This window comes from Myodes glareolus, chromosome 11 (assembly GCF_982192425.1).
Source record: "Myodes glareolus chromosome 11, mMyoGla1.1, whole genome shotgun sequence".
Taxonomy (NCBI): Eukaryota; Metazoa; Chordata; class Mammalia; order Rodentia; family Cricetidae; genus Myodes; species Myodes glareolus.
In genome coordinates this window covers 53091477-53163565 of record NC_142036.1, presented here as the reverse complement: position 1 = coordinate 53163565, position 72089 = coordinate 53091477, and the positions used below count along the sequence as shown (strand labels likewise).

The window sequence follows — 72089 nt, the reverse complement described above, 5'->3', positions numbered from 1 at the left end:
AGCCTATAATGATGAGAGCCGTGACCAGAAGCATCTTGGCGGGGGGGGGGGGGAGGGGGGGGGGAGCTTATTTCATCTCAGAGCTTACAGTTCATCATAAAGGAAAATCGGAGCAGAAACTCAAGCCAGAAACCCGAAGACGGGAGACTTGAAACACAAGTCACGGACTAATGTTGCTTACTTGCTTGCTCTCCAGAGCTTGCTCAGCCTGTTTCCTTACACAATTCAGGACCACTTTCCTAGGAGTGACCACATGATCACATGATCTAGGCTTGCTCGCAGTAGTCTTTAGTCAAGAAATTCTCCCGCAGGCTTGCCTATAGGCCAATCTGATGGGGACATTCTCTCAATCGAGGTTTCCTCCTCTAAAATGGCCCTAACTGGTGTTAAGTTGGCACAAAACTAACCAGCACAACCCCAAATCATGACACATTTCAATTCTCATCCTTGCTTTTCCCACATAAGGAAACCCACAATTTTACTGATGAGCACAAAAAAATACTGGAATAGGGTGTGAAGACGGCCCGGAAGTGAAGGGCACTTGCTGCCCTTGCAGAGGACCTGGGGTTTGTTCCCAGCACCCACATCAGGTGCTCACAACCACTTATAACTCTAGTTCCAGAGGGTCTGCCATCCTCTTCCGACCTCTGCAGGCGCCTGCACACATGTGCTACATATACAGAAAAGCAGACACAGACATGTAGTGGCAGGAAAAATAAAAGGGAAAAGAATTTAATCACTTGAGCCATGCCAAGGGGGTACTCTTTTGATTCAAGTCCCCAGTTTTGAGATACGTGGGTTTTTTGACATCTGGTTCTTTTCCATATGGTGAGATCATAATGGGAAGGCTTTGCTTGAATAATAGTTTCACCCCTCTACTAAGAGGGGAGAGAAAAGACTGAGTAACATAACAGAATTACAGCTGATGACAGATTTCACCAAGCTCAGAGAAGCAGCTCACTGTTATATGTTAAATGACGTAAATTATATTGAAGAGTTACCTCAAAATTCTGCCCTAAGATCCTGACTCCTCCGTGATGCATTAATAGAGATCAATTGTGTGTATTATCATTTTAGAAAGGGTAAGTGTTCTCTTTCAACTCTCTGAAATAACAAGTGGACTGCAGTTTCTTCTTATATTTGTGCATTATTCTTAAACATTCCATGTTTGAATAGAAAATGCAAAGAGAGATGGAATCTTTTCTCATTTATTTAATCTCATGACAAAGATCTAATACCTCAGCTAATTTTTTCATATCATTATTGTCCTAAGGAAAATTAACTGTTTCAAATAAAATGAAGAAAATTTGATTGGGCTCTTCCCAATTTTGATATTGAATAATTTTAAAAGAAGTAAATAGTTTATTTTAAGAATATTAAAGCCAAAAAATGGTTTTCTTATTTCTAGATCAATCGATTGCAGCATTCTATCTTCCCATTTCCAAAAACATTTGAGATTGGCATGTATGTCAGGTAACCGGGTATGTGTGCTGGAAGAAAGAAGATTGCCAAAGATAAATTCACTTCTTAATCCCCAGAATCTGCAAATCTGACCTTATGTGGTAAGACCAGTGATTAAGTTAAAGATCTTATAAGGAGGAAACACCCTAGATTACCCAGATGGTCCCTAATACAGTCTTCTGAATCCTTATAAAATATGGAGAGTTCGCGCGCGCGCGCACACACACACACACACACACACACACACACACACACACACACACACAAAACGACTGTGATGTGAAGATCAGCATGCAGACTTGAGAGAAGCAGTTACACAGGAAGAAATAGCAGCAGCCTAGAATAGACACACTCTTCCCTAGAGCCTCTAGGAAGAGCACGGCTCTGCTGACATCTTGATCACATGTGTGGTCCCTGGACCTCGGAGAGAATACATTTCTGGTTTTGGTTTAAAGCAAGTTGTTACAGCAGCCACAGAAAACAAGCATAGTAAGGCTCTAAGGAAATTCATGGAAGTTATTTTGAATATTATAGATTAGTCATTGCAACAACAAGGAATAGGACAACCAACCTCAGAAGAACCTATTGTTTTGGACATTTCCAGGGGCTGAAAGGATGGCTCAGTGGTTAAGAGCATTTGTTGCCCTGGGCCTGGGTTCGATTCCCAGCTCTCACACAGTGACTCAAAACCATCTGTAACTCAAGTTCCCGGGGATTCAGCACCCTCATCGGAAACTCTGTAGGCACCAGGCATGAGTGTGACACACATACTTAACACGTTGGCAAAGTACTCATATATATAAATCGATATAAAAAGATTTGAAAGATTTTTTTAAATCTTTTTTTAAAAAATCAAGGAATGTTTCTAGGGAGCCAAAGACAACCCAAAGAATAGCAAAACCAAGAACAGAGTGGAAAATGAGACACCATGCAGGCAATACTTAAGGCCCAGTTGCTAGATTAAGTCAATGGTTGATCACAAAGGGGGAACTAATTCTTGTTGAGATGCATTATGCCAGGCACTGTGCAAAGGATAGGCGTTCATATCTCATTTAATCCTTGTAGTTACCACCTAAGGGTTACTGCATTTGTTAGATGAGAAAACTGGGACCCCAAAACATGTGATTAGTGCAATGACATAAACTTAAAATACCTGAAGTCCCCTTGCACCTACTACTTCCAAGGCTTCTGTGAATTTTAATGTAAGAAGCATCACCATCCTGAGACATGGTGATTCTATTTGTGACTCTATTTGTCGTCTCTGAGACTCACTCCTTCATCCCATCTTCTTTGAGGAGTGAGCATTTTGTCTTTGTCTACCTTACAATTTAAGCTTAGTCTATGGAGGAGATACTCAGCAATGAAGACTAGGAGACAGGTGGAAGGAGTCACAGATCAGACCAAGTAGAAAAGAGAGAAAGCAGAGCATTATTATACTACCAAAAACAATTTAGCACTCATTAAGGAATAGGATAACAGTGAAGCACAAAAAGAATGATATAGATTTTTTAAAAAAAAAACAAAGAAGCATAAAAGATAGAGAAGAAAGTTTACTAAAGAAAGAATAAAAATAAATATAAAAATTTCTGAAACTTAGTTTGACCCCAGTGTTAATCACTGTCTTAATAAATTTTCTTATTTTTTCTAAAACAAAAAAAGGAGATTTTAATATCTTGCGGTCTGAAAGGCCCAAGGGGGAAAGTCTGCTGTTAAAGAAACACACACAAACACATTTCTCCATCCCTTATTTTTCGCGATCCTTTCCCCCGTCTGCCTACATAATTCCCTGCCAGAGCTTTGCAGCTGGTCCTACTGGGACTTAAGCAGCCTCCTCTCTGGGTTTCCATTTAAAAATCTTTATTTCAATAGGTGGGCCTGAAGCATCTGCACTTCCAAAATTACCACACAACTGATCCAAAATGATTGAAACAAAATTGGTTTCAAAAATTGCCCCTAGTCTGAAAAGAAGATGGAGGCTAACACTTCAGACCTAAAGAAACATTTATCACAATTCTGAGGTCTGTAATCGACTTCTGTAGACGTAATAGAAAATGTTGACAGCTTGTTCATTATAGAAGTGCATGTGAGTATCACTGTTATCCTTTTGAAAGACCTGACAAAAGAGTTCAGAGTTTTTTCACTTAAACCCAGCCTTACAACAACACCTCAAGTCCAATCGCCTCTCCCCTGAGGCCGCATTCAGTTCAGTTGTCCTGTAAGTGGACAGTGTGCTGACTCAGGAAGGGCTCTTCAAGAGTGCCAGCTCCAGACTCCAGCGGTTTCCATCTCCAAAGAGGACAATGGGGTCCCAAAGCCACATTTTGATTCAGGGACTCTTTGGAATTTGCAAGAGTTACATCCAAGACTGTTTAAATCTCCCTGAGCCCTTTGAACTAGAGGATTCCAAATGCTAGGGTTATAGCTGCCTGAAACAGTACGTTTACATTCAGACGGTCAGTAACTACCTGTTTGTGGTTCAGATCTTCTGCCCCCAGCTCTGCTAGAATTAAACCATCACTCTTGAGTGGGGAAAGCAAGGCGTACAATGGATAGACGTGTGAATACGTTCTGTTTCTCTGTCTGTCACTATATATGGGTAACCTTTGGTCCCTGTAAAATGAAGAGAGACTGATGTCCATTGATATCTGTCCTACCAACTGTTTAAAGACCATAACTCCATCATGTTAAAAAGAAAAACCAATCTTGTTCTCAGGTTTTAGGCTTACAAATGTAACGACTGGTACCAACTACAGTAAATTTTAAGAAAAAAAAATAGATTCTAAGAACTGATTTTATTAATGTGGTCTACAAACAAAGTAAAATTAAAAGTATACTAAGCCCAAGCCTGGAGAGATAACTGAGGGGTTAAAAGCACTTGTTGCTCTAGCATGACATAGGTTCAGCTTTTAGCACCCATATGATGGCGATAACCATCCCTAACTCCAGTTCTAGGGAATCCAGCATCCTCTTTTGACATCTTCAGGCACCAGGCACACACTTTGTGCACAGATACACACATAGGCAAAACAGATATACAACTAAATAAAAAAAAAACTGTACTGATTCTTTTACAAACAATTCACCTCTAGGGTAAACAGAATTTTAGCAAGGCTTCATACCTTCCTTGTTTATTTGAAGTCCTTTGATGCTGGACTACTTAGTAGCAATGCTACTGGTGTTTATTGTCAGGTGTTGCTCTGCTCAAATACTAAGATGTTAGCATCTTGGATCAGTCACTAGATGGCAATTTTGGCAATCAAAAATATCTTTGGGTATTGCCAAATGTCTCCTACAAGTAGGAGAAGGGAATAGTAAGATTGCCCTCGACTGAGAATGGCTACTTTGAAGGTAAGATGTTATATATTTTTTATAATGCAATTTATTTTCTTAAAAACACAGAGAAGTTATTAATGGTGTGTGTGTGTGTGTGTGTGTGTGTGTGTGTGTGTATGTGTGTGTACCACAGCACATGTTCATAGATCAGAGGACAACTTGTAGGAATTGGTTCTCTCCTTCTACTATGTGGAATTTGGGGGTCTATCTTGGATTGTCAGGTTTGGTAACAAAAACCTTTACCCAATCAGCCACTTCAACTTCCCATTATGAGTATTTTAGAAAGATACTTTGATCTTGGTCTTGAAAATGGCTAGAAAAAGAGAAGAAATAATGTTAATGATAATGAAGGAATGTTAATTATAGTGTTAAATTTTAACAGAAAGAGGAAATAATGTCCCAGTAGAGAACTATGAATTAATCAGTCTTTGAGTCAATCGATTAATATTTTATTACTGATAATAATGTGTTTCTATGTCCTAGGCCGGTCACATAGCTAAGCATTAGTCCTTCAGATCTATTGAAGTATAGCCCTAAATGAGCAATGAGATTGTATGGTTAGCCCTGTGTACTTTGAGACCTGCCTTAAAGAAGAAGGAGAGAGAGGCATGTGCATCTAAGATCATAGTTTATATTACGGGATGATAATGCTCCAGGGTAGATTAAAACTGTTCAGATCTAGATAGTACCACACTTCTGTGTCCATGGCTCTGTGCTTACCTTCTTTCCTTTCCAGGGTAGAGAGGCAGATGCTCACAGTATTTCACACTGACAGAGTGAGTGTTTAGATCCAAATTCTCATGCAAAGATTCTGAATCCACCACAAATGGGAACCTACAATGTGGATGAATAGGCAGCACATTTTTAAAAAAGATTGCTATGTGTTACTTTAAGAATAATACACTTACACATAATTTTTTCTCTTCTTAAAAACATAAGCAGCTTTGAATCATCTGAAATGCCATTTCAACAACAGCTGATGAATAAGGAGATAGCAAGAGTTCATCTCTTAAAATTAGATCAAAAGTTTTACTGTAATGTTTCTCTTGCTTGGAGTTAAGTTTGCAATGCTAGGACAGCTACCAACCATGTCAAAGGGAGCATTTGTTTGTTCTCAGGAGTAGGCAATAAAGGGACCTCTCTGTTCTTTGTTACAAGGTGCTTCCTTAGAGAAGAAATGCCAGAAGAAATGTGGGAAGTAACAACAGCAACCTGCAGGGAGGTGTTTGGGGTTTTTGTTTTCTTATTTTAGGACAGTGTATATTTTAGAGTAAGATCTTGAATTCATTCCACATCTGAAGATCTGGACCACCAAAGACATCCACAAACTCGTACCTCTATGTGGACAGTCTCACCAGGAAATCAGAATTAAGTTAAGGAATAAATGAAAAGTATGAAGTTTTCACTCTGCCATTTAAAAGACTACAAAATATCTTTTGACATGTTCTAGATTTTTTTGCTATAAATAAGCTATTTTAAGTAATTACTTTAAATTAAAAAATTAAATCAGAGGTATGAACGATCAAAAAAAAAAAAACAAACGAAAAAGTTCGACTGTTATTGCCAACATCAGGCTTTGAAAGGAAGACAAAAATCTCCAAAAGTCTAAAGGGACACAGAAGAGACTGCGGCCTCATTGTCTTCCAGTCTGCGACTCTCACATGTGGCACAACGCCTTTTTTTTAAGGAATTCAGATAGATTCAATGACTACATTCTTAAAGCCCCTGACCATTCAAAATGTGGCGGGGAGGGGAGGCAGGGACGATGCACCATTATTTTTCAGGCTTCGCAGTTAGGAACAGTTAGGCGCAGGCAATGAAAAGCTAAGAGTGGAACTCAGTAAAAAGTGTCCTGACTTTTAAGCTCTGCGCTCCTCTGTCAGTGTGAGCTACTGTGAGCATCTGCCTCTCTACCCCGCAAAGGAAAAAAGGTAAGCGCAGAGCCTTGGCAAGCCCCACGTACACAGAAGTGTGGTACTATCTCAATCGGAACAGTTATAATCTGCCCCCGAGCATTATTACCTCTGTAGTTTTCTCCACATCCCGCCCCCAAACGAAAACTGACAGCAGAATAGTTATCTCTGGATGCTTGGCCAGAACTGAGCGCCGGCGGGTCTCCCTGTGAAGTGAGGGCCAGAAGGCACCCCAACAGTCTCAAGGCCATTAGCGTGCTGGAAAAATAAAATTAGATAATGAGGTGGGGAGTGGCGGGGGAGGGGGTGTCACTAGAGAATTGTCACAGCGCCCCCACGTTGTTTAACACCTTTCTTTTCTTAAAATTAAGAAAAACCATCCCGAAGGTACAGCTTTCTGCTTGGCAAACAAACACAGGCCATGAGCAAGAGCGTTTGCGGGTGGGACGAGGGTTGCGTTTTGCTAAGAAGCCCACGAAGCGTGCCTCCCCCCGTTTTTTTGGTTGGGGTCTTGGTCCACTCAATCTTTTCCAGTTTTTCTCCAGGTGAAGCCGATGAACAAAGGCGATTCCAAGGGGCCCTTTATTTGTTTTGAGTTAACAAAATTAAGTCCCTGGCGATGGCCGAAGATCTCATCTCCCACCTCAGAGCTCAACCTCCAGCGCCTTCCCGCTGGGTAACCAGGCACCGGTCAAGCTCTGACTGCACCTTCCGGGAGTCTTCCCGCTGCGAGGCCAGACCCTAAGCTCCCAGATTCCCGCTGGGACCCCCAAACACGCAAAGGCCAAGCTATCTTTTTTATCTCATATTTGTTGAGCTGTTCAAGAAGAGGGCAATGGGGAAAACATTAGCATTTCCCGGATGAGGCGTCTTGACTCAGAAAAATTAAAATCAATCGCCAGCAAAGGTTAAAGGTAAACAGACAGTGCGTGTTGTTCCTGCCCCTCAACGTGCGGCTTTTAAATTTTGATCTCTGTCAAAGAGAGCAGGGGGAGACTCGGTGGCCTGGGGCACCGCCGGCCTGGACTGGGCCTGGGAGCGACGGTAGGTCCCGGTGGAACCTCAGCCTGGTTTCCAGGATGCAAGATGGAGGTGAAGCAGCTATTCTGCCACCGTGCAGACCCGAACTAGGGCTCGTTTCCCAAAAAGGAAAACTGTTTTTCCGCAGTCCTGCTGGATCTCTGCTTTGTCCGCAAGGTCCCAGGATTTTATTTTATTTTATTTTATTTCATTTTCTGTGTTGTGGATTGTCTTTCTCCCCAAGGGTTCACTAAAATTTGTCCTTGGAGCTGATTCTGAAGTCGCTCCAAAGAAGAGAAGGCTTGTGCTGTGTCACTACCCCCCTCGCCCTTTTTATTCTGCCCCTACCCTGTCTCACTTCAAGAAAATAAGCTCTTCGGATAGGAAGCCTCACTGTGGAGGCGGCTGGCAATCTCACAGAAATGATGTAGATGGTTGCAGGGCTTTTCCCGCCCCTTCCCCTCTGCTACTTTCTTTCGAGTGGACTGTGAAGATCTGTGAAAATAATATCAGGGTTTTCCGTCAGAACGAGCTTTAGCCTGCACTCAGGCGTGGTGTGATCTGACCCGACACATCCAACCATCTGTGCTATCTATCTGCCTTCTGATGTACTCGGTCCGTACTAGGCGCACACAAAGTGTGCTTGATACTAAAGAAAAGATAGCCAGGCCCAATCCAGATCGGGCAGTGAACCTTGTCTTCTGATTTCTTGGGACACAGTACCCAGTCTTTCCTTTCTACCAAACAAACCTCGTCAAAGGCCCACATGAGATCGTGGTTTCCTTGACGGAAGTGTCCGAAAGCGGTATGATGTAGATGTCAATTGGGAATCAATAAATGTTGCCAATTCAATCTATTGGCCAGAAGGCAGGGAGCCAAAAGGGTCCATGCTCTCTGCGGGAGGGGTCAGTGCCCTGTGGCTCTGACCCCTCTCCTTTGCCACCTTAACATACACGGTATTGTGGAACGACCCCACCCTCTGTTTTGCCGTCACTGAATTGCTTCTGATCTAAAAAGCCAAGATTTCTGCCTCCACCCCGGGAGTTGTATGTTCTAACGCTGGGCAGAGGCCAAACCATCCTGCCACGAGAGAACGAAATATCTACGTTTAAAAAGATCTTTGAAGTAGGCTTTTAAGCTGCTGTCCTGACCTACGGATGACTTCTCACTCTAGATGTGGCTGCTGCGCATTTGTTCAAGTCCACTGAACTGGTAAGGGGGGCTGTGAAGTATAACTTTATTTGGGTCAGAAGCCCCCACAGTCCGCCTTTCTTGGTGTTAGACTCCGTGGTTAGCACCTAGTTACCAAGTGTGTGTCCTTGCCGCCACCTTTGAAAACAGTTTCAGGAAGCCTTGAAGGAGTGAAGTTAGACTCCAAACTAACCTCTTTGGCAGATCCCTGGTCCTGTTCCTTCTGTTCCAGGCTTGCTTCCCGGGCAGCTGCTTTAGCAGCTGGAAAGGGGTAAGCAGGAGACAGACAGGAATGGGTGCATGGGGGGGGGGGATGAAGATTTACTTCCCTCCCCGTCCCTTTGGTGTCCGCGCTCCCCGCGGGGTTTGCAGCTTTGCTACGATTTGTTTTTCCCAGTCCTCTTTGTCCTCTGAAGTTCTTTCGACCCAGGCATTGCGTCTCCCCCAAAGTGAATTCCAGCAGCATCCTGCCTCTCTGGTGGGAAAACAAGAGGGAGGAGCGGGGAGGAGGAGCTGGGAGGGTGAGACGCTGTGGTTTTTGCGTGTGTTCCAGCCACTCCTACCTCATTTTCGGGTTCTGTAAAACCCTGGGCAGTCTCCGGGCAAACCGCGGGCGCTGTCGAGTCTGGGGAGGTGCTGAAATGGCCGGGGCGCGCTAGTGGCTGCCTTGATTGGCAGAACTGCCCGGTGACTGACAGAGGGTCTCCATGGCGCCCGCGTCTCCAATCCGCCCACCCCAGTAGCCGCGCGGGCTAGCTGACTGGAGTGCCCAAGCCGAGCAAGCGCAGCCGAACCCAATCCACAGCTCTTTCCAGGCGGGAAGACTCCCCCCACCCCCGACTCTGTACCCCCAGCTGCAACCCACTCGGCCTGCGGGCATCTGCTGCGCATCCTGCTCGGGACGTCCGCGCAACCTCGATGTTCCAGCTGCCCATCTTGAATTTCAGCCCCCAGCAAGTGGCCGGGGTATGCGAGACCCTGGAGGAAAGCGGCGATGTGGAGCGCCTGGGTCGCTTCCTGTGGTCGCTGCCCGTGGCCCCGGCGGCCTGTGAAGCCCTCAATAAGAATGAGTCGGTGCTGCGCGCGAGAGCCATCGTGGCCTTCCACGGTGGCAACTACCGCGAGCTTTACCATATCCTGGAAAATCATAAGTTTACTAAGGAATCGCACGCCAAGCTACAGGCACTGTGGCTTGAAGCGCATTACCAGGAGGCAGAGAAGCTGCGTGGACGGCCCTTGGGGCCGGTAGATAAGTACCGGGTAAGGAAGAAGTTCCCGCTGCCGAGGACCATTTGGGATGGCGAACAGAAGACGCACTGTTTTAAGGAGCGCACGAGGCACCTGCTTCGCGAGTGGTACCTTCAGGATCCATATCCCAACCCCAGCAAAAAGCGCGAGCTCGCCCAGGCAACTGGACTGACCCCCACGCAGGTGGGCAACTGGTTCAAAAACCGCCGACAAAGAGACCGGGCTGCGGCAGCCAAAAACAGGTCAGTAGTACCTAGAGGCCCCCGGGCTTGGTGCATACCGGGATGGGGCAGGAAGAGGCATTCCAGGCGGGCGGTGTTCTTACCTAGTGCTTGCTGGATTCCGAGGGGGTTGGGAGTGCCAGTACGCCTTGGGTTTGTGAGACCACTGTGTTCTGGACACCAGTGCAGGTTTCTGGTTCCCCACCATCTCTCTGGTTCGTGGGGCTTTGGGGTCACTATAGCAGCTGGTGTGGGTCACCAAACCAAGGTATCACTGGCGGGCGGAGAAAGATTAAAAGCCCAGAATCAATTAGAAACCAAGAGGCCCGGAGCTAATTCTTGCTAGCATAGACCCGGGCTCTCATCAAGCAAAGCCTTTCTAGTTAGCTTTATTCTTAAAGCCCGGTTGCAGTCTTCTCTGATGGTCTGAAAAGGTTTCAGTTTTCAAGGATCTCAGATTTTAAGAACTAAAAGTCATGTTTCCTCGTCTCCAACGGACCATCCTTGTCTCAAACCAAGCTTGCTAGTCGGCCTATGCTTTCCGTTCTCTAGCGTGTGGCTCTTGCATCCCAGGCCCAAACTCTCCGAGCAACCTCCTCCAGGCAGGAGTAGACTTTTTAGCTGGAATAGACCAGATTGCCTCAGGTATGGCCCTGGATAAATGTCCTACTAGGAAAGGAATTCCATGTCCTTTGCCGCTTTGCTTTTTCTGCCGATCCTCCAGTAAATCTCCCGACGGTGGGAGACAGCTGAGAAAGATTGGGGAGGCTAAGGAGGAAATCCTGGCGAGCCGGGAAAGGGCATGAGGGAGAGTGAGGCAGCTGGAGGGTTCTGCAGAGGAGAGCTGTGCCGCCATCCGTAGCCTCATCTTCCCCACCTACTCAAAGTCTGAGAAAGAGTAGTCTTGACTCGGAGCTGGGGGGAAGCGGTTCAGAGAAAAGGGGGCGATGCAGTGGTTTCTAGCTCTGACCACGTCCCTTCTTTCCCTGTAGACTCCAGCAGCAGGTTCTGTCGCAGGGCTCCGGGCGGGTGCTACGTTCGGAGGGTGAGGGCACGCCAGAGGTGTTGGGCGTCGCCTCCAGTCCGGCTGCTAGTCTGTCCAGCAAGGCGGCTACTTCGGCCATCTCCATCACGTCCAGCGACAGCGAATGCGACATCTGAGCTGCCCACTCATCAGGCTTAGAAACAGAATCCAGCGTAAAAACGAGATACACAAAATAAAAGGAGAAACGATGAGAACCAGCAAATATAGCGCTGGCAGAAGCTCAGTGGCCAGGGACCCGCCGGCCCAAGTGGTCCTGCCTGCTCCACTGCCAGCCGGCTCTAGTAGCGCTCTTCCATCGCGACACAGAGGCCCGCGGCGAGGCCTGACCCAATGTCACTTCTCTTCGCTTTGCTTTTTCTGAAGGATCAGGCTGCGGAGACCTCTTTGGGACAGAACTGTAAGCTGAGCGTCTGCCCTTAAGTCTCCTGTGGGTATTTCATGTCTAAAGGACGCTGCTATATATGTATAACTTTTGCTTTGAAGGTTTTTTTAAACAAAACAAAACATATATATGCTGTTTATTTACTTATTTAAAAGACTTCCATGATAGGTTTCTCTGTAGCTTGGGGAACTTGCTGTTCTAAATGAGCAAGTTCAATGCATTCTGTGTGGAGAAGCCAAATAATAAAACAACTTGATGGGTAACCTTTCTTAATTAAGGGAGCAGCTATCTCAGATTTTTTTTTTTAAAAAAATGTCACTCTTATTTCCTTTACCAGGTCTGAAGGATGGAATCTTACCCAAATAATCACACCAACTTCTCTATAACCTTTGATATCTCTCAATAGATATTCTTAGATCACTAACCTCCTGCCACATTGAATTGCATGTATTATATGTGTATATATACACATATATATACACACACACGAAACCACACTAAACCTAGACTTTGGAACACAAGCACGCCGTCTATGGCAGAGCTCTACATTCACCACAAAGTTAATCAAGGTTTGTACCAATTTCCAAGAGCAATTTGGAAAGGACAAATTGTAGACTCAGGTAATGAATCCTATTTTACAAAAATGCAACGACATGAGGACTTTACAACAATAAAAAAAAAAGTGTTTCCATTTTGTTTGAGGTCCCCTCCCATTCAGAAACAGTGGGCCCTCATGATCGGTCATGGTAAGCATACAGTGCATGCAGAAATGAGCTTTTACTAAGAAAAAAGCAGGAGAGGTTGTCACTAGCTAGATTAGCAACTTCCTGCTTCCGAATCAGACAAGTACCTGATTTTCAACAAAAGAGATACTCATATAGGAGACAGTATGCAATTAGGTTATATACTGATTATAAAGCAAGGCTACAGAGAAATAACAGGCATTTCCTAAATCAATTCTCTACATTTAACATACAGCAATTTATTAAGAATGTCATTGTCTCGGGAATAGCCTCAGTTAAAATATAAAATAACTTTACATGTAATTGTTCTTCCTGCATGCACACACACACACAACACACACACACATACAATGTACCATCTTTTTGCTAAGAAAGTAAATTACATCCAGGTTATCTAAGATTTTATTTGTCCCTAGTGAAATGGATTTCATATTATAAAATTTGACATTTATCTTTAAATCAAGTGGGCTGGGCTTCTCCCCCAGCTGGGATCCTTTTAATTCTCCCCTCTGTTCTAAGAAGGTGCTTCTTGGGTCAAATGCCTGCTAATATTTTCTATGGCAAAGCATGCTAAAGTACCAAACACATGAAAACTGAAGTTGAGGAAGACAATAGAGGATGGTCAAATGGCATTTGGAAGCCTAGGACTTGAGGAAGAGTTGATTTTTGTTAGCTTGTTTCTATATCACTTAATCTGGTTTGACTACTTTGGGCTTTATAAATGGTTATCACCGTGTACAATGTTCCTTATCCAGAAAATTCTTGAAAATTGAAATCCATAGCATAAGAGCACTGGACAGACAGGTTTAGAGAGCTTTTATAATCAGATAGGTAATTCCCCCCAACCAAACAAATGCCCTTCTGTGGCCTAGGAAAGATTTTCATGGTAAAGCTCCCCCCTTTGATTCCTAAAGCTTCTGATAGCTCTTTGGATGCCAAGGGGCAGTCTGGGGCAGACAAAATTAGGCACCAGGAGTGCAAATTTTAAGACAGTGTTCCCTCTCTAGGTCGTGTGAGTGACAAGTGTTAGCGACCTGAAATTGTCTCCTTAATTTTTCAGCCTTGGTTGTTGCTGGTGGTTGGTGGTGGTGTTGCTACTCGAATCCCAGCACTCATGAGGCAGAGGCTGGCAGACCTCTAGGTCTGAGGTGAGCCTAGACTACAAGTGAGTTCCAGGCCAGGCAAGGCTATGCAGTGGGGCTGGTTCAAAAGCAACAAATTGCACCCTGGGTTCTCTTGTCTCACCCCAGTCTAGAATCAGCCCAGCAGGATTGCACTTCAGTTCACGGCTCTCATTCTTACAATCCAGCTCCGCCTCATTTCAGTTACGGGGTGATCCAGATTCAGTACTTGGAGAAATTTACTGACAAATTTTTATAATCTCTGGTCGGGGTTGGGAGGCGGTGGAGAGCTAGTTAGTGAGAAGATGTAGGAGAATTTGAGATTCTGAAAACACCAGCCAACTTGCCAGTGCAAATAATGCCTGAAAACATCCACTCTGTGCTCTCCAGAGAGCAACACTTGGAGGAACTAAGCTTTCTCTGCGCAAAATAATTTTTAATGATACTTGCAGAAAACTAGAGGGCCTAACAGTGAAGAATTTTTCCCTATCTGCTTTTTTTTTTAAAAAAAGAAGATATACTATTTACCTAAATTAACAAACTGCCCAAGAATTACATTTAAAATAGCTACAATGTTTCAATAACGTGGAGATTTAGTCATCTTAATTTCATGTTAGAATCTTAGGGTGGTAGCATTGCTTGAAGGCTTTTTTTTTTATGTTTACCTGAAATCTGGCGACACAAAACTGTTTTGTGATTAATCAATTCTTTCAATGACCCCAGATTGGAAATTAGCCCAAATCTTCACACCACCCAAATCCACCAATAAACGTGTATAATAAGAATTTTCTTTTAAAAAAAATTATATCAGTTTCATCATGGCCTAGAAAGCGTTAAATTCCAGGCTGCAGAAAAGCCCCAAAAAGGTTCTGAATTGTGGGAACTCTCCAGACGTGCAGGACATTTCCTTTCTTCAATTCTCCTGCCACAGTTTCCTCAAAAGCAATTAGTCCAGCACGACCAAAGTCTTTTTACATTTCAACAGACCTGACCAAAGCCGGGATTTTACTCCAACCTCAAATCGGCTCTTCCTTGGCTTCTCCAACCACCCGAGTTCCACCCAAAAAGCTCCGCAAAGACCTCTGCGCCCCTTGTCTGTCTCCCCTATAACCTCCTAGTCCGCGGCCACCCTCTCACCCCCCCCCCCAATACCAGTTGGTTTATAAAAATCTGGAGAGAAGAGTGGAGGGGAGCCCAGACTCGGGGGGGGGGGGGGCTTGTTCTTTGTTTACATTAAACAAATGACAGGCAAAGAGCTCCTGCAAAGTCTTCCTTGACCTCGTTCTCTCTCTCCAGTTTTCACAAAAAGGAGGAAAATATTGTATCCTAAGAACCGGTGAATGGGGCGGGCGGAGGGGGGCCGCAGCTTCTCGCTCTATTCAGTCGGGACCCCGGCGCGGCCGATTTCCGCTCCCTTTGTGAGGCGGGCGGCGGGGACCGGGGGTCCGCGGGGCGGCCCGCGGGGCTGTCAGGCGGCTCAGCGTAATCAGGGCTAATGACAGCGGCCCGGGCCCCGCGGGACAAAGCGCCAGGCCGCGGGGCTTTGTCGGCCTGAATGGCTAATGGGTTTGCCCGCGGGCTGCGAGGGGGCGGCGGCGAGGGGAGACCGGGTCATTGTCCGCGCGCTGGCCCGGGCGCGTCCCCCGGAGCTCGGCGCGCGGCCGTGAGTCCTCCTCCTCCCCCCGCCCCCGCAGGCCTGCGGTACCTAGGCGACCAAGGCCTGGGTTCCCGCGACGGGGCGGCCGGCTCCTTCCTCCCTGCTCGGCTGCCGGTCTGTGCGGAGACTCCGCTCCGCGCACCCACCTTTTGCGCACGGCTCCCCGGGGGAGCTAGCCCCGGAACTAGGCCTCGAGCCGCTCCCGCCACGCTCCGAGAGCTCGGGGACAGAACCCTCCCCAGACCCGGTTGCACAAAATCCAGGTGAGAGCAGAGGCTCGAAGGGCGGCCGCAGCCCGCGCAGGCGCGCGCCTCGCCGAGCGTCCGAACCGGCGCTGCGCTCCCGGGGCGCGGACGCCCGGCCTTCCCGCAAGCCTAGGTCAGCGGCTACCCACCCTACGAGGAACGAGGCCTACGCTAAGCTGCTAGGACCTGGGCCTCTGGTCTCACGAACCTGGAGCCACCGTCCAGGATTCAGTGAACCATATTTGCAGACACTGAGCGTGGGAAAGGGCTCTGCTCAGGGCGCTGGGAGAGGGAGCGGGATAGCCCGTCCTTAGGTCTGGCAGACCGCGGGGACACACACACACACCCTTCTTAAGAACTGCTACTCCCTCAGGATCGATCCTGCCTTGTGTTTTATCTCCAGACATTTTAGGCGTACTCTACCTTGAGACAACCAACTGCTTTCTTTTTCTGTTTCCCTCCATCTCCCAAACCCAAGGGTTGTGAGAGACATCCCAGAGACGCACAAGTAAGGATTTGAGAAACCCCCTTGCCTCAGCACACAGTCCCAATGGTTAGGTGGTTTGTCTGCTGGGATGCTACCCCATACCTGGACAGCTAGTCTGTCAACCAGGCTCACACCACCTCCTCCAAATCTTTCATGTCACTTGGAGCTCATGTGCTTATAATGTTCTTAAGCCTTCTTTTCATTTATTTGTGTGATTCATTTCTCTTTTCAGAGGAGAATGGAAGCCCCTTAAGGGCAAAGTTTGACTCTTATTCCCCTTTGTTCTCCCAGCGTCTACCCTAAGCAGTAGGTGCTCAATAAATATTAAAAAAACACCACGTGAATTACTGTATCTTCCATGAAACCAGTCTATTGGACACAGCTCTCGATAGGAATAGATTTGAACAGCAGAGATGACTGACAACTAGCTGGACCCCAAGCTCAATTCTCTGGGCTTAGATGTGGGCTATTACTTGTCGGGTCCCTGAAATGACTTTGAGTGGTTTCTCCTTCCAAGTGTGTGGTTTTTCGGAATTTTGTGGTTTAGGGTTCATAACATGAAAACTATCTTCACGCACAACACAGTTTTCCAAACACTAAGACTTCGATTCCAAAATTTCTTAGCTGTTATACTTTCTAAACCTGCCCAGAAATTTTCTGATATTTTTGTATCTAACAGAGTGATAGAATCCACTGTCTGATGGCTGCTGTGCTTTGAATGCTGTGTCCCTCTACCTTGAGCCTTAATCCCCAGTGCAATTGTCCTGATGGGTAGGACCCTTAGGAAGTGCTTAAGAAAATGGGTGCTCTGTGCCTTTGTTAAAGGGAGGGCGCTCCCTCCTGTGCCAGTGGTGATGACTGCCTGCCTGCTGTCATGCTCCTCGCCATGATGGGACTGTAACCCTTCGGGGGAACTGTTCCTGTATGGACCCGTGGCAATGGGAACTTTGGGGGGAAAGCCTTAAATTCAAAAGACAACAACTGTCTTTGTGTGGGGGGAAAGAGAGAATGAAAGTGAAAGGTGTGTATATTTTCCTGGATTTTTCTCCCTTTGTCAGGCTAAGCCTGGAGGCCTGAGTCTATAAAGGACCACGTGGTGCCCTGGACTACCCCAAGATGAAGGCCAGTGCAGCATTGGTCCTCTACCATACACAGGGCCTTTAACCACCGGCAGAGATGGAGAGGTGCCAATCAAGCGGGAGAAAGGTGGCAAGTAGCTCCCCACCTTTCCCCAGAAGGTCTGGCAACATTTGTGGGAATGTGGCCTGGGCCGGCTCCTGAATTAGTTGGCCTCTGGTTTCCCCCTTTTTTATTATTTGTTTTGAAATTCTCCCTGGAACAGATTTCTCTTTGGCCTCCCAGCGTGGCTACCGTTAGCCCACACAGGACCTTTGTTCAAAGGATGAGAAGGAATCACTTTGTCAAGATGCTCGGCTGCCGTCATTGTGCGCTTGTCATGAAGATACAAATGCACAAACAAAGCCAAAACAACAACAACAAGAAGAAGAGAACGGTGAAAGGATCTCTCCTGCCACAGGTAGACACCAGTAAGACACCACTTTCCCATGAGAGGACAAGCAGCCCTCCCCAGACACAGGATCTGCTTGGCCTTGATCTTGGTGTCCCAGTCTCTAGCAAGTCAAGTCAAGTTCTACGGTGACTTGACTCTCTAGACTGAGGTATTTCTACTTCTGTTATAGCAGAAGGGCGCACTCTCTCCCTTCTCCCTCTCCTGCACCTACCTCTTTTACCCTCCCACTCCAGTCTTGATCCACACATTTTAAAAAGTAATGAACAGACACAAATAGAATCACAGACTCAGCATCCACTGTCAAGATAGAGACTGATACTCGGCTCCCATGCTTAACCTAATTTAAAACGGGAAACAAATGGAGGTTTCCTTGAAACTTGAGACCACAAAGGCGTTATGAAAATCTGCCTGATAACTAACTCATCTCAGCTTTAAATTTTAATGAACAGAAGCCAGTGAACTGTATGATTTCACACTCTGATAAAAAATATATAAGGCTGTCTCATGGAAAATAATTTTAGCCTGGCTCTGTTAACTTGCAGCTCTGATAACTGAGAATACTGACTGAATGTTTGGTTTTTGTTTTTTTTTCTCAATGAATAGATTAGACATGAGTTTTCTTTCTTTTTTTTTTAAAGATTTGTTTATGTGTATGAGCATTTTGTCTGCATACGTGTATGTATGTGTGCCACACATGTGCCTGGTGTCCATGGAGGTTAGAAGAGGGTATCGGGTCTCCTGGAACTGGAGTTATGGGTGATTCTGAACCACCATGTGGGTGCTGGGAATGGGTCCGCTACAAGAGCAGCCAGTGCTCTTAACCACTGAACCATTTTTCCAGCCCCGATCTAGACTTGAGTTTTCTAACAATGAAATCAGAAACCTAGTGTCAGGCGAAACACATTAACTTGGTGCATGAAGAGATTGGGTAGTGGTAACTAGTCTCTTTTCTGCATGTCAGATGTTTTCAGATATTTAGGATACTTAATTATCTAAATTAAACACCATTTAAAGCATTTTTTATTGCACTGGATATACTGGTTTTCTATAGATCAGTGATAATTTATATTTTTAATTAATACCTAGGCATGCATGCTAGAGCATTTCTTTTCGAAACTATTTTTGCAGGCGACTGTAACTATCTGAGAGATGTAAGTTGAAAATACACCAACCAAAGGAAGAAAGCTATGTTTTAGCAATCTGTAACAGGCTTGGGACCTGATAAGGCAGATTGCACAAATCTGGTCAGAAATTCCCAATCATGAAGCTGAACAAGTTATTCAACTCTCAGAGATTTTGTTTTTATTTCTATAAAGCATGGCTAGCGATATTCAGGGATACTGTGAGTGATGTCTGCGGAGCACCACTCATGGTCCCCACATAATCGACTTTGAGAGACCGAGTCTCCGCCTCACTTGTCCCAGTTAAGCGCTAAAGAAATGAAATGCTATATAATTTTCCTTTTAAGTTTCTGTTTATTGTGTGTATGTGTATGTATGATGGCATATGATATATGTATGTGTCTGTGTGGAACACATATACTGTGGTACACATGTCAGCAGACAACTTTGTTAATTTTTTCTATCATTGTGTGTTTGGGGAATCGAATTTAGGTCACTGGGTTTGCATGAGAAATGCCTTTAAACACTGATCCATTCCAAAGGTTCTAAGTTGACATTTTTAAAATGGAGTTGGGGACCAACAAGTTGGCTCTATGGTTTAAAGCTCACTTGCCAAACCTGAAGACCTGGTTCGACACCCAAGTTCCAAGATGCAGAGGCGGCAGGGTGGAAGGACAGAACCAACCCCTGCTAGTTGTCCCTGAGCCCCCATACAGAGTCTGGTGAGCACCAACCCCCCCAACAAAATTAATAAATACATACACACATACACAATAAAGCTTTTTAAATGGGAGTACTTTTGTTTTGACAAAGCCTTGCTATACGAGACTGACTTAGAAATTGTGATGTCCTGTGTTTGTTTTACAGGCATATTACCACCACGACTGTCTTTAAAGGTTGTTTTTAATAGTCATCATCTCCGTCATTGAATGTGGCTGATGTTTGTATGCACTGTGAATATGCTGGAGATTGAGCACAGAGACTCCTGTAAACTTCAGCACCTGCTCAGCCTTTGAACCACACCCCAGGCAAACTGACACCACCCTTAGCATCCCAAAGCAGCTCCTACTTACCACCCCAGGAAGAAGAACCGGTACCTGGTTCTGTTACTCGTGGCAATAGATGGGTCTGTGTTTATGGATGGAGCCACTTACATTTACATGGAGCTCTTCAAAGAGGTCCTGGTCAATGTCACATGACCAGACTTTATAGGTAAACATACAGTGTTCAGGGTGTAGCTCAGTGGTAGAGTGCTTGACTAACATGCCCAGAGCTCTGAGTTCAATTCCCAGCAAAGCACACACACACACACACACACACACACACACACACACACACACACACACAAATAACATTCTAAATTGTAAATACAAAGTTGGATAAAGGAAATCACAATTTAAAGAGGAATGTGCATGAAGAGCATTCTCTTCAGAATAAGCAGGAACTAAACTAAAAAGAGCCCAAATGCTTATCAGCTGATGAACTAGCTAAATAAAATGTTGTAAAGTCATACAATGGAATAGTATACATCCATGAAAGAAATGAAATAGGAGCCAGGGAGTTGACTCAATGCTTAAGAGCACTTGCCGCACTTAAAGAGGGTCAAAGCTGAGTGCCCAGCACCCACACAGGGTTCCTCTCTGGTGTGGGAGAATTATCTGTATTCTGTCAATCATGTATTTTAATAAAACACTGACTGGCCAGGCAGGCAGTATAGGCGGGTCAACCAGACAGGAAGTAGAGGCGGGGCAAAGAGAATAGAATAAGGTTATGGAGGAGGAAGATCCCTCCAGCACTCCTGCGCAGATCACTGAAGAAGCAACATGTAAACTGCCCCCGCTGGAAAAGGTACTGAGCCATTATGGCTAACATAGATGAGAATAATGGGTTAATATAAGTTATAAGAGTTAACAAAAAGCCTGACCTAATGAGCCAATCAGTTTATAACCTTATGGAGTTCTGTGTGTGATTTTCCTTGGGACTTGCTGGCTTGTTGGGGTATTGGGTGGGACAGAAACCCCAACAAGCCGGCCCTCATGTTACACCTCTCAACACCTGTATCTGCTGGATTTGACACTCTCTTCTAACCTCCACGGGCTCCTTCAGTCAAGCACACATACACATACATAAAAATAAAAGTTAAAGCCAAGTAGTAGTGGGTATGCCTTTAATCCCAGCACTGGGGAGGCAGGGGAAGGTGGATCTCTGAGTTCCAGGACAGCTTGATCTACAGAGTGAGTTTCAGGAGAGCCAAGGTGATGAGAAGAAACCGTATCTCAAAAACGAAAGAAAGGAAGAAAGAAAGAAAGAAAGAAAGAAAGAAAGAAAGAAAGAAAGAAAGAAAGAAGGAAGGAAGGAAAGAAAGAAAGGAAGAAGACAGCACAAGTCCTCAAAATTATGATCGACACAATAGGCTACATAGTGTATGTTACATTTGCATGAAAAAAAGAACATGAGTTGCAAACAAATAAAAAAAAATGACAAGGTTTTTGGCCTAGCAAATAAACTACAAAATCAGTCAAATAACAAAATCATTTTACTAACTGCCTTCCACACCTCTAGGATAATTCTGACCCACTCTTTCTTTCTGTGCCCTGATGACTTCTTCATTTGGCAACAACTTTACAGTAAACTTCAAACTGAAAAGTAATTTCTGTATTGGTATTTATGGTGAGTTGATTTAATGTTTTTTTAATTAATTAATTAATTAATTATACAACTTTCTGCCTCCATGTATGCCCGCATGCCAGAGGAGGGCGCCAGATCTCATTACAGATGGTTGTGAGCCACCATGTGGTTGCTGGGAATTGAACTCAGGACCTCTGGAAGAGCTGCCAATGCTCTTAACCTCTGAGCCATCTCTCCAGCCCGATTTAATGCTTTTTATTGGTAGTGTAGAAATATTTTGCCATCTTAGTTTATTATTGCTAATTTCATATATTATTTATTTTAGATTGGTATAACATTTTTGAAAGCCTCAGTGACATTTCTTTCATATCTGAGTGGTAGGATTTCATGATGCTTCATGTTTTCTTGAACTCATCTGAATCCATCTTTGCAAGGACAACAGCCATTAGTAAGTTTGTGGTCAAGGACCTCCCATGTTCCTTTCATGACATAAGCCAGCACATGCGGCACTGGTGACGCTCCTGTGAGACAATGTGTACTGTAGCAGCTAGCACCTTTACACAGGAGTGACAGCAAACCACAAAAATGTACGCCACTAAATCAAATTGTCTCCTCCTTCCTTCAGGGACCACGGTTATCCCAGCATCGTCGCGCAGAAGAGAAGCAAGGGGGAGAGAGGAAAGAGGCGATAGTCTACTGTAATAAATCATACTATTTTTACAAATTTTCAAAAACTGCATGATCGTGTGAACATGTTACCAGGAATTGCTTGCAGAGCCTTGGAAGAGGCCGATGCAGGTGAGGGCTCTTAAAATCTAAGCATTTACTTCAAGGTTATTCTGCCTCTGAGTAAACGGAGAGAGATGGAAAATGGAATCTCTGACTCCAAATCCGTTATCTTTTTCTATTACCTGAGACAACATATTTTCCAAGAAAGTTTTAACAGGATTCTGCTGAAAACCTGCTTTTAAAAATGATTGGATGGGGCTGAAGAGATGACTTAGAGGTTAAGAGCATTGGCTGCTCTTCCAGGTCCTGAGTTCAATTCCCAGCAACCACATGGTGGCTCACAACCATCTGTAATGAGATCTGGAGACCTGTTCTGGTCTGCAAGTATACATGCAAGCAGAACACTGTATATGTAATAAATAAATAAATCTTTAAAAAAATGATTGGGATGTCAGGGTGGCACGTGCCCTTATAAGCTCACCATTGGGGGAGGAATGAAGGCAGGGAGTGATGTGGGATTCCCCTCTGTATTCTGTGAATATCATTGGTTAACAAATAAACTGGCTTGACCTGATAGAGTAGAGTAGAGCTAGGCTGGAAAAACTAAACTGAATGCTGGGAGAAAGAAAGAAGGCAGAGTCAGGGAGGAGTTATGTAGCCCCACTGGAGACAGACACTGGAACTTTACCCAGTAAGCCACAGCCTCATGGCAGTACACAGATTACTAGAAATGGGTTAAATTAAGATATAACAGTAAGCCAACAATACACTTAAGCTATTGGCCAAACAGTATTGCAAATAATATAGTTTCTGTGTGATTATTTTGAGAGTCTAGGCAGCTGGGAAATGAACAAGTGGCCTCATACTACAAGGCAGTATTATGAGTTCAAAGCCACCCTGGGCTACTTAGTGAGACTATCACAGAAACCACCACTATAGCAAAAAGACTCACTGGTGAAAGGAGGGAGAGTTCAAGTTGTTCATGGAAAGCTAGAGCTGGGTGGAAGTATCCTCCATCTTGCCTCCTTGCAGATTCGACCTCAGACTGTTAAAGATCCTGTGTTCTTCATCTTCCCTTCAACAAGGATTCTCAGTTGTCACAGGAAAACAAAGCAGAAAAGCCAGTTCACGCCAGCATACAAATAACTGCTAAAAGCTTAATGAATTACCTACAGATGGGGCACTGGCATAGTCCTTCCTAACTGCCTGAAGATAATCCTTTAATTCAATACCCCCAATCACTAATAATAGCAATTCAGACATCACTAGAAGGCTAGTAGGAAATTATTTTTGTTGGAAGGGAGCCAAGCAGCCTTCAAACCTTTGCAATAAAGTAAATAGATAAAGGACTGATTTGCTTTTGACTCAGATATCATAAATTAAAAAAAAAATTAAGGACGTGGTAGCACACACCTGTAATCCTAGCACCTGGCAGGTGGAGGCAGACGGATCAGAATGGCAAGATCTTAGACTCCTGACGTCTAGCCTCTGCTTAAGGTTCTCATGAGCATCCCTTCCCTCAACACAGGACCAGAATCAGGTTGAGGAGAGCCAGGTCCCTGAGATGCAACTTCATGGAGTCATTACTCTCAAACCCCGAAGTTCAGGCACAGCGTTCGAGAATGAGGAAGTCCTTAAACCTTATTCCATGGCTGTGCTAGTCTCCACCTGCTTCTGGAGCTTCACTGCCCCGCCAGCAGCTGTCCTCACGCTTTTGTTCAAGGCACAAGCACGGGCTCTGTCTACTTCCATGTTTCTGCTTGTACCACATCCCTTCCTACCCGCTTCTGGTAGCAGCACCCTCCGGAACTGCCCCTCCTCATTCCAATGTATTTCTAGAAGGGCTGCTGAGTACAGAGTCCCAACCTCCCGGACTGTAAGTACCAAACAACTTTTGGAACAGCTCTTTCCAGGAATGTCTGAATTGACACCCAGAGGAGCTGTTTTCTGTATTCTTGGATGAAAACATAAACTTGTGTTGATGCTGAGGTCATATCATGGGTCACAGGAAGATGGGTCACAGGAAGATGCTTCACAGGAAGAGACAAGCTTGGGATGTAGAACAGGCCTGCAACCTGTAAACCCTGGGAAGGCTGCCTCGGGAGCATCGTAAGTTCAAAGCCTGCCCAGGATACAGAAGGAGAAGAAGCAGGATGAAGCTAATAAGCCACTGTAGCTGCTGATGCTGAAGCCGGCGCTAGCTCTGCCTCCTGTGTTTATCACAGGAGCTAACATAGTCTCTATTTATTTAATTGTTTAAACCACTCAGAAATCTTGTCACTCAAAAACAAGCAAGATTCACAATCTTTGTAATCCTCCAAGAATTGAGTGTAGATGCTTTCCCACAGCAAAAAGTCAATAGATCTTTGTAGAATAAATGAACCAAATGAGCGTAATAATTAAGGGGTCACCAGAACCATTATGTTTCATTTCAAGAAATTTTATTCTCAGTGAGCCAAAATTCAAAACATTTTTTTAAAAAGTATATTTTATCCAAGACAAAATAAAATTGATTGCCAGGGAAACAAGTGAAAGTTAAAAGGTGTCAGAATTTTTTTAAGTTCAGGAAAGAAGACCTTTTAGTTACTCGATTCAAACAAATAAATAGATAATAAAAGGGCAAGCAAGAAACAATGGTTTCAAGCTTAGGGGAACAACTAAAAAAAAAATCCTGGAATTACAGAAATTTTCCATTGGTAATTATTTAACCTTATGATTCAATGCTTCTTCAGAAGTGAAGTTGCAGCTTGGGGAGGTGTGTCAGGGGCAATGTGCTATTCTTGCACCATTCTCCCAGTTCTGATGTTAGCTGTTGTAAGGTCCAAGCCCTGTGCCAGGAGAGGAGGAGGGTTACAGGAGATTGAAGAGAATTTGAGGAGTTTTTGGCTGATGAGACATTCTTTATTCCAGACGAAGACTGCTAACAGATAGCCGAGGGCAAACCCCAAGCACACGCTGGTGTACCCAGGCCACACACACACACACACACTCTCTCTCTCTCTCTCTCTCTCTCTCTCTCTCTCTGTGTGTGTGTGTGTGTCTCTCTCTCTGTCTCTCTGTCTCTGTCTCTCTGACTCTCTGTCTCTCTCTCTCTCACACACACACACACACACACTCTCTCTCTGTGTGTCTCTCTCTGTCTCTCTGTCTCTGTCTCTCTGTCTCTCTGACTCTCTCTCTCTCTCTCTCTCTCTCTCTCACACACACACACACACACACACACACACACACACAGACTAGAACACAGGCTGCACAGAGGTGAGTCCAGAGACCTACAGTAAGATACTCCCAGGCAGGCTGAAGGCTTTCTGACCTCAAGGCCATATTTATACAGAATCACTGAAAAGCAGCACTCTACCCCAAATAGTTACATAACAGATGACATCACTTTTACTTTTGGGGGTCTCTCAAACATCTGGTGACAGCCACTTTGTGCTGACTCAGAGACTCCTGGATGTGCAGTATCAGACACAGCTAAGGCATACTGGGTGTCCACATCAGCGCCATGCTATCTAAATATAAACTGGCTCACATGGCCCCCTGTTTCCCATAACTCATGACCTTGACTGTCTTCATTGTTAGTTAATGTTGCTACCTCAGCCCTTACAGAGGTCTCACGTCCTATCGGACGGAGCTCTCTTGTTTTCATGGTTTCTTTTTTCTCACACAAATGTAGTTTCATTTGTTCTTAGTTAAATCCTTGTCCAAGGGATGGTTTGGGGTCTCTTTCCTGAAGTAAGTGGGAGCCTCTTCTTAGAAGCCACCCTTTCCTTTTGTACAGGTTAGTCTATTACAGTATCAGAAGCAAGCATATATAAAATGCAAAGGCATCTAGCATAGTTTTTCAAGGGTAAGCAGGCAGCCTGCTGAAATTGGTCCAAACTTGTCCTTTGTACCCAGTCTGCTTGGTTACCCAACTATAAGCCCTCTTTCTCTTCCTCCGTGCTCCAGACTCTGCTACCTTAACCTCTGTCTCCCCTTTAACCCCAAGCCCTGTACTTCCTGCTGCACGTGAGCACTTGCAGTTCCCAGCACTGGTCTTTGCTTCTTCCTACTTACTGAGGCCAGCTCCTGCATAGACACGCAGAGCAGAAGAAGAACCGTGATTCTGACTGCCTAAGGCAGGCGCCAGGTGAGGTGCATTAGCTCACAATATTTTGTATGTTCTTCCAAGACCAAAGTCAGAGAAAAACACCGAATAGCAGAGGAGGTCACATGCAAAGAGAACACAGGGCTTCAGAGCAAAGCCCACAAAAGAAATAGGAAGACCCCAGCATGTATGTGCTTCTGGGTGAGAGTGATAGAGTCCCCATTGAATAAACATGTGCTTATGCATTTGTTAAATCAAACGGCCAAAATGAGAAAAAGTAATTTTGAATTATTTCAATTCACCTTAATGTAAAACATTAAACTGACTTTCCCTCACACTTCAAAAATGATGGAAGAACTCGGAAAGGGCATCCTGCCCTAGGCACCAAATTGCCTTAGGGAATGCTGTTTGAATTTGCATCTCCTGCTACTGCAGCATTCTTGACAGCCTTCGAAGTGTGCACTGGCATATCTCAGGCACCAGGGATGCTGTCTCTGAGCTTCTCAAATTCTATGACCGAGCCTTTCAGCAGAGTAAGACTGGTCTAAAAGAGAGGTGGATTTAGCAGCTACCCCAAGAAAATAAATGATCCGTGACTACTTTGTATCTCAAGTTAAGTTTGGCAGCAAAGACCATAACTGACTCTCTCATTCAGTAGGGTCAGGTCCTGTGATGTCCTCTCTGTAGCGAAGCAGCCCCGAAGACTTTGAAGGAAAATTAATTCTGCACTTGGCCCTGACTGATGAGGGAAGGGACGGCTAAGGAGAAGAGCTTAAAGCTAAGACAGAGGCTGGAAAGCTGGAGCTAGGCAAGAAGCAGCTACCCTTCGAAGACTAAAGTGCTCCTCATTGGTCGGCAATTTCCTCGCTCTGCGAATTTTAATATAGAAAATCCTGAAATCTGAAAACAAATCTTTTATGTTTCTGATTGTTCATATTATACCATGGGTAAAGAATTAATTCAGTTTCTCCCTTTGATCACAAATTTATTTTGATCCCAAACCTGCTAGGAAAAAAAAATTGCAGGACCTCTGGGTGGTTATTCACACTTGTGCTGAAAATCCACATATCTAGCCGTTATTGGAAATCCATATATCTAGCCAGCAGTGCCATCCAGAATAGTCCCTGGAGCTTGCTAGAAGCTCCCAATCTCAGGACTTTGTTCCAGCCACGCCTGATTGGAACGATCAGCTCAGACGATCAGGTTCACACAGCAAGCCCGTCCCTTGCTGAACCACCTCACCAGCCTCCTCAGAAAGTCCCTAAGATGACCACCGCCTCGGGGTTCTGGAGTCAGATGTTCAAACCCCTACCTATGTTCACAACAGTCTGATTGTTCCACTGCTCCTTGGGCTCCCCGCCCCAGGCCCCAGCTGATATGTGTTTCTTCCCTGATTGCTAATGTTTCAGAATATTTTCAAGTGAACATGTACTTAGCGGAGGGAACAATAGATTGCCCTACTTGTGAGGATTCTGAAGACACTTAACAGAAGCCCTGTGCATTAATTCTACAGGAGGAGCCACTGTGTGCTAATAATGACATGAGATCTGAATGGTAGCGATGCTTTCAAAAACACTCAGTGTCCCACGACCATTTGAAAAGATTGCTTCAGCTCAGACCATTAGGCAAAACTAAAACAGGCGAGTAGGGACATTTACAGAGCAAACTCAAACTGTCACCTTTACCCCTTGAAATCTAGAGACAACGGATGTGTGTCTGGTAAAAACAACATATTCTAAGATAATTTTTCCTTTTATCCTGAAAGGATGTGGCCACTGATAACACGATGACACGCTCTTGATTCTGTTTAAACACAGACACTTGTTGGGCCAGGGAGACGGCTTAGTGCATGAAAGCACTTGCCATGAACCCTGATAGCCTGAGCTTGATCCCCATTCCTAGGACCCACAGGGTGGACAGCAAGGGGCTCCTACACCTTCAAGCTCCTGCCCCCTCCCCAGAGGAATGGATGGATGACTGAGCGTAATTTTTTTTATTTATTAAAAATTCCCACCTCCTCCTCTCCTCCCATTTCCCTCCCACTCCCACCACTCCCCCTCCCTCTCCAGTCCTAAGAGCAGTCGGGGTTCCCTGCCCCGTGGGAAGTTCAAGGTCCTCCCACTCCATCCAGGTCTAGGAAGGTGAGCATCCAAACAGACCATGCTCCCACAAAGCCAGTCCATGCAGTAGAATAAAAACCCAGTGCCATCGTCCTTGACTGAGCGTAATTTTAAAGTAACCACTTCTTTCTAACATTGGTGCTACGCTGTTAGAGGGAGGACTCCCTCCAGAAACACCTCTCTGCTCTAAGGAGAGGTCAGGAAAGGTTCTCTTCAGAGCTGCGTGGATAGCCATTATCCCTGGCCTGGGCCACCTGGGCTAAGACTTCACCCCTGTGCCTTGTCCTTTGCCTTCCTGTATTCTTCTAACTATCACTGCCTACGTGGCAGAAGATTCTCCTAGTCTGAATGTTGACGCTTTCTGGGTTTACATCAACTGGATAGTAATGAAGTCTGCATGTTGACGCTTTCTAGTTTTGCATCAACTGGATAGTAATGCAATTGCAACCACACATGATGTATTTACAAGAAAAAATGATAGTAAGCCGGCCTGGAGAGATGACTCAGCCGTTAAGAGTACTGCCTACTCTTCCGGAGGACCCTGGTTCAATTCCCAGCACCCACATGGCAGCTCACAACTGTCTGGAATTCCAGTTTCAGGGGACCTGACATCCTCACACAGATATACACACCAATGCACATAAAATAAAAATAAATTATTTATAAAAATAATAGCAAGTCTATAAACATGTTCCTCAATACTCCAACTAGAGTCACTTGAAACTACAGCTCGAGGCAGCACTGGGGATGTGCCACGATGACAGAGCATCCTTTTGAAAACCGGAAGAAATCCAACTATGTGTGTGTGAGTAGAAGCTTTGCGGACAGATCTTAGCCTTGCTGGTAACGGACCTCAATCGCCATGTACATTTACAGCACATATGCTGTCCGCTGCAGCAGCTGCTATAGCAAGTCAGGATTGCCATATAATAAGCTTGCTGAGGTTTTTTATAGACCTTTTACTACAAAAGGAATTTAAACAGCCCCTAATACTGTTTATATTGATGCCGAGATGCCGAGGGCTCAGACGCAGGCGATTGTCTCGTGTGTGTAAGGTTCTGATGCTCTACACCAACAGTAACAACCACTTTTCTTGAATAAACATTCAAATAGTGTTTTGTTCTATTTGGTTAAATGCAATATATTTGCAAGTTAATGTTACCTGTTTCTTACAACATTTTTAATGTGCCTGTTAGAAAATTTTCAATTTCCTGCCTAATTTGTACTGTATCTGCGCTGGCCTGAATTGTTAGGCACGGCTCAGTGGCTGGGGACAGTCTGGAGTCAGGCTGCCACGCATCTCTTATGCCACCACAGCCAGCTGCTGACTTAGATAACACTGCTCAGTGATCTCTAGCCATCTGCTCCTGCTGAACGACTTGAGTGGATCTAGATAGTCACGCTGGTTGTTAGGGGTTAGATAGAGAATATGCTAAAAGGCAAATATATTGAGGACTTGATCCCCAGGTGGTGTTCATATTGGTAGTTTGGATCACAGCATTGCTAATTTCATCAGTGGGTTTAGCTAACAACTGGTTCATTGTTGAATGAGCCTTTATTATTTTATTTTTAGGTATATGAGTGTTTTATCCGAATGTTTGTGTGACACGTGCATGCAGTGCCTGAATAGGCCAGAAGAGGGCATCAGATCCACTGGAACTGGAGTTATAGAAGGTTGTAAGCCACCGAGTGGAGGCTGGGAACTGAGCCCAGGTCCTCTGCAAGAGCGGAAGTGCTCTTAGCTGCTGAGCCATCTCTCTAGCCCTGATTCAGACTGCTATTAAGTTTGGGATGATTTGGAAATACACAGGACAGTTTTGAGGAGGATGTTGCAGGGAACAGTGTTAGTTTTCAGTTGCTGTGGTAAAAATATAAATGACATCAAGAAGGGAAGATCTCGCTGGCTTGTGGTTTTGAAGGTTTCAATCCCAAGGTCATTGCTTTGGGCCCAAGGTGAGGTAGAATGTCATCACATTGGAGTATATAGCAAAGAAAGCTGCCTTACCAGGGCAACCAGGAAGGAAGAAGAGAGAGGAAAAGATAGGGGGTGGGGGAAGAAGGCAGGAAGAGGAAGAGAGAGAGAGAGAGAGAGAGAGAGAGAGAGAGAGAGAGAGAGAGAAGCTATGTCCTTCAGCTAAGCCTCGCTCTTTAGGATTGATTCATTGTGCTGGAGATCACCATCTGTAACTCCCAGGGAATCCACAGCCCTCTTCTGGTCTCTGCAGGCACCAGGCATGCTTGTGGTGTCCATACAGATCCCTCTAAAGTGACCTGGAGTCACCTCCAGGGAGATGACAATTTCTTGTCATCTCATCCTTTCCATGTCATAAACTACATTTCATTCATTCATTCTCATTCATTCATTCATTTCACTCCCAAAGCTACGGTCTAGCCTTGAAACTAAGTAGCTGAAGATGACCTTGAACTTCTGGTCCTCCCAACTAGTGGGATTGTTCACTGGGTTCAGAGGGTCTGGTTTTTTCCTGTGCATGCGAGGTGAGTTCACTACCGACACCCCTTCATCCCCAGTTTTCACTTAAAATCTTGAGGACCATCTCATCTTTTGTCATTATACCACACTCCCTCCAGTGACTACAAATCCAAGCCCACAGACTTCTTCTTAACCAAGTCTTAGGCAAGTCTGGTTTGAGGCAAGTCTTTGGTTTTCTCTTTAAAGCAATCTAGGCACGGGCAGCTTCCCCTAGAGGTTTTGAGTACAGAGCTACCTTTCTCCACAGGTGTGGGCAGAGGTGTCCTTTGGGACTCTGTCACTTCCATATTACCAGACCATTTTGATCCACTCTAGGACCTCCAGGACCTCCAGGCTGAAGGAAATTAAACAAAAACTTCTCCGTACACTAGCTTCTTCATTTTCTTATGCTGGAGTTTGCACATACTTTAAAAACCTACTACATAATTAATAATTGTATTTTAAAGAGCTGCTTCAGGTCTACGGAGAGATTGGAGCTGAAAGCACAGTTGGTTGCTGCATACTTCCCCCTTTGCCCCAACCCTGCTGTCTGTTTCTGCTGTTCTTAATATCAGGCATTGGTGAGTTGTATTTGTTACAGTTAATGAACCTATACTGAACTGGACTATTTTATAAACTCAAGCTCCCATTTTTACCCCTGGGGAACCACTCTGTGTTGGGCAGCCCATGCGCTGTGACACATACCTGGTGATGTGAGCCTGTCACTTCAGCGGTGTTCAGAAGGTTTCCCTGTACCTGCTCAACTCTGTCTCTTTCCTCCAAACTCCAGGGAACTATGGCTGCTCAGATTTAGATGTGGTTAGTCCTGTCAGGATGGATGTGTTGGAAACTTGGTCTCCAGTGTGGTGATATTAAAAGTAGGCTCTAAGCTGGGTGGTGGTGGTGGTGGTATACACTTCTTTAACCTTAGTGAGCACTTGGAAGTTAGAGGCAGGAGGATCTCTGTGAGTTCAAAGCGAGCCTGGTCTACATAGGGAGCTCTAGAACAGCCAGAGCCTCATAATAAGACCCTGTCTCAGAAAAGAGAGAGAGAGAGAGAGAGGAAGGAATGATGAAATAAAGGAAGAGATAGAGAGGGAGGGATGGAGGGAGGGAAGAAGGAAGGAAGGAGGAAATAAAGGAAGAAAGAGAGAGAGAGACAGAGAGACAGAGACAGAGAGAGAGAGAGAGAGAGAGAGAAGAAAGTAGGGTCTAGTGGGAGGTGAATACTTCTTTGGAGATGCTGGAGTAACACTTGTCTCACAGAATGAGAAAATAAGTTCTCATGAGTCTACTTTAGGCTCAGCACTCGGGAGGCAGAGACAGGCAGATCTCTGCGTTCGAGGCCAGCCTGGTCTACAAAGCAAGTTCCAGGACAAACAGGGATGTTACACAGATAAACCCTGTCTCCAAAAGACAAACAAACAAATTTATGTGTGTATATGTTGGGGGTGGGGGGTTATGTGGTCAGCATTGGATCCCCTAGCGCTGGAGTTACAGGTGTCCTCAAAAGAGCAGTAAGTGCTTCAGTCACGTGGCCATTTCTCCAGTGTCATCCTTTCCCTTTGGAATTATCTTTGCCACTTCTATCAAACTCAGTTGACTGAACTTCTACGATTGACTTGTACTTCCGCCTGTGTTTTCTGTGCGCCTTCACACTTCTGTCAGTTTGAGGACGGACAACTAGAGAGGTATCGCAAAACAAAGGGACCATCTGGAGCTACCTTTACCGGTGAAGCCAACTAAATTGAGAAACTTCAACTTCCTCGTCTTTCTGTAAAATGCATTCTCAGAAACAGAGATTCAAATCCGGACCTCTGGTTTGTAGATGGAATCCGCAATCCCATCTGCAATACCTGAGGAAGTGGGGAAAGGAGAGGTGCTTTGGGCTAAAGAGCCTCCAGGGCCCTTCTAGGTCAAAGCTACACCTGTGGAGAAGGAAGTGTGGAATCAGAGGTGGGCAAGCCTTGGTGCGTTCCTCAGATCTTTATTTCTAATCGTGGGACAGAGCAGCCGTGCAGTAAGATTTGGCTGAATTGAATTCACACTTCATCACTGCCAAGACAAGCTCACAGGGTGCCATTAGGTATCCATCAACGCAGAGGCACATCTGAGATCTATTAGTAAGTCACCACTACCTGCCCAAAATCCTCTTGAAAAGAGCTGTTGCTTTTCATCCCCCATCTCCAGTAGCTTATTCTTGGCCTGGCACTATGAGCATTTGTGATACGAAAAACACAATGAGAGGTTTGGACCCCACATGGTTTCGGAGTGTTTGGGGGTGTCTCTAGTTGGAATACCTTCAGATGATAGGCCTGGATTTGTCGAATCAGAAAAGAGCATCTGGGTTCAGTGTGACTGAGAATTGTGACATGACCAGTGTATTTTCAGAAAATGTCCTTCTTGCTGGAGCGCCCAGGGTAAAAGCCAGGCAGAGATAAATAGTCACTTGTTGGTGTCATGATTTGAATGATTTGGTCATTGTACTCTCAAACATTTGAACACTTGGCAATTATCTAAATTATTCTATATTTTTTAATATTTATGTATTATGTATACAATACTCTGTCTGTGTGTATGCCTGCAGGCCAGAAGAGGGCACCAGACCTCATTACAGATGGTTGTGAGCCACCATGTGGTTGCTGGGACTTGAACTCAGGACCTTTGGAAGAACAGGCAATGCTCCTAACCACTGAGCCATCTCTGCAGCCTCAAATTATTCTATTATTAATAAAAACTCAGGAGTCAGCTATTGGGGTTAAACCTGAAAGGTTCTCACAGAGTGAGGGAGAAACAATCAGCCGACCCCTGCTCTCCTTACTCCCCAGCTCAAAAGGGTCACATATCTCTCTCCACCCCTCCCAGTTCCTCCCTGTCTCTCTAGCCTCCAAGTCCGCCAAGAAAAACTCTCTAGTTCACTGTAGTGGCATTTCGTTTGTATTTGAGTAAATAAAGCTTGCCTGAAGATCAGAGAGTAAAACAGCACCACTGGTCAGTCTTATAGACCAGGCAGTGGAATAATACACCTTTAGTCCCAGTGGCCACACTAGTTGCCATAGAAACTGGGCAATGCGTGCCTTTAATCCCAGGCCTAGAGAGGATTATAAAATGGGAGGAGACAGCTCTCAGTCACAGTCTCATTCTGAGATTCCTGGAGGCAGGATCATCATTTCGGACTGAGGTAGAGGTAAGAGTCAGTGACTGGTTGTTTTGCTTTTCTGATCTTCAGGTTGAACCCCAATTTCTGTTTCTGAGGGGTTTTTTTTTTGCTGTTGTTGTTTTGTTTTGTTTTGTTTTGTTTGTTTGTTTGTTTTTAATATAAATAGTGCTTCAGTTCATTCTGGCAAGCTGAATATGAACTCTGCCCTGTGAACCAAGGTAAAAACTTTATTGGCAGTCTCAGAGTGACAGTGTAAACAAATTTCCCACAACAACTTGGTCCCCAGTTGGTGGTGCTTTGAGGAATGTTTAAAGGGGAGGTCTTATTGGAGGAAGTGTATTTCTGAAGGTGGGGTTTAAGAGTTTTAAGGTTCACACCATTCTAAGCTCTCCTCTGTTTCCTGCTTGCAGTTCAGAGATGTGAGTTCTCAGCTGTTGGGGCAGCCATGTCTGTTGCCTGCCGCCATGATTCCCTGCCAAGCGGGACTCAAATCCCTCTGGAACTGTGAGCCCAAACAGACTTTCTGTAGGTTCCCTTGGTCACTGTGCTCCATTACAGCCGTAGAAAAATAACTAATACAGCTGGTAAAGGGCCCACAGTGAGAGTAGAGAGAGATTGCTTCTTCTTTATATTCCTCTTCAACAACGGCCTCACTCCCTTATCTCTGTGCTTGGAATAGAACCAACAAACCTGGTCCTCTTGGTCTATTTTTTATGCCATAGTTTAATTTCACCTCAGAATTCTACGTAAAAGATTTTTTTAAAAAAATCAAATATTTGGGGCTGACTCAGCAGTTAAGAGCGCTTGCTGTTATATTTGGCAGAATATAAAAGTTCAGTTCTCAGCACCCATGTCAGGCAGCTCAGAGCCACTCTAACTCCAGCCCCAGGGGATCCGGCTCCCTCTTCTGGCCTCTGCAGGCCGCATGCATAGACATACAACAAACACATAAACAAAAATGAGCAATTTTCAAATCAAATAATCTGCGTGAACTGTGTATCTTAAACAGTATGATAGTTTGTCAAATTACAAATTGAAGATAAAGTTATCATATTTATGATCCAGACATTCCAAGGGATTGAAAAGAGGGTCTAAACCAGATATTTAAATACTGGTGTTCATAGCTGTATTATTAACAATAACCAAAAAGTATAAATGGCCTGCATGAGAATTCAGGGGTTGGGCGGATACTTAGTATATGCACATGTCACAACACCATCCCCCTGAAGAGAGGGAGATTCTGATGGGTGCTGCAGGCAGGAGAGCTGAATCGCAGTAACAATGAACAAAGTAAAACTGCCGTTATCTTACCTGTGTGAAACACCTAAAACAGTCAACCCATGGTAACAGAGCAGACTGCTAGCAGGGACCAGGAGATCATTTTTCTCGTCACTGTAATCAGACACCTGAAAAGCAGCTTGGGGCGGGGGGAGCTGTCTCACAATGAAGCCCAAGACTGACTCCATGTATGACCCAGGCTGGCTTCAAACATGCATCATCTTCCTGCCCCGAGCCTCCAAGAACTAACAGTATGGGCGTGAGCCAACATAAACAGCTTTTAAAGAAAGCAACTGTTGGGAGGAGCGTTTGTAGCAATCAATGTCTAAATCAAAACAGAAAGCTCTCAAATAAGTAGCCCGCGTTCTACCCCAAGAAAATAGAAAACAAACAAAGCCTGACGTAGGAGGAAGCAAATAAAGACTGTCACAGACATAAACAAAACAGAAAGGAGGAAAACAGCAGAAATTGATCAACAAACCTACGAATTCATTTTTTGAAAAGATAAAAATCAATAAACTTTTAGTAGGTTAAGAACAAAAAAGAGAAAAAATTTAAAAAATCAGAAGAAAAAGACACATTGCGACCGACACCCTCAGTGATACGAAAATCCAGTAGAGACGACAGTGAGCAATTATTTGCTGACAAACTAAATTCAGAAGTGGATGAGTTCCCAGACACTCGCAAAGCGCCAAGCCTGAGGTGCGAAGAGCAAGCATGGAGGCTGAGACGGCAATGAGAAGAGGCCCAGCAAAGAAAATCCTGGGACCTGACGGCTCACCACCAGTGGGTACAGCGCTTTTGAAGAACTGATAACCACACCTTTCCAAACAGTCCCACAAACTGAAGGCGCCCTAAAAGGGCCATCACCTCACATGTTAACTGTGAGTGGAGAGAGGACAGTCGGAGCAGCCAGCGTAACATCTTGTACTGGAGAAGAACTCAATGACTGATTTTTTTTTATATGAAAACAACAAAAAATAAGTTTGAAAGCATGTGTTTCCATTTCGAAGATATACGCGGCGATGAATGGACTCTTCAGAGTTTCTAGGTATATACATCATTTAGGTCGTTCTGAAATGAAGAACATAAGGACAAATTACTTGAAGTCCAAAATGTTGGAGCTTTAATGGGTCTTATTTCTAATTTACCCATAAGTCATAGCAGTGAAATTCTGCTCCATGGAGGTCTGAGTTTGTGAGCTCTGAGAGCCGAAGGATTATTTTGTTTTTCATCTCCCTTCAGGTTTCAGCTTACCAATATTTTCATTAAACATTTAATTACTTGGCTGTTAAGTTACTCTTTCTGCATCTAATGTTCAATTCAAAGGCCGACAACTGAAGGGATTTGATGTAATTCTCATAGCTAAATATCGAGGGATGGAATTAATCCCTAGATTACCTGTATGCTGGTGTAACTTTAGGAAGACAGGATGAAGAAGCAGCAATTTCTTGTGGGCTGTTTTGTAAGACCGAAGGCAGAAAAACAGCTTCTGCTCGGAGGAGGCCCCAGTGAATTAAGGTTAAAGGGATTTGCCCTTGAAGGACCCCAGGTCTTTAATTGGGACCTTCAATTCCTGTAATCCAGAAGGATTGGACCCAGACACATCTAGATTATTGCCAAAGCCCAAAGGTGACTCACAAGGAAAAGCAATTATTAGTGCCTCAAGACCTTCAGATAGAAAAGGGACATTTAATGAAACCTGACACAAGCCAGTCAGGGTAAGGTGCTTCCAGAATATTCCCCCATTAACAGAGAAGAGAAAAGTCTGTGAAGTACCCTCTTCTGTTTTAACCTCCATAATATCTGGGCTCCCCACTCCCAAGAGTTCATCAATGTGTTGCTCTATAGGGAATATAAAGTTAATAATTGAACTTCTATTTAAGAACGAGGTTTTTCTTTGTAACCCCACAATTTTTCATATAGAAGGTAATGAAACAAAACACATGAAAGTCTGTATGAAGAGTCTCAAACCCTACACGGCCAACCGGCTGCAAAAGCAATCAAAGCAGGAAAGATGAGAGCGGAGGGAGGATTCTTAGAGACAAGGCTGCAAGTTCACAGTTGGTGTCAGCCTGGGTGCACACGCGAGGAGTTTCCAGAACCTTCCCCAGACTGTCGTGCAATTAATCTGGGGACAGCTCTGGCCTCTGAGAGCTTCAAAAAATTCCACAGACTCAACCAAGGTGCCCATCTAAGGGAAAGCCGGCAGTATGATGGGGGAGACTATGGTCTCTCCTATTGGGTCTGGCTACATGACTGTTCCTACAAAATGAAGACACAGAGAGAGCCTTTTTAAAGGTTCTGAAGAATTCGAGATGATGACAGGAAAGCATTAAATGAAATCCCTGTGAGCCCAGGACCCTCTGTGTCTACGCAGGCACATGCCCATGAAGGTGGTCAGGAGATCATTCGTTACTAAATTAAGCCTTTGACTTGTGTTTCAGGAACTGGCATCTTTTTAGTAGCTATAAGGAAAAAGTCACCTTTCAGTGTGGTGTTCACTGCCTCTTCGGACTCTCATGAAGAGCTTGCCTCTGGGAGCATTACTGTCCCTTCAAGTGGCTGGCATTGCCTTGAAAGCACCCTCACTTTGTCAAGACTCATAAAAGGCAGAGTTGGAAAGCTGGCTACAGAGACACGTGGGTGTTCCCCTTCATATCCTTGTCCACAATAGGAATACTGTGCAAACCTATGAAGCAATATAGTTCACCTAGGAAATAGTAACTCTGAATGAAAGGTTTCAGTTCTAGAACAGGAAGCAGAATAAAAGGTTTTGATCTAGCCAGAAATCATACTTAGCATGGTGTGTGTGTGTGTGTGTGTGTGTGAGAGAGAGAGAGAGAGAGAGAGAGAGAGAGAGAGAGAGAGAGAGAGAGAGAGTGAGTTTTGGGGTGGGGAGATTGTCTTTAACTTTGTTTTATTTTAAGAGAGAGAGAATATAAAGTTGGGTGGGTATGGAGGTGGGGAGTATCTGGGAGGAGCTGAATATTATCAAAATAAGCTGTATGAATTAACGACTTGTTTTTACAAGCCCTTAGTCCGAAACAAAAGCATTTGAAAATGCACCGGTCTCATATCTGATAATTATCACAATACCGATTCTGTTTTTCCTCCTTCTGGGGGTCAAGCCCAGGACCTTGTGTGATCTAGGAGGGCACTACTTCTACTGAGCTTCTATTCCCCAGCCCTATAATGAAAATTTTGTTATGTAACTGCCTACAGTAAAGGATCCAACTTACAAGTCTTCGTTTATTTTAACAAACTCTTCTTACAGATTTGCTAATCACGGTATTTAAATCTTTTTCTAACTTCAGGAAAAAACTGAATAATCAAATGGTGTAGAAACCCCCTTATTGCAAATTGTGTTTAGGGATCTCTTGCCTGTCTCGACTACGTTTTACCATGTTAGGAGAGCCCCCTGGTGGCAGCTTGAAGTACTACCTTCAGGAACGCTAATGCAAAATCAAAGCTGTCTAGAGGTGAGCCATCCTAGAAGAGGCAGTCCCCATACCCTAAGGCTCCTCACCCAGCTAACCGTCTTGTCTCATTGCTGCCAGAGCTAGCAGGGGAAGAATCATGAAATTATAGAGAATAACCTGTAAAAAGTGGTTACTGACTTGAGCAGAATAAATGTCAGATTCTAAGAGAGATCTGACTCTTCACCTCAGTACACAAACACGTGCACAGATGTGCACATGCACGCACACTCACACATACACACATTCTAGCACACTAGCATCCATTTCTCAGCCTCTATACAAAAGCCCTAATCCTACACTTTGAATTTTTCTTTTCACACTGTCTGAGGATTGGGTTCAAATGAATCAGAAACCTCTCATAGGAGCCCAGAGATCCATTTTTTTAAGGAACCCACTACAGGTTTCTGGTGCATACTATGGTTCAGGAAACATTGGTTTATGATACTGATTCTTCTCCTGAGGAGAGGTCTTACTTCTGAGGCACCTGATCTAAGTAAGCATAAACAACTCACAGGTTTTGTTCTGTTCCCAGTTCCCAAGCCCCAGCCTTAGGTAGTCTGCTAGATGGCTCTAGATTGCAATTCACAGACACCCCAAATAGCCCTGGTATGACCGACCTTGTGTCCTATTTTGTTTGATTGTTTGTTTGTCAATTTGGCACAATCTAGACTCATCTGAGAAGAGCAACTTCAATTGAGAAAATGCCTCCATCAAATTGCCTATAGGCAAGTCTATGGGGGCCGCTCTCTTGATCAATGGCTGCCCACTGGGGGAGATAAAACCCCTAGGTAGGTGGTCCTGAGTTGCACAGGAAAACAAGCTGAGTAAGTCATGGGAGCAAGCCAGTAAGCAGCTTTCTAACCCAGGTTCCTGTCTGCTTCCTCAATAGTGGACAGTGGTCGGGAGTTGTAAGATTAAACAAACCGTTTCCTCCCCAATTTACTTTTGGTCATGGTATTTTAGCAGAGCAATAGAAACTAAGACACCATTCTTTTGAGTCCTGACATCAGTGGATGGGGTAACTCCAGGGCAGAGAGCACAAAGAGAGAAGTTAGGTGGGAGCCACAGGTAGGAAACATTTGAGAAAGCTCGAGAATGCTGAACTCTTGAGAAATGTGTGCAGAAGAAAAGCTTGGCACCGGACAAATAAAAGGTTTTCTTCTTCTGTAATGTCCACCCAGGACTGCTTTTGACTCCTGAAAGTATCAGCACACTAGATACTTCTTTTCTACATGACCCTGAACTCGAGCTGAAGGCCATTCTAACTTAACTGACCTTTTGGTAACTATCCAGTGGCACTCACTATAATATATAACTATTTTGTAAGATCGTATTGTGGTTTCCAAACAATGGTTTAATGTATTTATCTTGTGCATGTAGATATACATATATGTGTATGAGTGCAGGCACACCCATATCATGGCATACTTGTGGAGGTCAGAGGTTCTCTCCTCCCACCCTGTGTGATCTGGGCATTGAACTCAGGCCTCCAGGTCTTCAAGCAAGTACCTCTACCCACTAAACCATCTCACTGGCCCCAAAGATTTTAAATACTATGTCTTTAATAGCTCATTTATAACCCGGGGATTGCTTGAGCTTATGGGTATGTCAGATAGTAGCTAGGAAAGTCCACCAGAGAATGGATACTCAATTAATATTTAATCTGAGCTCAGGATCTGTCAGTACTGGTTATACAGTCCTAGGTCTTACTGAATAGCTGTCTTTTTATTGACAGCTGAATCCTACAATAGGCGATGATATCCATTATCGCTGCTCCCCCAGCAGCATAGGGCTCAAAGGGAAGCCATGGAGTCACTGTGTACTAAGACTTTTCTCTGTGAGGGGGTTATGGAAAAAGACACCCACACTCTCTGTCTTCATGGTTTTCTTCTTTATTCTCTATTCCTCTGTATTCTTTTCATGTTTCTTCCATTTCTACAGCATATGTTTTTGTTTTTTGGTTTTTTTTTCAGCTTATATACCCCAACAAAGTTTTTCAGGCAATATAGGAATCACAATGTGGTTACATTCTATTACTCAAGTGAATGATTACAATAAATACAAGTGAAAATCAGCATGTTTTCCATGCCCCTTATATGATTAAACATTTTATGTATTACAGGTAAAAAACAAATTATCCCAAGAACACATGTACATTCATACCCAAACAAGTTGTTATAGATTAACCATGTAGGCAAGCAAGGTATTCTTCTCAGTCAGATCTTTTATTGGCAGGCTGCATTTTGTCATTACAGATAAAGGGCCAATCACTTTATTACTTAACTTGGAAGTTAATCTTATAAGGAATCTTAACCACTGAGCCATCTCTCCAGCCCTCTTATAAGGAATCTTAAAGGAATCACAAACCTAAACTTTTATGCATGAAAAAGAATCAGTCAGCTCTACTTTAAATCTTTATGGTGTATACCCACTCATCAATAGTTTATATATCGGGAGGTTGAGGCAAAAATGGGCAAAAATTGGTCAGCAACCAATCTTAGCAAGAAAGGTACATCAGTCAATGATAATTGGGCTCCTTTGTTCTTGTTCCCTGACCTTCATGAGTTCTGTATCCAACTACACAGCTCTCTAAACCTTTTCATTGTTCTCTCCGGTTTTCTCACCTCAAAGCTATTTGACAAAAACACCTTAGTCTAACTTAGTTATTTTCAAAGCTTTGTTTCAGCTGTGATGCACCCTGAAACCTGTGAACACTCCTCCCAACATTAAGATTAAGAGAATTTAGGCTAGCTGGGCTACTGGGACCCATTTTTTTTTCATAATCATTAACTTGAACTGTGATCTAATGCACCTCCATAGGGGAAACTCATAGGCCCTGGCTGTATAACATTTCCCTATATTTATTTTTATTCATCAATACTCTGCATAAGCGAACATTACTGTTACCAATCAGACAGCACAGCTTAGGGAGGAACCATCTTCATGACAATCCCGGATGTTACCGTGAGATAAAGACACGACATTGCAGGCAGTGGGGCTCTCCCCATTTCCACCCACACCATGTCAGATCCCAGAGAAAGATGGCAGCAGCAAACATGGAAAGGCACAGGAGAAGCAAAAGACATTCCGGGGTCTGTGGACTCAGGGCCTTGCCTGTCCAAGACTGACCTATCAGAGAGTTTCCTCCTGATGAGCTGATACCTTGAACTTCAATTGTCACCTGCTGCTCCTCTGGTCCCAGCAATTGCCACCAGCAATCCATAATTAATAGATTATAATTAATATCTATTAGTTATAATTATAATTTTATAATTAATATCTAATTAAAGAAGTATGCGTTATGTCCACATATTAATATTACATAAATCAAGCCTAGTGGTACAAGCTTACAGTCCTAGCTTCTCGGGAAATTGAACAAGTTCAAGGACAATCTAGAAAACTTTGTAAGATACTGTCTCAAAATGAAAAGTTTTTCGCTGTTGTTTTAGAGCCTGTCCTGGAACTAACTCTTTTTTTTTTTTTAAGATTTATTTATTTATTATGTATACAGTGTTCTGTCTGTCTCCTTGCTGGCCAGAAGAGGGCACCAGATCTCATTACAGATGGTTGTGAGCCACCATGTGGTTGCTGGGAATTGAACTCAGGACCTCTGGAAGAGCAGTTAGTGCTCTTAACGCTGAGCCAACTCTCCAGCCCCCTGGAACTAACTCTTATAGACTAGGCTGGCCTCGAGCTCACAGAGATCTGCCTGCCTCTGCCTCTCAAGTGCTGGGATTAAAGGCGTACACCACCACCACCCGGCTTAAAATGAAAAGTTTTTGAAGGGATTGGGGAAATAACAGGTCCTAAGCTCAATATCCACTATCACACAAATGAGTCACATCAATCACACTTGCAATATATTATATAACAAGTATGTGTTACATGTGTTTTATGGAATATAGTATAATGCACATAAATAATCATACACAATCTGCTTTAAAACAAGCAGTATCCTGAGATATTATGTGACAGTACACTCTGCTTTTATGACCTTGGAAATGAAGAGATTGGAAGGAGATAAACGTTGAACCCCACGTTCATGCCACTATTCAAAACAATATCTTAGAAAACAACACCTATTTTAATTCTCTTAGATTTTTACATCATGTAAGTTCCTTGTTCCCGCCCCGCCCCATTCCAGATTTTGAATACTAACGTGATCAAAGGACAGACTAAACTTGCAAATGTGACCTGCAGATTCCACAGTGGATCATTTGGGAGAGTGGACAGAGGCAAGACCAAGGCTCACCTGCCTTGCAAAAGTCAACTCATAGCAGCTTCGTTTCCAAAGCAGGGGCGGAGCTAGAATATTCTCAAGCAGCCACTCATAGAAACCAATGCATCCTCTTTGTGTACCATAAGGAACTTAATACATTATTTTTAAACCTCCGTCTATAATCTGCTTCCTGCTGGATTTCCTGGAGGAGGCAGATAAAAAGGGGAACCTCCAGAAACTGAGCAGGGCTCTCTCTCTTTTCAGGAAGACATCGGGTGTGCAGAAGAGGAAAACCTACATTCCCGTTCTACCTGGCCAAGTTCCTCCTCCCTGGGGCTGATTCTGGCAATCCTGTGCTCCGGGACTGGAGCCAACTAACACCCACTCCTCACCCTGGAAGCAACTACCGCTTTAAGCGGCTCACACCCTTAGCACTCCCAACTTAGGTTCTGTTCAATGTGTTAAAGAGTCCCTAGGTGTACATTTGAAACATGGGATCTGCATTTCCCCGCCCCCTTAGTCTTTTGAAACATCCATAAACACCTAATAACTTTTCTTACCAGAAATACTGCTTCAATTGTATTAAAAAAAAAAAAAACTAGAAATAAAACCCATAAACCTCCATTACAATTCAGCCGCTGAGAGCCGCCTCTCCCACCTCCACTCCCTTCTTGCCAAAATGCCCTTCCACAACTAAGGCAATTCCAAAAGTTTGTTGGGTCAACCCAAACCACAAAATAAAAACTCCAGGGATTTAGGTAGTAAATACCATATTTTCCAAGAAAGTCTGACTACCTTTCAGTAAAGAGCATCCCTTGGTAAAAGAGGAGGTGGAACCGCGGAGAGGGAGCAGAGGGAGCACAGAGCAAGGGGAAGGAGAGTTCTAAGAGTGCAACTTTTCAGCTCAAACCCAAAGGACGCCAGGGTCTCCCGGGGGCCCGCAGTCCTCACCGCAGAGCAGCAGCGCCACCTCGTGTGCAAAAGCTCTCCGCTCCGTTTTCTGTCCAGTTGACTGGCAGCCTGCTTCTCTCCACGCCCAGGCTTCTGCCCAGAGTGGCGTGGTCACAGTCCCCGTGAGCCTCCAGCTCGCAGACTCCCTTGCACGTCAAGTTGGGACTGTCCCCTCATCGCCCGACACCTGTTGACTGGGATCTCCTTCGGAGGAGCCCATCTATCTTCCTCCTCTTTCTGAGTACCCCCAGCTTGCAGCGTGGAATTTGGCAAACGGCAGAGAGATTCAAAAATGTCTGACAAACGAAAAGATTCGGTTAAATGTTCAGCTGGGAAACACGAGTCGGTCCTACTATCAGTACCAAACGTTTTCCGCCTACTAACTCTGCAGGTTAAATTGAAAAACAAACCTTCAGAATTCGATTCAATTAAATCCAAGAAATTAAACCAGCGCTGAGCTATAAAAGCGCACTGGAGTGACTGGAAGCGCCAATGGAAAATTCAGTACTCAAAATTGGCTTATCTGGAATAAGCTAAAGATCCTTAACAAGGAAACCCAAGTTCTAACATGCAAACGAATTCACCAGAATGATCGCACAAATTCTCACAAACCTAGCACACATGCAAGATACTTTTGGCTTTCTCGCGGCTCTAAAACAACCCAAGCTTTCCCCCTATCGGCCTGTGTGATGCTCTAACATTTTAAAAATGGAACAAATAGATTTATTAAAGCTGTCCAGTTAAAATTTTGCCCGATGGGATAAAAGCATCGCAGCCAATGCACGCACACCCTTCATCAGTCAAGAACCGCAGCAGCGGATTCGGCAAGCCAAAGAAACTAGCAAAATCACACAGGCCCCAGCTTCCAAGAACGGCCTCTCCATCCAAAGCTCTTACGAATTCCAAGGCCAGAGAACAGTGTGACTAATTCTAGCTAAAATAAAAACCAGCTGCTTGAAGCACTCCGGCAAGCACACATGAAACGCCAGAGCTTGCTCGCTCTGTGATTTGAGTGGGGCTGGAAGGAGGTAGAGAACAGTAGGAAGCGGGGCTTGGTTTAAAGCAGCACCAGTGGTCGCCCAGGGAAGCCTCTTTGTGGCACTCAAGTCTCACCACAAACTGTCAAAGGGGAAAGATCCCCTGGTGGTGACATCTTTTCAGGACACCGATTCCTAAAAACGATTTCACCAAAAAACTGAAAAGATGATTTATGTATTTTTATCATGGATAAAAATTAGTTTTTAGCCATTTAGTACATGCAGCATGCAGTCTGTAACATTACGTGAGATATGAACAGTGCCTCCCCCCCACACTTCTAACATCATCATCATCATCATCATCATCATCATCATCATCATCATCATCATCATCATCATTTTCTTCCTAAAGGTGCCAGGTGTTAAAGAACAGATACTTTTGGAAGTTCAGGAGAAACATAATAAAACACTTATATTAAAACTCAAAAGCATCCTGAGCATAGTGGTGCATGCCTTCCTTTAACCCCAGAACTTGGGAGGTCCCAGGGAGAGGCAGGTGGAGCTCTGTAAGTATGTGGTCTACATAAGGAAGTCCAGGACAGTCGGTGCTGTATAGAGAGACCTTTTCTTGGAAAAAAAGAAAAAAAAAACTTAAAAGCAGCTCTTTAGACCAGGCTAGCCTCAAATTTACAGAGATCCACCTGCCTCTGCCTCCCGGGTGCTGGGATTAAAGGTGTGCACCACCACCGCCCAGCAGTTAAATACTTTTTAAATTGGACTTTTATTTCATTCGTATGCATGTGATAGTTAAATTCTTTTTTGATTAAAAATTAATTTTTAAATTCTTTTTTATTTCATTCCCTTGCACACACACACACACACACACACACACTCACACACACACACACACACTTGTGCAGCCATGCACAGCCTGGGGACTGTAACTTCAGTTTACAGAATGTTTGTTTAGCATGCGCAAAGCCCTAGATTCCCTGCACTCACACACACACACACACACACACACATAGGTGCATGCACACACACACACACACACACACACACACTTGTGCAGCATGCGCAGGCTGAGGACTGTAGCCTCAGTTTACAGAATGTTTGTTTAGCAAGCGCAAAGCCCTAGATTCCCTGCACGCGCGCATGCGTGCACACACACACTTGTGCAGCCTTGCACAGGCTGGGGACTGTAGCCTCAGTTTACAGAATGTTTGTTTAGCATGCACAAAGCCCTGGTTCAGTCCCTAGTGGCACACGTCTATAATCCCAGCACTCAGGAGAAAGAGTCCATTCTAGCAGGAAAAACTAGACTCCAGGGCAATCTTCAGTTACACCCTACATAGCAAGTTTGAGGCTAGCCTGGACTACACGAGACCATGTCTCAACAGTAATCATAGTGGCCAGTCACGCTGAGTGTGGTGATGGATGCCTGCAGTCTCAGTACTTGGGAGGAAGAGGCAGGAGGATCACCATAGGCTCAAGGCCAGCCTGGCCTACATAGCAAATTGTAGGACAGCCAGGGTTACATAGTATAAAACCTTGTCACAAACAAACAAACTGTTCACCATGAAAAGTCACAGTGAAGAAAAGCTGTGCCAAGGATACTGGCAATATCAGTAACCGGGACCTAAAATTAATGACGGAGTTGCACCAGCAGCTGTGTCGGGTTTTTTTTTTTTGAATATTTGCATATTGAGGACATATGAGTGATGCTGAGATGCTATGTGGACGTTTGTGTTTGCTGTTTTCACAGCAGCCCTAGGCAATAAAGCGAAATAACTAGTCATCTCTTTCCCAGGCAAGGAAATCAAGACCTGGTGATTAAGAAAACTTAACCAGGATTACAGTCCACAGGGTGGAGCTAGCATCCCGGAGCCAGTATGCATGTCAGGGTGGAGAGCTTGTATACCTAAGACTCTACGGGCTTGTCCTGTGAAAAATGAGACATAAGACCCCAGGGTCCAGCTGAGAAGAGAGAAATACTCATGTTGAACTCTGAGCTAAAAGGGAAGCCGGGCATTTACAAATTGCCTCAGTTTCTGGAGAAGAGGCATGCTGTCACCACCAACAGGAAAAGATGAGACTGACCACACAGATGAAATAGCCGACCCAAAAGAGGAGGAACACCCCAGCTCCTAATTAAACCCCTTATACAGAATAGTTCCATGCACATCCTGCTTCAGAGAATTAGGGCTCCCTCTAGCACCGTGATGCCTGAACATACATCAAGAGGCTCTAAGAACATCTGTCATGAGTGTTAAGTATTTTCTTAACACGAACCTCTCTGCTGACGTAAATAATCCCAATCAAACCTAATCAGACCAAATTAAAAGATATCCATGTTTAATGGAGTTCTCCTGGGTGACCCTGGGAAAACACGGAGAGGGGAAGAGAGAGAAGGGGAGACCACGTGAAACCCGGAGACCAGGAGTTCATTCTCTGGGGGGCAGTTTAAATAGGCTGTGGGCGTGGTCTCGACCATCCCTGGGGAGGGGGTCACCATTTGGTGGGCTTTCTCGGAGGTGGAGTTTGGACTGAGGCAACTCCCAGGGGAGGGAGTTTATGCCATGAGCTGGGGTGAAGCCCCCAGCCAAATATTCCAAGCTTTTTTGTATAAGGGGTGCCAGGGAGCTGAGGTGACGCTTCCAACCACACAATGAGCTTGCTGTAAGCCAGGCTTTGCCTCGAGTGAGTTTCTCTTTACATACACACTATTATCTCATTTAAACATAGCTCACAGGCGAGACGGTGCTGAGCTAATATGACCAAGGCCACTGGGCTGGGAAGTCGTGGTATCAGGACTACAATTCCTTAGGTTCATAGTGGACTGGTGTACATCTGCATCACCTGGAGAACTTCAGGAAAGTTCATCCAAACCCAAGGAATGTGAATGCCTTGGGATAAAGTCGGAGCACTAGTAATTGAAGTCTTGCCTAAGGTGAAGCCAGTCTTGAAAGCATACTATCTCACATGCCCAGAGACTCAGGGGTGGGGTCGAGATCTAAAACAGTCATCCCAGATGATTCCAATGCAGGGTCCACAGTCACATACGGCAGTGGTCCTCGAGTTTTGTGTGCATTGAAACTGGCTGGGAGTCTGAGAGCCTGCCTTTCCAGCAAGCTACCCAGGATGCTGTTAATCCTTACTTGAAGGGACCACGTCACTGCCATTGTAGTTAAAAAAAAAAAAAAGATGTTCAAACATGAATGTGAACATAAATTAATATTTATGAGTGGGAGCATTGCTGGGGTAAAACTTTCCTACTGAAATCTGAAGCCACATGGTCATGGTGGCTCACACTAATAACCTGACACCTGAAGACCCAGGCAACAGGATCATGATTCAAAATCCATCCTGGGCTACATAGAGATATCCTGTTTTCAAAGATTATTTTTTTTATTTCAAATTTATGGACCATGAGATAATAGTTTTGTTTTTCCAACTGTAAAATATAAAGTCCATGTTTAATCCACAGGTCATACCAAAAAACTAGGCATGTGTCCAGATTTTACCTATGACCTTAATCACTAACCTCTCAACTGTACACTAGTACTTGAGGAGAAGGTTACTTCAGCATACATATGGAAGGCACCCAGGCTGCTTAAATAGATCTGTAGTTCAAAAGATGGATTTATGCCAGATATCTAAATCTAAGAATCATACACATAAGAAAATATAAGTGACTAGATTAAATGTAAGGTTTTTTAAAATATTTATTTATTTATTATGTATACAATATTCTTTCTGTGTGTATGCCTGAAGGCCAGAAGAGGGCACCAGACCTCATTACAGATGGTTGTGAGTCACCATGTGGTTGCTAGAAATTGAACTCAGGACCTTTGGAAGAGCAGGCAATACTCTTAACCTCTGAGCCATCTCTCCAGCCCTAAATGTAAGTTTTTTTTCGACGGCTATTTTGGCCCACAATTTTAGAGGTTCATTAGATGACTTCCTGGTCTCAGTGCTCTGAGCCTCTGGTGAGGTAGCGCATCATGACACTTGGCACTGGGCAGAACAATATCACTGATGTCACAAGTCAGAGAGTAAATGAGGATAAAGGAATGCTCAGGGTCTTAGAAGCATCTCTCCAGGCCTGCCCCAAAGTACCACCTACTTGGCTCTGTACCCTAAAGGTTCCCTCGACTCCCAACACTGCCACCTTTCAGACCGAACCTGTAGGACAACACCCAAACTACAGCAACTCCTTCCAAGAAATGATAGGATTGTAGTTCTCTGCATCCTTAAGGCTAGAAATGGCCATGCAATTTGCTTTGATCACTGAAGAGCGGCAGAAGAGACACTGGTCTCAGCACAGCACATCATTCCGGGTGCCAGTGCTCCATTATCCTGAGTCCAAGGACAGCAGACACAGAGGCACACCCTCCGCCCTCACCGATTCAAAATAGATGTGTGGTAGAGGCAGCAAACAAATCTTCACCATTATTAGCTGTTAAGATTGGGAGGTCATTTGTTACCTCGGCATAATTTAGCCTCTCCTGTCTGACATAGAAGTTGAATCTAGATGAACACAATGATTCCAAAGAAGTGGAAGAGTTCAAGGACCAACTGGCACACGGATAATGTATCCCATGGATTTCTCAGCAGACACATCAGCAGACAAGTGGGTTTAAATGGTGGCTTACAACAGTGAAGAGTCGATAGGTGGGAGCAGAACCTTTGATAGGAGCTTGAAATAGGCTTCATTTTCTCTTCTGAAAGATGAACTGAAGGCAGGGGACAGCAGGCTCGTTTGGCGATTGGAATGAGGAACAAACCATTGGTGGGGGTTTTTTCGGTGGCAGCAGCGGTGTCATCTGTGAGTAAAGTAGTCAAAGCCCTTAGCGCAATGTCTACTTATAATTATAGGCACGACTAACACCACCCCAGCCTTCACATTGTCAATGCTGTGTAAGGTAAGAGCCAGGAGAAATTTCGGAGAAATGAACCACTACGAAGGCACTACTTTAACCTGACAGTTTTGCACAAGAGGATTGAAGAAAGCCCAAACGTGAGGAGATCAATTAGTCAGTGATAGCAGAAAGAAAGAAAAACAAATTCTACTCCAGTTAGTGTTTCTGTTTTCCATCAGCCACTTTGAATAGCCACCAAGTGAACAGTCAGAAGAACAAAACCTTCCCTCATCAAGGACCTACACAATTAGTGCTCGATGATTCCATTAGGCATTCAGGGATTTCCGTAGAGGTCTCTAGAGTGATTCATTGATTGTGCTTCTGTGAAAATGAAATCAGGCAACAAAGAGACCTTAGATCCAGCCCCTTGGCGTGTTCTAGTTAGACGCTGGGGCTTACTGGTCTCCAGAGCAATTCTTCACGGAGCTCCGCAACTCCTTAGAAGCTGTGAATTAGTCAGCGTCCCATAACTAAAGAGAACACATTAGAGAGCTAATTTATAAATTCAAAAGGGGTTTGGGGGAATCATAATTTTGGAGGCTCTGGTCCTACTGCTTTGGGCCTATAGCAAGGCAGCATATCTTGGAGGAAGTGCATGGCTCAGAACCACCTACATCACAAGCCAGGAGCAAAGAGAGAAGACTCCCCACAAAGATACACCGTGTACTGGCTGATTTTTCTCAATCAGTGATCAACGGGGGAGGGCCCAGCCCTTTATGGGTGTGCCATCCCTAGGTCGGTGGTTTTGGGTTCTATAAGAGAGGAGTAAGTTGAGCAAGTCAGTAAGCAGCACCCCACCATGGCCTCTGTATCAGCTCCTGCCTCCAGGCTCCTGCCCTGCTTGAATTTCTGTCCTGACTTCCTTCAGTGATGAACAGCAATGCTGAAGTGTAAGCCCAAAAAAAGCCATTCCTCCACAACTGGCTTTTTGGCCACGCAGCTACAGAACCCCTAATTAAGACGCACCTTCAAAGCCCTAAAGACCTCTCAACAGGCTCTATACCCGAGTGTTCCACCATTTCATTAGAACTCTGGATGCTGGAGTGTTTCACCATTTCAATAGCACCCTGGATGTTTGACCTTTATAACATAAACCTTTGAGGAGATACGCAAAGTATGGCCCCTGCCCCTGCCTTGCAAACTCCACTGGCTATCCACGGATTCTAGCCAGCATAGGAGGGGGTGGGGGTAAAGCCTTGTGAAAGGGAGATGGGCTCAGCCTGCTTCACTGTAACTCTGCTTGACAGATTTTGCATTCTCTTCTACTCAGAAGATAAGCTCTCCGCCTGGGATGGGGAGCGGGGTTTCGCCTTATCTGAAAGGTTTTGTCCCTGATGCCAAGGCCAAATGGTCTTATTTCAAATGTTTCCTAATTCATTGGCTTCTACCAAGTAACTAGGAGCGCTACAGGTCAGAGGAAGCAGCTTAGAAACAGCCCCCTTTCTTGATAGCACTGTTAGCAAAGCAACCCAGGGCAGCTGCCGAAGGGCACTGTGTTCCGGCTTGCTGCTCTGGCTACCCGTAAACAGTCATATTCACTTCACAGGGAAGACGCGAGCCTAATGACTGTTTGGAAGAAGACGGTCTTGATGAGTGTTTGCACAACACTTCCATGTCTCCTAATGAGAAGCGCAGTGTCTGGGCGACATAATCACAGGCGCGTTTGTTTCTGTGATCATCCAGAGAGAAGGGACCACGAGGGAAACAATAATTTGCACATTTATCCTCCTTGCGAATACAGGGGTTCCTAGCGCACATCGCTACCCTGGCATTCGGAGCAAAGAAAGCAAGCCTTTCGTAGCTAAAAATAAAATCCATAAAATTACCACATCACCTTTTCCTTCCAGAACCAAGGACACATTTTCCTCTTTTACCAGGCCAGCGTATCTGGGATCCAAGCCAACGTACTTACACACAGCGGCGGGAGAGGATCCAGACCCCAGACTTGCCCAAGGTCAATCTAAGTTTGGCCCCAGAAGCTTTTACTCCCATTCGATAGTTCTAATTTTTTTCTTTCTCAAAATAGTTGGGATTGACAGATCAAGTCACTAAAAAAGATTCCTCTGTCCTTGTTGGAGCAGCAGACTTTGATGAAGTCAGAGTCATTCTCTCAAGCCGACTGAGGACGCTTTAAAAGTCTTCATTGAGTGGGCATGTATGCAGAGGCTGCAGTTCAATGGCTGAGCGTGTGCTTAGCATGCACACGGCTCGCCTTCGGTCTTTGGCACAAAGAAAGGTGGATATGGGCCAATAAATTCCCTTCCAAAATATTTTAGTTTTGCAGTAATGTCCTTTTCAGATCTGGGAAAGTGAACTTCTAAATACATAGCAGATTTCTCATATTTTCTCTGGAAGCCTTCCCCACGCTGTTTCGTAATAGTGGCTTGCTACTAAAGCCTATGATGGCCCCACAAAGCAAAACTCTCACAACGCATTCAGCTTCTTGGCTCCAGAGACCAGCATGTGGACAGGTCTGGAACCAAAGAATCAACTTGAAAACCTCCATGGTTTTGTACTTCAAGCCCAACTTATGTGCTTTTCTACCAAAAGGAGTTTTGCATTTTGAGTTTTCTTAACACACAGAAATGGTAAGTGTTTGGGATGAGGGCTACCCTAGTCGTCTAGATTTGATTATTGTACAAGTCATACATGTAATGTGTTGCAATGTGGTACCCTGTAAGCACGTACAAATTATTATATGACAAGTAAAAACCTAAAGAGTTGGGCTGGGAATGAACCTCAGTTAGCAGAACTCTTACTAGCATGAACAAAGCTCTGGGTTCAACCCCAGCACCACATTAAGCCAGGCATAGTAACAGCCTGTAACCCCAGCATTTGGGAAGCTTAAGATCACAAGTTCAAGGTCATGCTCAGGTACAAGTTCAAGACAAGACAAGACACATGAGACCCTATCTCAAATATATATAACTTTACCTTTCAAAACTCATATAAATAAAGGCAAAGTTATATTTCCATTTCATTTTCTTATGAAAAATGTGGGTGTAGAGCTGAGCTGGTGAGATGGCTCAGTGTGTGCGGGTGCTGGCCACCAAGGCTGAGTTCATTACCTGGGATCCAATGAGGAAAGGAGAGAAACAACTCTGTAAATTGTCCTCTGATTTCCACACATGTTATGTGATGTGCACATGCTGTTTGTCCCTACAATAGCACATTTTACAAAATCCTACAGGAGCATCCTGCAAAGGAGTTAAATTGTAGGAATAATTCTTTCACTTTAGTAACCGTTAGCGCTGTTGCAACCAATGTGTGAAACTTAAAGACACTAGGCCATTTTATGTGGGTTAATGTGAGCAATACCTACTAGTTACTTTTAAATTGTTTCCATTTTCCTCCAATAAGAACTTAGAATGGGGTTTTGGCTTTAGAGAGGAAGACTCTGGGTGGGAGCTTGCTCATCTTCAGAGAGGAGAAGATATTCATCCCATGATAATATTACAAAACACATTTTTACCTCAGTAAGCTGAAAATAACATTATTGGGCTAGAGAGTTGGCTCAGTGGTTAAAAGCACTTCCGGAGGACCTGGGTTCAATTCTCAGCACCACAAAAATTCACAACTGTCTGTAACTCCAGCACCAGCTTGACACTCTCATGCATGTATGCATGTAGGCAAAACACCAATGCACATAAAATAAAAATAAATAATGAATATCATTTTTTAAAAAAATAACATTATTAAAAACTTCAATCAAAGATTCCGTTACTCTCTATGGTGTTTAAAATCCTGGTTAAATGATAAACCATTGGCTACTGTTCAGTGCGGAGCTCGGTAGCACCAGCTAGAAAGCAGAGCGGCAGGCAAGGCACTGCAACTTCACGCTTATGGCAAGACTCCCATGCGTAAAGCAACGTCTGTCCCTAGCGTTAACAAAAACCAGACTCGGAACGCACGTGGTTCATGGTGCTGCTTTTTCAGAAAGCATTATAATCATTCATAGAATGTCTCAGGGAGAAGAACAGCGGCCAAAAGGAGCGATGAAACACCTTCCTCGTTGGAATGCCGGGATATCGCGTAGGGGATGCGGAGTCCAAGAACGCATATAAGAGATGACTTGAATGATTAGCCTTCCTCCTGGCGCAGGCTTCACCTCTCTCCAGTGCTCACGCAAGGGTTAGACACTTATGACTGGCTCACACTCCAGGCCTAAATCTATGCACTTTGGAAGGTACCAAGCTGTCTTGTCTTCTCTGCCTCAGTTCCTCATTTGTGCAGCAGTTATTAGAGCCAAATCCACGGTATTGCCGCGATGACTACATAAGGTGATAAAGGGTAGAGTTTAGAATGCTTTAGTGTGTGCAAGTAGGGTTTTTTTTTTTAGATTTATTTATTTATGTAGTATACTGCCTGTAGACCAGAAGAGGGCACCAGACTTCGTTACAGATGGTTGTGAGCCACCATGTGGTTGCTGGGAATTGGACTCAGGACCTTTGGAAGAGCAGTCAGTGCTTTTAACCGCTGAGCCATCCCTCCAGCCCTGCAAGTAGGTTTTTATATATATGACATTAGCTGTTGTATCAGTATTAACATTTCTGTTTAAGATATAACCAAAGCAGCAGGGCAGTGGTGGTCCACGCCTTTAATCCCAGCACCTGGGAGGCAGAGGCAGGCCAATCTCTGTGAGTTCGAGGCCAGCCTGTTCTACAAGAGCTAGTTCCAGGACAGGACAGTCTCCAAAGCTACAGAGAAACCCTGTCTCGAAAACCCTACATATATATGTGTGTGTGTGTGTGTGTGTGTTATATATACATATATACATATATGTGTGTGCGTATGTATATATACATATATATGTATATATATGCAAAGCATCTTCTAAATAGAGGGGAAATCGTAGCTTGCATGCTAACCCATCATTGCTATTTTTCCTGTGCAAGCATATCATTACTTCCTTCCAACCCCATGAGCTACACGTCTGCATTGATGGGGATCATTTACAAAACACGGACACATCCGACATAGGCATGAACGAGACACAAGGCATCCGTGAGAAGTAACATGACTGAAGGGTCACACACACGGTGGAGAAGAGAGCGAGCAATCAAACATGTCTAGCTTGAGGACTTGGGATGTACTTTATGGTTGAGCTAAGCCTTTCAGTCTCCTCACAGTGGATGAAGGGGAGAGAAAGAGACCCAGTATCCTTGCGCGAAAAAGAAGAGGCATGAGAGCAAGCCCACGCTGTGGCGGATGAGAGAGGAAAACAAATGTGACGAGTGGGAGGGATGGTTAGTGTTAACTTGGCTGGACCAAGAGGTGCTCAAACACTTGGCTAAATACGATTGTAGGCGTGTGGGACAGGGTCGCTGCTGGACAGGGGTGATTTTTATGTCACTACACTGAGTGAAACGGATTGTTCTCTGTGATGCGCATGAATCTCACCAGCGCTATTTCACTAAAAGGTCTGGAAGAAAACAAGGAGGCTCCTCACATCAGTTGGGGAAAATTTCTCCTGCCTGACTGGAACACCCTTTTATCCTGCCTTTGAGTTTAAGTTGAAGCCTGGACGTCTGGGGTATTTTCTGTTCTGGCATTCATATTAGGCTGCACCATCCGCTTTGCTGGGGTGCTGGGTACTGTCTTCCCATCCACTCTGCTGGGGCCCTGGGTACTGTCTTCCCATCCACTCTGCTGGGGCCCTGGGTACTGTCTTTCAATGTCAGGACTTGTCAGCCTCTATAATCAAATGAGCTAATTCCTCATTTAAAAAAAAAAATCCCTCCATACTATCGCTTTGTCTCTTGAGCAAACCCTAACTAATGCATAAAATAAAGTATTCAAACATCCCTAATTGCAACCCCCTGCCTCAGGTGCCTCTCAGGACAATTCTGTCTTCACATGGATTCTTTTTGTTGTTTGTTTGTTTTCCAGACAGGGTTTCTCTGTATAGTCCTGGCTGTCTGGAACTCACTCTGTAGACCAGGCTGGCCTCCAACTCACAGAACTTCCTGCCTCTGCCTCTCAGTGTTGGAATTAAAGACGTGTGCCGCCGCCACCTGGCTCCCTTTATTCCTTTTACTGCAAACCTCTCAGCACACAGATGTTATCTAGACTTAATTCTGACTTAATTTATTGTCTTAGTTAGGGTCTCTATTGCTGTGAAGAGATACCATGACCACAGCAACTCTAATAAAGGAAAACATGTAATTGGATGGCTTACAGTTCAGAGGTTCAGTCCATTATTATCATCATGGTGGGGCATGGGGGAATGCAGGCAGACGGTGCTGGGGAGGCATCATGAGCAGGCAACAGCACGTGAACTAAGTGTAGCTTTAGCACAGGAGACGTCAAAACCCACCACAGACACACTTCCTCCAACAAGGCCACACCTCCTACTAGTGCCACTCCCTTTGGAGGCCGTTTTCTTTCAAACCACCACATAGAGTTTCTTCCCATAATATTGTTTTATCATACTCATTTTCCTTTTTCTTTCAAATTTTCTTATTAGTGCATATTAACTGTACAGAATAATGTGCTTCAGTATGGTGTTTTTATATATGCATATAATATACTTATGGTCACCCTCTTTAACCCCCTCACCTAATAGCCTTTCTTGACCCTAGCCTCCCCCTTACACTTCTCAAAAGGTTTATTTTCTTTACGATGATGATATAGAGTTTAATCCATTTTCCTGAAATTGAAATGACGGTCTTACTTATATTTTAAAGATAGCAACAAACTTTACCAAAGTATTTCATCACTTCTGCTACACACACCACTAGGACATGGCCCAGATTTATTTTCCCTGTGGTTTCGTGTGTGGTGAACTTTCTGAGATCTACAGAGCGGAGACTGTTTTCAGCACATCCTAGAATTGTCAAGGAAGTTTGACTTAATGTAAGTTCCTCTGTTATTACTTTTGAGAAATTAGGTTTTACTTTTTAAAAATGTTTTTTGTGTTACTCGTGAAATTCTACTTACCTCAAGTATAAAAAAAAGTTCATTTTATATTATTCTTCCAAAATCTTTAAAAAGCTCATTCGTATTGTTCTTTTATTGACTTTGAATCTATTTCCAGAATACTGAAGATGGAGCATCAATTTTTAATTTTCCATATGGATAGTCATTTGGCTCAGGGCTATTACTAAGTAGTTCGCCCTTTCCACCAATACACAGTGCTCCATTGTTGCACATCAAACATCAGTGTTAATGTGTTCTTTTCAGAGGCCTTACGGTGAAATGCACTGTGTTTTATGCTGCACCATCACCCAGTCTGGGTAGTTATGGATTTGATTAAACCTTGGCAATCTGAAGAATTTTTTTTCTTTGTTCTTCAGGACTGTCTTGGCTATTCTTGGGACTTAATTAATTTTTTTTCTCAAGAACTTCAGTGTGAATCCATCATGTTCTTCATTTCCACAGCAAGTAAATCTCCATTGGCGCTTTAAATTGGTATTGTAATGATTTGACATATAAACTGAGGGAGAATGGTCAGCTCTACGGTTCTGATTCCCTTTAAGAACCTAATTTAGGTGCCGGGTAGTGATGACACATGCCTTTAATCCCAGCACTCGGGAGGCAGAGGCAGGCGGATCTTTGTGAGTTTGAGGCCAGCTTGGTCTACAAGAGCTAGTTCCAGGACAGGCTCCAAAGCTACAGAGAAACCCTATCTCAAAAACAAAACAAAACAAAACAAAACAAAACAAAAAAAACAAAAACAAGAAGAACATAATTTAGTGCTAGAGAGATTTCTCAGTGGTTAAGGGCATTTGCTTGCTGTTAGGCAGCTCACAGCTGTCCCTAACATTAGCTCCAGAAGATTCAACACCATCTTCTGCTCTCTGCAGACACCGCACCAGTGTGCAAATACCCACACACAGGCACACACCTAACTAAAGTATAAAACAAATCTTCCAGATGACCCAGGTTTGGGTCCCAGCACTCACATGGACACTCATAACCACGTGTAATTCCAGTTGCAATGGATCCAGCATCCTTTTCTGGCCTCCGCGGGCTCATGTGCACATATGGGACACACAAACTCATGCAGGCTTGCACACATACAAATAAATCAAGAATAAATAAACATACCTTTTGAAAAAGAAAAAAACTGAAAGAAAAGGAATGTGACATGGGTTTCCTTTTATTTATATACTTAATATTTGTCTTTAGATCAGTGCTTCTCCACCTAGGGATACCTAAGACCATCAGAAAATGCAGATAGTCACATTACAATTCATAATAGTAGCAAAATTACACACACAAACATACATACATACATGTATGTAATACATACATACACACACACACACACATATATATATATATACATATATATATATATGATTTTCGAGACAGGGTTTCTCTATGTAACAGTCCTGGCTGTCGTGGAACTCACTCTGTAGACCAGGATAGCCTTGAAATCACAGAGATCCACCTGCCTCTGCCTTCCGAGTGCTGGGATTAAAGGCGTGTGCCACCACCGCCCGGCTCATGCACGTATTTTGCCTGGTTTATCTTTATAAACACTCTTATGCTGCTATTGTAAATGATATCTTTTAGGACTACATTGTATAACCATTTATTGATGTTTAGAAATGCAATTGAGCTTTGTGTACTAATCTTATATTCCACGTCAACAATCTTTCTGAGCTCCAAAATTAATTATAATCTTGCAATCACTGTAAAATTTCCTGTTTAGACAATCACAATGCATACAAAATTTGATAATGGATTTTTGCTTTAAGTTCTTTCTGTGGCTCTGTTCACTAGCGAGGGTCTAAAGTATAATCTTAAATTTTTTAAAAAATATATTCATTTATTTATTATGTATACAATATTCTATCTGTGTGTATGCCTGCAGACCAGAAGAGGGCACCAGACCCCATTACAGATGGTTGTGAGCCACCATGTGGTTGTCAGGAATTGAACTCAGGACCTTTGGAAGAGCAGGCAATGCTCTTAACCACTGAGCCATCTCTCCAGCCCCCTAATCTTAAATTCTTATTTGATATTTTTAGAAAATGTATTATATCACTACCGAGACGTTTTAGCTTGCTAGAGCTTTTCCTTCCTAGGATTACAACACAGTTTGTCGTTGTATGCAGAAACATCTACACGAATCAGCCCATTGGTGTCTTTTCCCAGTGTCCAGCTGGCAGTGTTCTCTTCTGCTTTCAGCACAGAGCTCATAAACACAGGTCAGGAATTGCTCTGCATATGCCGTTCGTGTGTATGAGTGTGTAATTATCTGTTGTATGTTCAGTAGAATGTTGAAAGGTCGCCTGGTTCTCGTGCGCTCGTTACATGGGTAATGCACATATGAAAGATAGAAAAGATAGCTAGTATTCACTGATTCAAGTTCCTTGCTGCTGTGTCTTTCCTACTAGATGGGTTTCCTATTGCTTTTTAAAGTTAACTTTATATATTTAATTTATGTGTGTGGGTGTTTTGTCTGCATGTACACCTGCAAACAACATATGTGCTTGGTGTCTGAGGAGGCCAAAAGAGGACTTTACGCCCCGGGGACTGGAGTTATAGATACATGAGCCACCATGTGGGTGCTGGGGATCAAACCCAGGTCCTCTGGGAGATCAACCAGGGCTCTGAACTGCTGTGCCTTCTCTGCAGTCCCTCTATTGCTTTTTGATTTCATTTTCACAAGTGATGTGTCTAAGACGTTGTCTATTTAATGTGTATTTCCTTATTTGCTGGCATAAACTCAATCGTGGCCTCCGCTTATCATTTTTAAATTCCTGCTGAATGTGCTTTTTAAATACTAATATTATTTCATTTATTTTATATTTTCTTTCATAACCACTCTTTCAAGATGTTTATTTTATTAGTCGTTCCAACAAGACCAGCTTGTGCTCTTGCTTGCTGATCGCCTCTAATTTATTTGTTTTTTTTTTCTGTTTCATTAACGTCTGCTTTTATCTTTACTTCTTTCCTTTTATTTTCTTTGGGCTTCTTCTGCTGATGTGTTGTTGCTTAACTTGGATGCTTAGCTCATTAATTTTCTGCCTTCTCTCTTTCTAATGTGAACACTCAAAACTAGAAATTGTTGGCTGAGACAGTGCTATGGTAGGGACTCAGTCCCACACAGGAAGCTGTGGATTTGATCTACCCCAGAAACGTTACAGTCCCTGTATTCTGACAGCAGATCTTAGGAAGAGCTGGAACATTTACTAACTGCTATTTGGCTCTGCCCATATTCATGATATTTTTATCAAACTACTTTTAAATTTCCAAATTTAATGTTGTATTTTTATTTAAATTATTGTTGATGTATATGAGTATATGGTGTGTGTGTGTGTGTGTGTGTGTGTGTGTGAAAGAGAGAGAGAGAGAGAGAGAGAGAGAGAGAGAGAGCAGGGAGCATGTATATGGAGACCAGAGGACAGCATTCAGGAATTGCTTCTCTCCTGCCACTGAGTTCCAGGAACTGAACTAGGTTGTAAGAACTGCATGGTAAGCACTTTATTAGCTGAGTCATCTTGTCTGGCCTAAATTTAAATTTTTCGTTGAAGAATGTGTACATGCAAGATCATCTCGTAAATACGTAGCTAGCTGAATTTTCAAAAATGAAATTTGGCCGTGCCACCAACACCAAGGTCGAGGAGAACTTAACCAGACTCCAGACTCCAAAACTGTCTGCTATTTTCTTCCCATTCCCTCACTTCCAAAGGTAAGCACCATGCTGACTTGTGCCATGCAGCTGGGCATACTTGTAGTTAATGCCAAGAGACTCCTACGGCACGTAGACTGTTTTCCAGGGCTCCTTTCCAGTTGTAAGATGCAGCCACACCATTGCCTGTAAATATAGTTTGTTATGGTTGCTATAGAGGAAGTCACGAAACGAATGTTGCCGTCTCTTCATTCTTTTGTTATTGGATGTTGTGCTCTTGTAAATTGTGCTGCAGTAAAATTCTAGCCCTATTTGTTTGTCCGTTTGTTTTCTGTTTGCTACGGAGGAGCAAACTGAGAACTTTACACTTGCTGCTCAAGCACTGGACACTGAGCTCCATCCCGAACTTACAATACACGGGCAGGAAATTGCTGGCTCATTAGTTATTTGCATATTAAGCTCTATCGACGGTCAATCATTTCTCAGCGGGACTGGACCAGTTTATGCTCCCTCCAACAGGTGTGGGCAGGGTTTTGTTTTCCTGTTCTATACTGTTCAGAATCAAGCTCAGGGCCTCCTGGATGACAGGCAATCCCAGACCAGGTCAGTTCTTTTTACACTCGGTGTAGAAGTTAAGCTCATAGCAGTCAGGAAATGGGATTTACCCATTGGCAATTATCTGCTGTTTGTTAGGACTTGCCAACAATTTTTCACCACCTTCTATATATGTTTGCAAATGCCTTCCAGCCCAGGTTCTTGTGTGTGTATTTGTGTGTTTGTGTGTGTATTTGTGTGTTTGGGTGTGTGTTTACGTACACATGTGGAAGACAGAGGTCAATGTTGGTTGCCTTCCTCAATCACTTTCCACCTCATTTTTTGGTACAGAATATTTGCTGATCCTGGAACTTGTTGATTTGGCCAGACAAGCTGACCAAGGAGCTCCAAGGACCTACCCGTCCTGCCTACATTGACCAGGGATTATAGACATGTGACCATCTGTGTACACGAATCCTGGGGATTCAAACCCCTTGTTGTCTTCATGCATGGCGAGCATTTTATCAACTGAGCCATCTTCTCCTTTGTCATTCCCGTGCTCCTTTTACACAAATGAGCAAGATTCTGTGTTGTCTTAAAAGTCTATTCTTAAATGAATGCTTACTAACATACTTTATACTTTAAAGTTCTATTTTTATACAGTTTCTTTTTTAAAAATCGCTTTAGCTGTCTCCGTCTGGATGACTAAGGACTTTTCCACTCTTTCACTATGATGAGGAAGCCCAGCTCTATTTCTGTTCTTTGGGTAGTCATCCTTGAACTTTAACTCACACTCTTGGTGTATAGCTTTCCTCTCAACAATTCCAGGAACTTACAGTAATGTAAGTCAATGTGTACTAGGGACCAGATATTGATCAGAAATTGCTCTAAGCACTTCACTTTATCATGTTATATAAAGCCTTGGAAGTCAAGTAATTTGCCCATGGTTGCCCGAAGAATACATCTCAAAACTGGGAACTAGCGGAGCCGGGTGTGGTGCTGCACAGCTGTAGTCTCAGGATCCAGAAGGTGGAGGCCGGAAGATTGCCACAAGTTCCAGGTCACTCTGGACTACACTGGGAATCCCAGACTAGCTAATGTTACGCAGCAAAGCCCTATCTTTAAAAAAATGACTGGTACTCAAATCTAAGCAGTGCCCTGGAATACCGCCCTTTTAACCAGAGGTGTCTGGCTTAAGATATTAAAGGTTCTGGGGGCTGGAGAGATGGCTCAGAGGTTAAGAGCACTGCCTGCTCTTCCAAAGGTCCTGAGTTCAATTCCCAGCAACCATATGGTGGCTCACAACCAACTGAATGGGGTCTGGTGCCCTCTTCTGGCCTGCAGGCATACACACAGACAGAATATTGTATACAAAATAAATAAATAAATATTTTAAAAAAAGATATTAAAGGTTCTGTTTTCAGTTGACAGAGAACATGCTTATTAATGATGGCTTATTTGAAGATGACAGTTATTTAGTTATTTCCTCTCCCCCACTTTGCATATATCCTTTCCTTTGTGGGGGAAGGGATTTGTTTTTCAAGACAGGTTTTTTTCTGTATAGCCCTGGCTGTCCTGGAACTCACTTTGTAGACCAGGCTCGAGCTCAGAGATCCACATCCCTCCCTCTGCCTCCCTTCCTTTTAGTTCCCTGTACTTAGAGCAAGTCTGCTATCAGTCTATCAGATCCAGGGAGCTATCTCCCCCCCACCACCGCTTGCTTTTGCAAACTTCTTTTGTCTTTAGTGTTACACAGTTACACCGCTGCATATTCATGTGGGAAATCCTACAGTGCTGAAGAAGGGGGTTGGTGGCTAAGAGTGCATACTGCTCTTCTCACTGAGGACTGCGTTTGGTTCCCAGCACACATGTTGGGCGGCTCAGAGCTGCATGTAACTCCAGTCGCAGGGGAGCTCAGTGCCTCTGATGTCTGCAAGCATCTGCACTTTTTCCATGCTCAAATTCCACTCAGACACGTATGCATGCACATAATTAAAAATAATAAAAACAAATCTTAAAAAAAAAGAAAATCCTACTTGGGATTCATTGAGTTTCCCAAATCTGAAGATTTATATCTTCATCAGTTCTATAAAATTATTAGGCAGACTCATGTTAAATAATGTTTCTTTCCCCTCCTCTCTACTTTTTCTTTCTAGAATTTCAGTTGTATGAATGTTAGATGACAGCACTCTCTCCTTGTTAATTGATATTTGCAGTGGCTCATTTTATGTGTCCAATTGACTGAGCTTTGGAGTACCTGACTATTTAATTAAACATTGTTTCTGAGGATGTATGAAGGTGTTCCTGGGTGACATGAACATTTAACGGAGCAAACAGTAAAGAAGAGGGTCCTCCAGTTGGGCATTATGGTCCATGTCTTTAATCTCAGCACTGAGGAGAAAGAAGACGGAGGATGTCTGTAAGTTCAAGGCCATACTGTTTAGTGAGTTCCAGGCAGCCAGAGCTAAACAGTGAGACTTTGTAAGTCTTCAGGCTCTGAGAACAACCATCCTTACTGTGATGTGGTGGCTCAAAGCTCAGCCATAAATGGAAGGGAATGTTCGCACATCTGTATAAACCCTCCAAGGCTTGAGAAACAAAGAGGAAGGAGAAGTGGAGTATCAGGAATGGAAGGAGAGCAAAAGGAAGGAGGGAGAGTGTTGTGTAACTATTTCTCAGAGTCGAAGTACTCCCTCCTGGAGGTGGGAGGGAGACCCTGGGAGCTAAGGAAGTGTACAAGGCTCAGCAAGCTCATGGAGGCTGCTAGAGCCATGAGGCCCCTCATCAGGGGATACAAAGCAATCCAGAACTGCTGAGAAGGGGAGACCTGTTGGCTGAGCTGCCTGTAAGTTGGGAAGGGAGCTCCAGAGATGCAGCTTTTGGGTGTCATCACCCATACTGGGATGGGCCTTTTGGTGATGTAGATGCCTTTGAACCAACCCCTCCCCTGTGTTCCTGTAAGTAATCCCAATAAATTTACTGGTTCAACAAGCTAGATTTGGCAAGGGCGGGGTCACTTCTTCGGTCTCTTGTCTCTTTTCTGTTGTCTCTGGGCCAAACAGACATTGTAACATGAAGGGGCAGGTGGATCATTGAGTGAGGTCAGCCTGGTCTATAGAGCAAGTTCCAGGAGAGCCAGGTCTGTACAAAGAAACCCTGTCTTAAAAATAAATAAAAAAATAAAAATATATTTGCACATGAATATACTTGTAGGGGTTGGGGAAATGACTGTCAATAAAGTGTTTGCTAAGCAAACTTGAAGACCAGCACCCATGGGTGCAGTGGTGCATGCCTATAATCCTAACGCTGTGAAGGCAGAGACAGGAGAGGATCCCTGGGGCTCTCTGGCGAGACAGTCTAGCTAATCAGTGAATTCCAGGATCAGGAGAGATCCTGTCTCAAAAACAAACAAACAAACAAACAAAACAGAAAAGAAAAGAAAAAATAAAACAGTAAGAATGACCCAGGAAGAGTCCTGATGTCAAGCTCTGGTTTCCGCTTGCAAATGCACAAATGTGAATATACATTCAGACACACGTGTACACGCACAAAGACATGAACATGTGTATACACACATATAGAATAAATTCATGTATCAGGTTTTTTTTTACAATATCCCCCAGTTGCCGTAGAGTCATCTATTCATTCATTCACTCATCAAAAAGCTACCTTCCATGGTGTTTACTTTAAGCTCCCTTTCCCATATACTACCTACACACTGGTGTCGATTCCTGGACACTCTCTTTTGCTAGATAAGCTTTTTCACTCAACAGCATAGGGTTTAGAATGCGCCTTAAGTACCTTCTAAGACTAGTTTCCCCTCCCCCATCACCTATTAGTTTTGTTGTTTATAACTTAGCTTGACTCATGTACTATATTTAATTAATAAATTTAGTACAGCAAGTTTAAAGCCATACATATAAAACATTGTATTGTGCTGGGCAGTGGTGGCACTCACCTTTAATCTCAGTACTTGGGAGTCAGAGGCAGGTGGATCTCTATGATTTTGAGGCCAGCCTGGTATACAGAGCAAGTTCCAGGACAGCCAGGGCTGCACAAAGAAATCTTGTCTTGAAAAACAGAAAAAAAGCCGGGCGGTGGTGGCGCACGCCTTTAATCCCAGCACTCGGGAGGCAGAGGCAGGCGAATCCCTGTGAGTTCGAGGCCAGCCTGGTCTACAAGAACTAGTTCCAGGACAGGCACCAAAAACTACAGAGAAACCCTGTCTCGAAAAATCAAAAAAAAAAAAAAAAAAAAAAAACAGAAAAAAAAAGAAAACAGAAAAAAGAAAAGAAAAGAAAAAACTCAAAACAACAACAACAAAAAAGCATTGTATTGCAATGATAGGTGTCCTATCTATTATTTTTGATTATCAATTCCATGAGTCTATCTTGTGCACCATTGCCAAATTCCGAAATAAAATGCACAGTGAGTAATCAAACAATGAGCTAGAGAGATAGCTCAGCAGTTAAGAGTATATTCTCATTTTCCAGAGGATCAGAGTAAAATTCCCAGCACCCACATCGTGTGGCCCACAACTGCCTGCAACTCCAGCTCCAGGGGATCCACTGCCCTCTTCATGGTACTCCACAGACACGGTACTCACCTGCACAAACCCACCCCCACACATGGATACCCATCATTTAAAAATAATAATAAAATGCAATATTTTTAAAGTCCTCGAGCAATCTTTACTGAGTGAATTAACGAGTGAGTAAGACCAAATGCCATAGTACTGTCCGGTAACTCACTGACAACCTGACAGCCCAAAGGAGAAAAACTCATTCACAATTTATACTTCTCTGTTGATTCCTGTTTCCTCAGTCTTCCATGATCCCGATCCCTGATTATCACCCAATAAACTTCCTGCACAGAAATCTCCATCTCACAGTCTGTTTCCCTGGTTGGTAAGCTAACCTCAAATATAGACGGCTTGCATGCCCTTAGGCATTACCGTGACTGTTACTTTACTCAAGTATGAGGCAGTAGAGGGCTTTGGGTTCTACTTTCCAACAAGTACTTGAGGTTTTCTTTTGTTCATAAAACCTTAACCTATGTGCTGATGAAACTAAGGATCCCAAGAAGTTAATCAGCTCAGAATAAAATGCATACCAATTGGGACCTTTGCACTTTTCTGGAATATGAATTAAATACCTTGCATTTAAGCTGGACGTGCTTAAATGCTGGACGTGCTTTGGGGTGGTGCGTGTCTGTGTCCTTGAACTTAGAAGGAGGTGGGATCAGGAGTTCAAGGCTAGCCTCAACTGCAGGGTAAGTACAGGTCCAGCCAGGGATTCACAAGACTCTGTCTCAGAAATAAATAAGGCAGGCTGGAAAGATGACTCAGCAGTTAAAAGCAGTGATTGCTCTTCCAGAGGACCCGGGTTCAATTCCTAGCACCTACATGGCAGCTCACAACTGTCTGTAACTCCAGGTCCAGGGGACTTGAAACCCATGACAAAACACTAATACACATAAATAAAGAAACAAACAAAGTTATGCATGGCGGCATACATCTTTAATAATAGCACTCAAAAGGTAGAAGCAGGCTGATCTCTGGGAGTTGGAAGACAATTCACTCTACATAGTGAGCTCCCAGTCAGATAGGGCTAAACAATAAGACCCCATCTTTAATATACAGAATAACATGATTAATTATATTTTACTAGGGAATAGTTACAATATATCACCAATAGTTGTGATAAATATGTACTATTTCAATTTCATTTGTTAGATTATGGATGTTGAGCCCTGAAATTCATAGGTTGAAATCTTTCACACATCCTTGCCTCATCTGATGCACACTTGACAGATGTCACGAGAAAAAAAGAAAGCAAAATTTGATCCCTGACTCACAGCATACATAAAATCTATTCACAATAGATTGCAAACCTAAATATGAAAGATAAATATTATGCTTTCTGATTCCTCAAGATTTCTATGATCCACATGTTATTTAGTGGTGTGTTCAATATTTCAGAATTTTATAGCTATCTTTTCATTTGGGGGCATACAGTTTAATTCCATTGTGGTCTGAAAACATGATAGCATGCTACATATGATTATTTTTCTGCTTCTTCAAGTAGTTTTTTGGTTCAGAATATGATTTACCTTGGTGACCAAGGCATGTATTCACTGCCGCTAAATGAAGTACTAAGTGTCACTATCAGATCACATGACTGATGCTGTGTCTATATTCTTACCATAGTGTCTGTGTATTCTTATCATAGTGTCTGTGTATTCTTACTATAGTGATGTATATTCTTACTATAGTGTCTGTGTATTCTTACTATAGTGATGTATATTCTTACTATAGTGTCTGTGTATTCTTACTATAGAGTCTGTGTCTTCTTACTATAGTGTCTGTGTATTCTTACTATAGTGATGTATATTCTTACTATAGTGTCTGTGTATTCTTACTATAGTGATGTATATTCTTACTATAGTGATGTATATTCTTACCATAGTGTCTGCGTATTCTTACTATAGAGTCTGTGTCTTCTTACTATAGTGTCTGTGTATTCTTACTATAGTGTCTGTGTATTCTTACTATAGTGTCTGTGTATTCTTACCATAGTGTCTGTGTATTCTTACTATAGAGTCTGTGTATTCTTAACATAGTGTCTGTGTATTCTTATTATAGTGTCTGTGTATTCTTACTATAGTGTCTGTGTATTCTTACTATAGTGATGTATATTCTTACTACAGTGTCTGTGTATTCCTACTATAGAGTCTGTGTATTCTTACTATAGAGTCAGTGTATTCTTACCATAGTGTCTGTGTATTCTTACCATAGTGTCTGTGTATTCTTACTATAGTGATGTATATTCTTACTATAATGTCTGTGTATTCTTACTATAGTGATGTATATTCTTACTATAGTGTCTGTGTATTCCTACTATAGAGTCTGTGTATTCTTACCATAGTGTCTGTGTATTCTTACTATAGTGATGTATATTCTTACTATAGTGATGTATATTCTTACCATAGTGTCTGTGTATTCTTACTATAGTGATGTATATTCTTACTATAGTGATGTATATTCTTACCATAGTGTCTGTGTATTCTTACTATAGTGATGTATATTCTTACCATAGTGTCTGTGTATTCTTACTATAGTACTATATATTCCTATTGTAATGCCTGTATATTCTTACTGATTTTATGCCTGCTTGATCTATTGATTTCTCTAGAATAATGATTGGAATGGGCGAAAGAAGGCTTCTAGGAGACTGGTAATGTTTTAAATCTTGATCTTAAGTACTTACTGGGTCATGTTCACTTTGTAAAACTTCATAAGCTGTTGTTTATTATTTACATAATTCTCTCTACAAACATTATCAATTAATAAGAACTTTACTTCCATTTTCCCCAGAGCATTTTTTCTAAAAAAAGATTGCAGGTGTCATGTATACACAGGAGGCCAGAAGACAGTGTCAGATCCTGGAGCTGGAGTTACTACAATTATGAGCCACCAAATGTGACGTGTAGTATTTTCTGGTTCCGCGAAAGCTAGACCACAGGAAAGATGTTTTCAGCTCAGACCCAGGTTGGAGCCTCTGAGTTTTGTGTCCTAAGGGTTAAACCAGAGTCGTTAGTTTAATGCTGGCATCACAAGGCCCCACCAGGCTGGGATGTCAGGTGTCTACCACCATGCCTGAGCCCAGTCAAGTCATTGTTCAAGATTTATTTAAACAATAAACTCCCTCTCATTTCCCACTTAAGATTCTAGAAAAATGCTTACAGTCCTGCTGTGGGGGTGGGTTGTTCAATGATATAGCCCTTCCCTAACCTGCACGAGTCCCTCAGTTAAACATTAAATATTAAAGCAGTCTTCCATTTTACTTTACACACATGCATGTGTTCACACCCACACAGAACAGACAGAATCTCTCATTTGGCCTTGGACTCTCCAAGTAGCCAAACACCAAGCTCCTGGAATCCACCTGTCTCCACCTCCCCAGCACTAGATCATATATGTATCACCAAGCTTGGCATTTTTACGGGCACTCAGGGGATCAAACTCAGGCCTCAAGCTTTTCAGGCCAGCTGAGCTATCACTCCAGGCCCTGAAGAAACAAACAACAACAACAAAAATCTCTCTGTCTGTACAGTCCTGAGTGATACTATATATATATAATAGATATGCAGAGATGATTCTCCCATACACTAGAACAGTCTGTAGTTCATCTAATCTCCTCGGAATAAGCTCCTTCTGTCAGCATAAGCAATTTACCCTCTTTATTAACAGAATTCTTCTTCCCCACCACCCCCAAAACATGTAGCCCAAACAGGCTTCTGAGGGGCTCTGCAGCAGATGAGACCCTGAACGTCCTCCTAATTCTTCTGCTTCTGCCTTCCAAGTGTCGGAAGGACGGGCCTGTATGAGTGTGCCTGGCTACCCACTCTCCTTTGTGGAATGTTTGTGCATACATACCCTTTCTCTATTTTCCTCATCTATTTGTAATGGTTTCCTCATGAGTACAAAGCTCTCTACATAGCAAAAGTAGCCATTTTCATTGATCTTATTTTCTATAAATATTTTCTCAAAATGTTTCCTTAATTTCTTTTAACTTAAAGTGGTTTCTGGTCATTTAAAAACAAAAAATAAAAAAAGAGGGTACTGGAGAGATGACTCAGCAGTTAAAAGCACTCGCTGCTCTTGCAGAGGACCCTGGTTTGATTCCCAGTACCCACGTGGTAGTTCGCAATCATTTGTAATTCCATTTCTAGGAAATCTAATGCCCTCTTCTGACCTTCTCTGGCACCAGGCACTCACACGGGGCACATATATTCATATAGGCAAAACACTTACATACATAAAACAAAATAAATAAACCTAAAAATAATTTAATATATATTCTCAAGAAAGAATAATGGTGAATTTTTAAAAACTTTCATCCAGGTATGTGACTTCATAGGACATTAATTATGCATCCTTAAAGCAATCAAATTACCTAAGATATTTTCCACAATCAAGCCAAAACTTTTGCACAGTATTTCAAAACAAATTGGCTTTCAACTTTGGACAATTAGGCAATGACCTAAGCTGACCTCTGCAATTAACATTAATTAGAAGTCAGGCTGATCCGGCCTCTACCACTGGAACCACTCTGTGGAATAAAGTGTATGCTACTCTCTGTTCAGTTACAACAATGACTGCAGACGATCTCATTTGTGGGACCAGAAAACTGGAAGACCATAGCCAGCATTGCAATTCCAATATTGGGAACAAGGCCGAGAAAGAAAGAATTGTCTTTGGGAGTGATGGTGCACACCTTTAATCTTAGCGTTTGGGAAACAGGGGCAGATCCCTGTGAGCAGGAGGCCAGCCTAGTCTACATAAGCAGTTTCCTGGCCAGCCCAGGCTACACAGCAAGATCCCGTCTCAAAACAACGAAAACAAAAGAGTTGTCGATAATTTCCATACATGAGGCCTCTTTTTGTATCTCTGTTTGGAGAATTCGTGTCTTTCTTGAGAAGGCCAGATAATTTAATTTAGGGGAAAAGATAAAGATCTCAGAATAGAAAACCCAGGGAGGATGATGACCTCGCGCGAGCCGCGGGTAGTCCTGGGACATTTGCTTATGCACCTGGGCATTTATGAAAACTAGAGGAAAAGGAAAGGTGCATGTGCTGTCACCGTGCCACCCTGCCCGCTCGGCAGCACCGAGTCCTCCCGTGGCTTGGCTGCCCACACCTGACATGCAAGGGCACTTTGCAAAAGAAATCAGAGAGAATGAAAATCCAAGTCATTTGACGTCTGCCTGACTCAAAAGGCAAAACTAGTCTTGGCTCCCCCTTTTTACCCAAATTGGAGAGAAGTTCTAACTTTGTGTGTTCCACAGGGAATGGAATGGATTGCTCTGTCACCCCACCAGTCACCTTGGCTTCTGAGACGGAAAGCTGTGAAGGAAACCCAAGCCAGACTCCTGGGCTTCGCACGCCGAAGGCTTACAAGGGTGAAACTAAAAAGATGCGCCTCCGTGGTGAACGATGGCAGCCAAACATGTGCTCAGTCCGTTCCTGTCACAGAAATGAAACATCAGCTTGTGTCTCACAGCCAATAAAACAGCCTTCCCACAAACATGCTCTTATTAACTCATTTGAACCTCTCTATCGCCGTGTGTGTGTGTGGGGGGGGGGTACTTACGCGTGTCTCATGGAGCGAAAGACGCCTTCCATAAGCATGCACTCAATAAATACACAATTGATCTCAAGAACACCTCAGCCATCAGATCTCTAACGCAAAGAAGTAGCGCTAGGGAGATGGCTCATTTGGTAAATGCTTGCTGCACAAGCAAGGGATGAGAATTGGTCCCCAGCACACACATAAGTCCCAGGAGCAGTGTGCACCCCTCTAATTTCACTGATGGCATGGTGGAGAAAAGGAGGATCCTTGGAGCTCATGGGCCAGACGTTCTAGCAGATTGACTAGCTCCGTGAGAGACGCTGTCTCAAAAACGAAGGTGGGGGGGGTGGGAGGGCTGGGAATTGTGAGGATCTGAGTGAGTTCTGATTCTTACAGTGGAGGGACAAGTCTGTAATCCAGGACTGCTACAGCAAGATGGGAGATGAGATGAAGCCAGGGAAAGCTCTAGAAGGTTGTAGGTTAGACAGCCTGGAGTAAGTGGTGAGCAGCAGAGACCCTGTCTCAAACAAGGTGGGTAGCAAGGACTAACATCCACGATTGGTTGGTTTCTGACTTCTGCCACAGCAAGTGCGCATTCCCACCTGCACACATGGACAAGCATACACACATACACACCTGCACACATGGACAAGCATACACACATACACACCTGCACACATGGACAAGCATACACACATACACACATGCACGCACACACAGGGAGAGAGATATTAAGGAAGATACCTGTCTAATGCTGACACTCATGTGTACAAGCACTCTCCTGCACGAGTTGCATACACACATGCACTCACAATGCATATGCACACACATACAGTGAATAGCAACAGTCTGTTATTCAATGCTTCACACAAACATACGATATGATTTATTAAGTGAGAAGTAATTGATATATTTTTAAATATTTCATTAAATAATCACAGTGGGATAGCTTTTCTTTACACAAACTCAAGAAATTCTACTTTTTCATCTGATAACAAGGTCTTCTGTTTTATATATATATATATATATATATATATATATATATATATATATATATATATCAGGGCCTCATACATGCTAGACATATGCTATA

The 72089-nt window shown here is 43.6% G+C and overlaps 1 protein-coding gene and 1 long non-coding RNA gene across 2 annotated transcripts; both read left to right on the top strand.

Moving 5' to 3' along the window:
* The first annotated feature begins 9836 nt into the window (after positions 1 to 9836).
* On the top strand, positions 9837 to 11548 carry Six6 (SIX homeobox 6). The gene is made up of 2 exons (XM_048415941.2): positions 9837 to 10408; positions 11380 to 11548. Exons 1-2 carry the CDS (start codon positions 9837 to 9839, stop codon positions 11546 to 11548), a joined length of 741 nt encoding a protein of 246 aa, XP_048271898.1.
* Positions 11549 to 60239: 48691 nt separating this feature from the next.
* LOC148120508 (uncharacterized) lies at positions 60240 to 70951 on the top strand. Its single transcript, XR_015739332.1, has 2 exons — positions 60240 to 60390; positions 70713 to 70951. It is a non-coding gene; the product is annotated as an uncharacterized LOC148120508 (long non-coding RNA).
* Positions 70952 to 72089: the final 1138 nt, after the last annotated feature.

Excerpts from the sequence above, each read along its gene's own strand:
- Six6 (XM_048415941.2), top strand. The coding sequence starts at position 9,837 with ATGTTCCAGCTGCCCATCTTGAATTTCAGCCCCCAGCAAGTGGCCGGG. Across the intron at positions 10,409-11,379 it reads GCTGCGGCAGCCAAAAACAG|ACTCCAGCAGCAGGTTCTGT; the intron begins GTCAGTAGTACC and ends CTTTCCCTGTAG.